Below are 68,719 nucleotides of genomic sequence, written 5' to 3'. Positions count from 1 at the left end.
GGGATGGAGTTGTAGCTTAATTGGTAAGGTGCTTGCCTAGCATGCACAGAGAACCCTGGCTTCCATTTTGCAATGCTTCCAAAGGCTGGTGTGGTGGTGCATTCTTGTAATCCCAGTACTTGGGAAAATGTGGGCAGGCCACATGCATCCATTGTGTCCGGGGCTCCCTACCCTGGCTCTGGTAATGTGTTCGTTGTAGGATGTGTACTGAATCTCTAGAACAGCGTCTCCAGTTGTACCTATGATGACTGCCCCAAGCCACATTCAACAAGAAATGGCACAAACCGGTAAAGGAGACAGTGGAGAATGTGCAGGCTCTTGAAGGGACAAAGGCCTAGGCTGAAAGGTAGTCAGTCCTATGTCCGTTCTAAAGGGGGCACTAGGCTTCTAGGAGCCTACTCAAGACATTAGACTAGAAAGTCGTAAAGATTCCCCGCCGCTCATCTTTGTCAGCACACACCTGTAATCCCCGCACTTAGGAGATAGAGGCGAGGCAGGGCACTCAAGAGTTCAACGTCATCCTTTGCTACAAAGTGAGCTTGAGGATAGTCTGGTCAACATAGCTGAAATCCTTTCTCAAAACAACAACAACAAAAAAGTTTAAGCCCCATTCTCAGTGCCCTACTTCCCACTCTGAGGTTCCCAGAAGAGCTCCTGGCTGTTCCTTGGAGCCAGCTGTGTCTTCATTGAGGTCCCTGCTGTCATGCTGTTACCGCCCCCCCCCCCCCCCCCGTCTGTCTGTCCCGGGCAGCGTCTCACTGAATCTTCTCCACAAGCTCTGGAATAAGTCCTTTGTGAGCCTCCTGTTACAACTGAGGGAAATGGATGTAGAGAGCTTCGCTGAGCTTTGCTCAAACCCATGCAACTCCTGAGTGGAGGAGCCAGAACTCAAATCGGCATCATCCCTGCAACCATGACCTCAGAAGTCCTAGTGCTGGGTTGTAGGAGTTCACTTTCCTTTGCTGGGATAAGCAGCCCGCTTTCTGGACTTGGTGGCCTTTTGACAATGGCACTGCTGCCACAACGTCGCCTTCAGCCTGCCCAAACCTATCTAATGCTTTACAGGGACATGTGTGCCCATGAGAGACTGGAGCGTTACCAGCAGACACTTGCATATCTACTGTGGGAATTGAGAGGACTCTTGAGTTGGGGCAGATTCAAGAGCCTCTGGTTACGCCATCAACCCTGCAAGTCAGGCATGATTGTGGTTCATTTCTGCTCCACTATGTCTGGGACCTCTACTAGATCGGCTAGAAATAGTGGACATGGTCCAAGTAGGGCTCTGTGTCTGGAGCCTCAGTTCTGTCTGCCAGCTGGGTTCCTCTTCTCCCTGTGACATCCCTGTGACACCAGGGCTCGGCTAGCCCCTCTCCACAGTGCTGCTGTGTGTCGCTGGACCACACTTGTATTTGTTTTGCTTTTTGCTGGTGATTGACGTAGTTGTGGTCATGGGATTCAATTCTGCTGAGATGGAGAGATGTTCAGGACCATCCTGAATCCATGAGGCAACAAGACCAAGGGGACACAACCAGCTGGGATGGCAGAACAGGTGATAAGCAGGAGGAGCCTGGGGTCCCTGGTGGCACCGTGGCGTCACAACACCTACACTGGAACCATCTCCTTCCAGGCGGACTGCTGTGGGAGCCTCCCGTCTCCTGGCTCTCGTCCTTCTCTTGGGGCCTGAGACATTCCTAAGCTCTTTATAAGACGTCCCTGCCCTCACTGCTGTGCTATGGGTCTTTCTTACGGCTCTAAATGGAGAAAATGACCCAAGTGGCTTTTCTTCCTATGAGTTGGTTCAAGAAATCCTGCTCTCTAGATGATAGGAAATGGACAGAAACAAAAACAAAAAACAAAAAGCAGGATCCTTTCCAGCTGAAAAGACAGCCCCAGTGATTAGTCCCAACCCCTCAGACCCAGTGTGATGTCACAGACCAGGAGAGATGAATAATCCTGGAAATTTCCATGTGCCCAAGTCTTCTCAGACGGGGCTGAGGAATAACTTTTAGAAGGAAAAAAAAAATCAGTGCGGGTGGGGGAGTATCAGTGCCTAAGATCCAGAGCCCAAAGAGTAGGAAGCCAGGTTAGGCAGGGTGTGGATAAAATCTAAGTCGGTGGCCAATGTCTATAGCTGGCTGTTGCTGGGAACAACGAATTGGAGCAATTTGTGGCAGCTGGAGCCAGCAGGTACAAAGGGGTCACACTCAGGAGACAGCCTTTGTGTTGTTTTAAAATGGTCCTCTTGGGAGGAGGGTACTGAATGGTACCTGCTGCCCTTCTCTGGGCTCCGGCATGAGCCATCTTCTTGCCTTATCTCCCCTCCTCCCTCTCTTTTTTCTTCTACCATTTGTTCAAGTGAAGGCAGGAGCCAGAGGCACACACGGCCAACCCAAGGTCCTTTCATGCAGCTAAAGTTTGGGAGACAAGGGGGCTGGGGCTCAGTTAGCAGAGTTGCACATAAACTAGGTATGGTGGTGCACGCCTGTAATCAACCCTACCCTTGGGAAGTGGAGGCTGGAGGATAAGTCCAAGATCATTGGAGAAGCTGAACTCAAGGCCCAGCCCTTCCTCTTGGAAACTCTTGTTTTCTAAATTAAGAACTGGCCAGGCTTCTCCTGGTGCCTCAGGTGATGCTGACAAATGCTCATGACCCCCCATTAGAAGCAGACTAGAAAAAGCCGTCCTGGCGTGTCTCAGAATAACCACAGGCCCCAGCCACAGATGTGCTAAGTCCGTGAGACGCTGCGGCGCAGATTCTGACACCAGCCCTCGGTGCATACATACCTTGTGTGCTCCACAGGGAACATGGAGCTGGGTCCCAAATGCCAAGACCAGGAGCTCACCAGCAAAGTGAATCTCAGCTTGTGAAAGCAATGGAGATGGGACTCCAGAGAGAGAGAGAAAGAACTCATGGCGATGAAATCTGGGGTTAGGGGTTAAAAGGAAACATTTAAATGTGTACCTTGTGAAAGAATTAGGCACCACCACCCCCCAACCACCATCACCAGATTCTGTATGTAAGGTACTATATATTGAACTCTGGACCTCACACATTCTGGAAGGTGCTATCCCACTGAGCCATGCCCCCAGCCCCTCACTGGGGGATTCTAGGCAGGGGCTCTACCACTGAGCCACGCCCCCAGCCCCTCACTGGGGGATTCTAGGCAGGGGCTCTACCACTGAGCCACGCCCCCAGCCCCTCACTGATTCTAGGCAGGGGCTCTACCACTGAGCCACGCCCCCAGCCCCTCACTGGGAGATTCTAGGCAGGGGCTCTACCACTGAGCCACGCCCCCAGCCCCTCACTGGGGGATTCTAGGCAGGGGCTCTACCACTGAGCCACGCCCCCAGCCCCTCACTGGGGAATTCTAGGCAGGCGCTCTACTGCTGAGACATCTCCTCAGCCCTCTTTTGACTTGATTTTGAGACAAGGTCTTACTGAGTTACCTAGGCTGGCCTGAGTCTCACTCTGTACCCCAGGCTGCCCTTGGACTCACAGCCTCCCTCCCGCTTAGCGGACCGAGCCGCCCGGATCATAGACTTCCCTCGTTATGCCAGGCTATTGCTACTGCTGATACCTTTAAACCAGTCTTCCCCGACCCCAGGCTATCATAGTCTCCCTACAGATAGAGATCATGGCTTAGTACTCTCTTAAACCCAAGGAAGAGAACAGCAGCTTTCCCCATTCGTCTACACGAGGGCGCTCCACCAGTCAGCCACGGGGTGCTGTGCTCAAGCCTCTCCCACAACCTTGAAGGGTGCATTTCTTTACTGTGTGCTCTCTAATGAGAAGCACTGGGCTACCTCTGCAAGGCTTTTCTCAGCAGTTTCTCTTGTAGCTCTCTCCGAGCAAACGGCCACACTCAGCACACTCCCCACTAGTGCATAGCCGTTTTCCTTGTGACAAATTTAGGGGCCACATGACTTTGGCTGATACAGTCTGAAATGGCTGAGCTGATTGGTACCGTCTGTAGGTTCGGATTTTGACCAAAAGTTCTTCGAGGCTCTAGGAAAAGGGATTAATTGACGTGCCTTCATGAGCATAGGGCTTTTCTCCAGTGTGAATTCGCTGACGTTGAATGAGTTCCGTGAAAGCCCTCAGGTGGTCACTGTTGGTGGATTTCTGAAGATGGGGCTGACCTCTCCAGGGTGAGTGTCGCAATGTTAGGCAGGTCAGGGACCTCTAGGAAACTGCTTTGTATTCACAACAGTTGATCTGTTCCTGCTGCCACACTTGCTACAATGTTAAATAAACTTGATCCAGACTCGCCAGCCACACTTTTCCTTTTTTCCTTTTTTTGAGGGGGCTTTGTTCTCGCTTTTTTGTTTGTTTTGTTTTTTTTGTTTTTTTTTTTTTGTTTTGTTTTTATTTTTTTTGTTTTTTTTTTTTTGTTTTTTTTTTTTTTTTTTTGGAGACAGTTTTTCTGAGAAGCTCTGGCTGTCCTGGAACTTGCTCTGTAGACCATACTGGCCTCGAACTCACAGAGATCCACTTGCCTCTGCCCTCCCAAGTAAGAGTCTGGGGATTAAAGACCAGTGCCACCACCACCACCTGGCAAGAAGTATTTACTTCTTCTAAATAATATATTTGGCCTTGTTGTCAGACCCTGAGGAGTCTTAGCTCAGGAGAGCGGCCCACAGAACACAATCAGAAGATAGATCGCTCTGTAACAAGAGGTTTTTATTCCGTGTACATGGGCTGCTCATCCTCACAGGGAGAGTCAACCCCAAACTCAAAAAGCACACATCTTTTATACTTTTTTTGTGAGGGGGTGAACTACTATTTTACCATTGGTCAGCAGTATAATTTTCAGAAAGAGATGAGGAAGGGGGAGGAAAGGGGGGAGAAACTCTGGCCGTAAGGTTGTTGACAGTTTGCAAATTCCTTGGAATTCAGTACAGGGAGGGGTAGGGGAGCTGTTCCTAAATCAGTCATTTTTGTTTTGTCTTAACTCAGCTTCGTCAGTATAGCCTGACCTGTCCACTAAAGCTTTGTTTTTACATTTTCAGAACTTCGTTTATGTATTTCAAAACTTTAAAGGCTTTGTCCTTGTTTTGATTCTCAGAATTGGGTGCTTAGGGCATGAGTTAATTATGACCTGAGTTGGGACCCTATCTAAGGCTCTCTAGAGGGCCAAGTGGCGATCAGTCAGTATAGTCTGTGGTTTTTTGTTTGTTTGTTTGTTTGTTTTTTTTCTGAGAATTACTCTGGGCCATTGTTTTTATTTGTCAGGCACAGGCGGGATCTCATAGCCTTGGGATGACTGGAAAATCTCTGAGTCTGACTTTAACCATTTCTGTGTCTTTAGGGTCTCACATTCTAAGAATGGGGTGTTTTGGAAAAGTCTCAGAGCCCCTGAAAACTTTGTTTTCTATATAAGGCCTGTTCCCATGAGTACAATCACTGTAATATTGAATAAATTTGATCAAGGCCATACTTATTTTTTTAATGTACTTGGCCTTTTATGGAGGGATCTGTGGATGCGTGTCTGTGTGCATGGATGTGTGTACAGGTCATAGGTCAACCTTCCTCCAACACTGTCCACATTGTCTCTTGAGTCATGGTTTCTTTTCAGTCTGGAGCGTCAAGGCAGCCCTAGGGATCCGCCCACCTCTGCTTGACGTATAAGTTCATTCCACACCCAGGAATGTCACCTGGGCTCTAAGGACCAGACCAAGGCCCTTGTGCTTGCACAAGCATTTCACCAACTGAGCATCAGTGGCTGCCCTTGAGCCTGATCCTCCTGTCTCACGCTTTTTTTGTGCCAAGATGACAAGTATGTGCTGCCGTGCCAGTCTTCCCTGCGCATGCTCACATCCCTTCATACTCTGTTTTGATTAATTTAAAAATTTTCTGCTTTATTGAAGAACTTGCCTAGAATCCCCCAGTGAGGGGCTGGGGGCGTGGCTCAGTGGTACAGCACCTCTTCCTAGTATATATAAGGCTCTGGGTTGGATCCAAGTAGAATAAGTACCAACTCTTGCCCTCTCTCCCATGATTATCCAATTGTTTCAACATCATCTAATGAGTACCTCTCTCCCAACTATTTTGAAATTCTGCCTTCATTGTTAAATTACTGTTCAAGTTGGCTACCTCCCTTGAATATGCTTGAACCTGTGCCAATACCTAATTATTTTATTATGTAATTTGCTTTGTTATCTGATATGATTGGTCCCCCTTTTACTGCTTCAAAATTCAAACAATGAAAAACAAGGCAGCTAAGTTGGAGCTCGTGAGAGTCGCTCAGAGACTGACAAAAATCGCAGTGAGCTGTTATCTGTGGCCAGTTGTTCACGGGGACAAGATACTAGATTCTAAAACAGGGTGAAACAGAATATGATTAGAAAGCATAAGCCGTACGTGGTGGCACACGCCTTTAATCCCAACACTCAGGAGGCAGAGGCAGGTGGGTCTGAGTTGGAAACCAGCCTGGTCTACAGAGTGAGTTCCAGGACAGCCGAGACTACACAGAGAAACCCTGTCTTGAAAAAACAAAATACTAATATTAATTAAACAAAAATTAATTTGTTGGCCATGTCAGGAACTGCATAAGATGCCCCAGTATAGACAAGAGTCTAAGAATCTTTGATTTTAAGCTCTGGTTCTTTTATCCACAGTGTGCTCCTGGAACCATTTTGTTTATAAAAGGAAAGAGAGAAATCGTGTTCTCGATAATAACCCTCGCCGAGAACCTGAGTTTCAAATGAGATTTGGGTTTTCATGCGTCATCCAAGGGCGCGAGGCCCTGTGACCCAGCCCTGTCTCAGGACTAGAGACTTCACAGACCTCTACACACTGCCATGACGCCCAGGCCATCCTGTCTTTCCACCTCTTCTAGAAACAGCCCCGTGACAGAACCAAATATAACATTAGCCATTGTGCCTCCCTTTTCAGGCTTCCGTGAAATTTTGAGAAAATTATGTTTCAGCTGAATCTCTTTAAGCTTTTTCCAGAAAACAAATGCCTTTCTGTCATCTAACGAGGTTCCCTGAAGCCAGAAGGCGCCTTCAGAATTATCCCATGGGTTTGTACCATTTGTTTAAAAGATTTCCTTATTTTATGTATATGAGTACACTGTCACTGTCTTCAGACACACCAGAAGAGGGCATCAGATCCCATTACAGATGGTTGTGAGCCACCATGTGGTTGCTGGGAATTGAACTCAGGACCTTTGGAAGAGCAGTCAGTGCTCTTAACCGCTGACCAATCTCTCCAGTCCAGGTTTGTACCACTTGCAGAGTACCTTAAGCCTTTGTTGGGACAATAAGTTTTCAAGCGTGTGTGTGTGTGTGTGTGTGTGTGTGTGTGTGTGTGTGTAAGAGGATGTTTTTATTCTGTGTGCATGGGTGTTTCTTTCCTACATGCATGTATGAGCACTGCAGGCTTGCCTGGTACCCATGAAGGCCAAAAGAGGGCACTGGGTTCCCTGGAATTGTGTGGTTTCGAGCCACCTCGCAGCTGCAGGCAACTGAGCCTTGATCCTGTGTACGAGCAAGTGCTATAGTTTTGAGTTCAGCAAGCAATTGAACATGTGGTGTGTGTGTGTGTGTGTGTGTGTGACTATGTATGTGTCGGGGCATGTGCTTAGGTGTCCCTTTCCCCTCCCCTCCCCGGTCATCCTTTCTACCCTTCTATTCTGCCTCAGCTGCCCCCTAACTCCCAGGAAAGTAGTCTCATAGTTAAGAGTTATTTCGGCACATGCACTCAATGTGGGCACAGCAGGAAAGAGGTATAAATAGCTGGAGGGCGCTGGGGTCAAGCACACTCTTTCTTGTTTCAAGAGCAAACTGCAGGGGCTGGTTTGGGATGTCCTTGTCCTGGAAATATCACTGGAGTCCGAGAGTCAAAATTCTCCACAGGAGCTAGTCCTGTGCCTGTTGTGTGACCACAGAGGTCCCATTACAAAGCCACAGGTGAGTGTGTGAATCCTTGTGCCATCTTTCAACATGCTGTGAGACTGGAGAGATGGTTCCACGGGTAAGAGAGCTTGCTGCGCAAGCAGGAGGACCTGAGTTCAAATCCCCATAGCCCACATAAAACAGTCAAGGTCACACTGTAACCCTGTAAACCCAGAGCTGTGGAAGCAGAGACAAGTTCTGGGGCTTGTCAGGTAACAGCCTAGCTCCAGATTCAGTGAGAGAGCCTGTCTCAAGGGCAAAATGCTGAAGGTGATGGAGAAGGAGACGTGGGTACATGCACACGTGCATACACATGCAGATGTGAGTACATGCACACGTGCATACACATACAAAGGGCTTGTGAGAAGAAGCAGTGGGTAAAGGCACCAAGCCTGAGTTTGATCTCTGGGACCACATGGTAGAGGGACAGAACCTGGTACCTCCAAATTGTCCTGTGACCTACATGCACAGTTAAACATAATCTCTCTCTCTCTCTCTCTCTCTCTCTCTCTCTCTCTCTCTCTATCTCTCTCTCTCTCTCTCTCTCTCTCTCTCTCTCTCTCTCACACACACACACACACACACACACACACACACACACACGTAACCACAAAGTTTAAAAAGTAAACTGCTGTCTTAGTTTTTGTTACTTCAACAAAATGCCCAAGACCACCAATTGGAAGAGCGTATTCAAGCTTGGGTTTCAGCCCAGTCTCTTGACTGCTTTGAGTCAAGGCAGAGGTCATGCCAGGAAGCAGGTAGGGGAACAAGAGTTCTCCTCGTGGAGGATGGACCAGGGGTGCTCTAAGTCTTTACAGGTCCAAAGTGATGGACTTCCTCCAACCAGGCCCCACCTCCAGGAGTTTATCAGCTCCCGGTCTTAAACATCTGAGCCTCTAAGGACATCTCAGACCCAAACCAGAGCTACAGGAACAGTAGATATGTTTCTTATATGTGCACACATGTGGAGAGAACCTCGGCTGTCCCACCTTATTGCCTTGAGTCAAGGTGTCTCACCACATTACATGCGGGAGCAAGACCGTTGGCCAGCAAGCCCCTGTGAACTCCTGTCCCCCGTCCCCACCATCGTGGAGTTACAGGCATGCAAACAGCCATGCTTCTTACACCAAGCTGGGGATTTGAACTAAGATCCCAATGCTTGCATAGCAAGCACTCTTGCCCAATGAACCATTTCTCTAGCCCATAGTTCATTGTGGGGCGCCGCCCACACATTCCCACGCTTCCGTCATTACAAGATGGCGCGGATATCCGGCTGTGGGGCGCCGCCCACACATTCCCACGCATTCGCCATTACAAGATGGCGCTGATATCTGGCTGGAGTTAGCAGTAAACAAGCCATGTGCGCACAGGCTGGGTAACTTTTCCGCCTCATGAGTTCCGCCTCTTCCGTGGCGTCATAGGGCCTGCTGAGTCTCAACCAATCAGGGGGCTCCGCGTCCAAGGCAAGGACTGATCCCTTTATAGGGGAAGGGCTGGACAGCTCCGCTCTCTTCTGTCTCTCTTCCTTTTCTCTTCTGCCTCTCTCTCCCTCTCTCTTCCCCTCTTCTTCCTCTCTTCCCCTCGTTGGTTTTCGGCCGTCTCGTGGAGCTTGTTCGTCCTGTTCGTCTCCTTGGATCTCTTGGTTTTCCCCGTCCTTTTCGTTACGTGAAGCAAGTACCGGTTTTTCCAGATTAATAAAGTTTACCGCAGAAGGATTCTATTTTGTGTGCCGCGTCGTTCTTGCAGGCGAGACGGTTGCGCGGGACATCTGGTGCCGAAACCCGGGATCGAACTAGGGACCTTTAGATCTTCAGTCTAACGCTCTCCCAACTGAGCTATTTCGGCTGCCTCCTTCAGCAAATCCTACCGGTGTGCGCCACCACAACCGGCTATCCGCGCCATCTTGTAATGACGGAAGCGTGGGAATGTGTGGGCGGCGCCCCAATCATTACCCAAAATTGTTTAAGAGATGAGAGTTGTAGGCCCGCCGTCGCTGCGGGGCAAGAGGTATTGAGTGAAGCGCAGGATAGGCTATCAGAAGCCGAACAGAGTGAGAGAATGGGCGCGCGCAGGAAAAGGTATTATCCCCCTAAGGAAAAAGGACCTCCAGAAGCGCTGTACAGCGGGAGAGCAGTAACCCAGAAACCTTCAGATTTTCATTCTTTTATGCCCTCTAATGTTAAGAAAAGGAGAGTCAGCTTGTACCCTGTAGAAGACTTTGAGGCCCTTAACATTGGTAGCCTCGAGACTTCAGATGATGATTATGAGCGAGAAGGCTTAGACCCAGAAGAGGAGGCAGGGGTAGATGAAGGAGCAGCTAGTTATGAGAAAAAAGGATATTATCCTGACGAGCAGTATAGGCCCACGCGCTTGTCCCCAGTTGTCCCGACAGCGTCTCCTTTACCAGTAGCCCCTCCTTATGAGACACGCGCACCTTTAAAAGCCTTCTCATTCCTCCCAGAGAGAGTAAAGAAACAGGTGCGTCTTGCATTATGCCACAAAAATTTGATGATTTTAAAAGAGGCATTTCCTATATTGTTACAGGCACTAAAAAGTAAGGGCCTATATATTGCCACAGAAAAGCTCCAGATTTTTGATACTGGTCAATTCCTAGGGTCTGTGGTATTTATTCACTGATAAGATTGTCCCTCAAAAGCTCGAGATAAGAAGGGATCACCTCCACACTCTTAATGATTTTCAAAATTACTGGGAGACATTAATTGGCTTAGACCTTTTCTTAAGATTCCTTCTGCTGAACTTAAACCCTTGTTCGATGTTTTAGAAGGGGATCCGCATGTTTCCTCACCTAGAAGTTTGACCCCGCAAGCAGAAAGAGCGTTACAGTTGGTAGAAGAAGCTATACAGGATGCACAATTGGTTCGCATGGATTATGATAAACCTTTCTCATTATGTGTTTTTAAAACAAACCGGCTCCCTACTGCAGTGCTTTGGCAGCAAGGGCCCTTATTATGGGTGCATCCTAATGCCTCGCCAGCTAAAATAATTGACTGGTATCCAGATGCTGTGGCGCAATTAGCGCTGAGGGGGCTAAAATCTGCCATCACGCATTTTGGCAGTGAGCCACAGCTGTTAATTGTTCCCTATAATGCCATGCAGGTTTCCACTCTTGCTGCCACTTCAAATGATTGGGCTATCTTAGTCACTTCCTTTTCAGGAAAAATAGATAATCATTACCCAAAACATCCAATTTTACAGTTTGCTTTAACTCAACCTGTAGTTTTTCCCAAAGTAACGTCCTGTAGTCCCCTAAAAGAAGGGTTAGTTATTTATACTGACGGTTCCAAAACTGGGCTGGGGGCTTTTGTGGTTAACGGTCAGGTCTACTCGAGGCAATATGCAGAAACCTCCCCACAGGTGGTAGAATGTTTAGTGGTTCTTGAGGTTTTACAACGTTTTTCAGAGCCTATAAATATAGTGTCTGATTCATCTTATGTTGTTAATGCTGTCAATTTGCTTGAGGCGGCTGGCATTATTAAACCGTCTAGCAGAGTTGCCTCAATTTTTGCGCAAATTCAAAATTGCCTTCTAGCCAGAAGATCGCCCTTTTATATTACTCACATTAGAGCTCATTCTGGATTGCCAGGACCTATGGCTCAAGGCAATGATTTGGCAGACAGGGCTACAAAAATAATTGCTATAGCCATGTCTTCGCCGCTAGAGGCTGCTAAAAGTTTTCACAAAAACTTTCATGTAACTTCCGAAACTTTGCGGCGCCGCTTTTCCATTTCCAGAAAACAGGCTCGCGATATTGTTGTCAATTGCCAAAATTGCAGTCAGTTTCTGCCTGCGCCCCACTCGGGGGTTAATCCTCGGGGCATCCAGCCTCTTCAAATATGGCAAATGGACGTTACCCATGTCCCCGCCTTTGGTAAGCTGCAATATGTACATGTATCCATTGATACCTGTTCAGGAATAATTGTAGCCACTCCCTTATCTGGAGAAAAGGCCTCACATGCCATCCAACATTGCTTGGAGGCTTGGAGTGCCTGGGGTAAGCCAAAGTTCTTAAAGACAGACAACGGGCCGGCTTTTACCTCACAAAAATTTCAACAATTTTGTAGCCAGATGGCTGTGACTCATCTTACAGGTTTGCCGTATAATCCACAAGGACAAGGTATTGTGGAACGTGCTCACCGCACTCTTAAATCATATCTAATAAAACAGAAAGGGGGGGTTATGCAGGCCTTGCCCCCCGTGCCTAGGACAGCAATATCCATGGCACTGTTCACCTTAAACTTTTTAAATCTTGATGACCATGGCCATACGGCAGCTGAAAGGCATTGCCTACCCATGGATAAACCAAAAGAGATGGTAAAATGGAAAGATGTCATAACTAATGAATGGAAAGGACCGGATCTTGTGTTGATAAGATCCAGGGGAGCTGTTTGTGTTTTTCCTCAGGATGAAAATAATCCTTTCTGGGTTCCCGAGAGGCTCACGCGAAAAACGGCAGAGACTCCTGATGACAGCCCTGCTCCTGACGCGGTGGAACCAGAGAGCCAGAGAAGAGACGAGATGGGCGATTCTGTCGGCAGTCCTGAAACCAATTCCAGCGGAACCTGATGCTACAGTCTCCCCTAACCTTTTCACCCCCGATACTAACTTGGGTGGGGGTGGGACTCTTGGGAGCAATCCTTTGCTGCGGACTTACGTTGCTTCTCTGGCTGGTTTGTAAGCTCGAGGCCCAAACAAAAAAGAGACAAGGTGGTTACTGCCCAAGCGCCTGTCGCTCTAGAACATGCAGCATCAGCCGATATCTGTTTGTCTTTGCTTAAGCAGTAGGTCGCCGGCCAGACAGCTCTTGCACTCCTAGAACTTCGGTTCATTGCACAGGATTAGAGTGTCTGGTTTGAGCAGCCCTTGAGGGATGCTGAGCTTAGCATCGCACTGAGAAACCCCTGGTCGCGGGGTATTCTCCGGGAGATAAGCCATTTGTATGAGGGTTTCCTGCCCCAGTGTCCCTCCCTCAGAAAAACGGCAGAGGACAGGTCAGGTGTACTGCGGGCTACAAAAGGCCTAGCGGTTACTCCTGTACATGGTCTTTATACACCTTAATGAGGATTTGACCTCTATCTCCGCCCTCCTAATATGGGTGTCCTACTTTGCTTAAAGTATAAAAGATAGGGGGAGATGTGGGGCGCCGCCCACACATTCCCACGCTTCCGTCATTACAAGATGGCGCGGATATCCGGCTGTGGGGCGCCGCCCACACATTCCCACGCATTCGCCATTACAAGATGGCGCTGATATCTGGCTGGAGTTAGCAGTAAACAAGCCATGTGCGCACAGGCTGGGTAACTTTTCCGCCTCATGAGTTCCGCCTCTTCCGTGGCGTCATAGGGCCTGCTGAGTCTCAACCAATCAGGGGGCTCCGCGTCCAAGGCAAGGACTGATCCCTTTATAGGGGAAGGGCTGGACAGCTCCGCTCTCTTCTGTCTCTCTTCCTTTTCTCTTCTGCCTCTCTCTCCCTCTCTCTTCCCCTCTTCTTCCTCTCTTCCCCTCGTTGGTTTTCGGCCGTCTCGTGGAGCTTGTTCGTCCTGTTCGTCTCCTTGGATCTCTTGGTTTTCCCCGTCCTTTTCGTTACGTGAAGCAAGTACCGGTTTTTCCAGATTAATAAAGTTTACCGCAGAAGGATTCTATTTTGTGTGCCGCGTCGTTCTTGCAGGCGAGACGGTTGCGCGGGACAGTTCATCTTTTTCTATTGCGGGGTTGTGTGTAGCCCAGGCTGGCCTCGAACTGTGTAGCCCAAATGAACTCTTCATCCTCCCGCCGCCACCCCCAAGGGCTGAGATTACAGGTGGGCTCCTCAGTGCTGATTTGCCGCCTGGTTCCTCTTGATTCTATTTTGGGCACAGAAAAAGAACTCCTTACCAATCTCTCTGTGAGGATTCTAGTTCAGTTCTCAGAACTTGACCGGGGGTCATTGCCATGGCTACACAGATATGTGAAACCGTGCAGCAAAAACAGGCCTGTTCTGTTAACTCCAGACTCACACTCAAACAAAGAAATCTCCAGGCCTGACAGCTTCATGGAGGGATTCTGCTCCTGTCTGAAGAAATGAATGTTAACGGCAAACACAGTTGTGCAAAGCCATGATTCCAGATCTCCAGAGGCAGGAGGATTCTTTTTTAAAAAAGACATTTATTTATTATATATCAGTCCACTGTAGCTGTCTTCAGACACATCAGAAGAGAGCACTGGATCCCATTACAGATGGTTGTGAGCCACCATGTGGGTGCTGGGAATTGAACTCAGGACCTCTGGAAGAGCAGTCAGTGCTCCAACCACTGAGCCACCTCTCCACCACCACCATCCCCCCTCCCCCTTTTTGAGACATCCCCCTTCCTATGTAACTCTGGAGTTCTCTGCATAGATCAGACTTACCTCAGACTCACAGGGATCTGTCTGTCTTTGTCTCCTAAGTAGAGTTCTCTCAAAATGAATGTGTACAGGTCTGGGGAACTGGCCTCTGGGACAGGGTGCACATATTAACTACCATGTGCAAAGTTCCATCCACAGGATTGAAGAGAAAGAATTTGGGGCCAGCATTGCAACAAAACTTGACTGTAGTTGGTAGAGCTCTTGCCTAGCATACAGGAAGCTCTGGGCTCCACCCCAAAGACTATATATATTCCTGGTGCTCAGGATGTGGAGTCCAGAGAATAAAAAGTTGAAGGCCATTTATGAAGCTACTTAACATGACAAGGTCAGCCTAGATTATATAACAGCAGCTCCTACCTCTGCCACACACCTGCAATCAAGAGCCAGACTGACATGTCTCCCCCTAAGAGGCCTTTTGTTGGGGTTTTGTTTGGGTTTTTTGTTTGGTTTGGTTTTGGGAGTTTTTTTGACGACAGGCTCACCTGGAATTTCTTCTCTAGACCAGGCTGGGCTCAAACTCGCAGAGATCCTCCTGCCTCTATCCTCTTGGTGCTAGGTTTAAAGGTGACCACCACGGCAATAATCTTGTCAGGGCATTTTTATCACAGAGACAGAAACGGTGCCAGACAACAAGGGCTTGGCACCACACATCAGCATGTGGAAAGGCTCTGGGAGAAATCCTGAGAAGAAGAGAAGGAGGGAAAAGTAGGGAGAACAGAGAATGGTGAGGGAAAGGATGGGGGAGGGGAGGAGAGGGGAGTGGAGGTTATAGACAAAGACATGATGAGGTATTTGCAGAAAGGGGATATATAATGTTAATGATTGTCCATTGGGAAGATGTCAATTAAAGTCATAATAAGGTGACACTAAGCCTCTGTCAGAATGACTAAGATGGCAGATGATAGTGACAGCAACACAGGCCTAGTTCGAGGCCAGCCTGGTCTACAGAGTAAGTTCCACCACAGCCAAGGCTATACAGCCAAACCTTGTCTTGAAAAAAAAATCACTGATAATATCAAGTCCTGGCAAATATTCAGAGAAACTGCAGTACTCTAGTGCACAGGGCTGGGGGTGTAGTTCAACATGAGAGAGCCCCTGCCTAGAATCCCCCAGTGAGGGGCTGGGGGCGTGGCTCAGTGGTAGAGCCCCTGCCTAGAATCCCCCAGTGAGGAGCTGGGGGCGTGGCTCAGTGGTAGAGCCCCTGCCTAGACATGGCTAGGTACGTGTCTCATTGATAAGAATCCTGGCCTGCTGAGGGACTAGGAGTATGGTTCAATGGTAGCACAGCAGCCTAGTTCAGCCTAATTGCTGAGCTCCAGGCCAAGGAGAGACCCTGCTTCAAAGGAGGTAGATACTGTTCCTAAGGCTAACACCCACACGCACAAGCACTACATGTGCAGCACACCCACAAGGTGTTGTTTTCTTCTGAAATGGGGTTTCTCTGTGTAACTGTGGCTGACCTAGAACTCTGTAGATCAGGTTGGCCACAAACTCAGAAATTCTCTGCCCCTGCCTCCTAAATTCTGGAATTAAAGGTATGCACCACCACTGCCCAGCTAAATTTTCTCAGATTTTATTCAGGCTTTTTTTTTTTTAATGAACTTTGGGGGCCCTACAAAATGGCTCATTGGTTAAGAACACATACTTCTTTTGTAGAGGACGTGAGTTCGGATCCCAGCACCTACACAGAGCAGATCACAACCACCTGTCACTGAACCTCCAGGGTGAAACAACCCTGTCTGCTGGCCTCTGTGCGCACACACACAGTTTTTCTTAAGAGATCCGTGGCTTAGATGAGCGCCCCCCCCCCCATATCCCTGGTAGCTAGAGGCAGGACACCTGCTGTGTGAGAGGCTGAGGTCCAGGATGAGGGAAGAGGAGCACCCCCAAAACTGAAGTAAAAGGACTCGTTTCCAGGCCAGCATAGGTTGTGCAGCAAGAGCCCACATCGAGAATAAAAAGAGCCTGCAAGATGGCTCAGCAGGGAAGTGTGGCAGCCACCAAGCCTGGTGACCTGAGTTTGATCCCTGGACCTACTTGGTGGAAGGAGAGAAAAGACTCTGACCTCTGTCATGCACATGGGCACATGCTTCCCAACCCCCCCCCCACACACACACACAAGGAAGGATGGAGGGAGGGAGGAGCGAGAAGAGTAGGGTTAAGGGCAGAAAGAAAGTCCTAAATATAGTCTTATTATCAGGTTCCACAATTAGGACTTCACTGTATGACTTTGAAGACAGAAGATGGGACACCATTCTGCCTGTAACACACATAAAGCTTGGGGTTTTGTTCCATATTGAACAAAAGCTTTCTAAATATATAGTTTCGGGGTGTGGGGAGCCTTATCTAATGAGAGATGGCTTCGCAATTTTCCACTGCCTTCATCCCATCCTCAGCTGGTTAAATCAATACAAGTCTCTGCGGTTTAAAAATACTTGGACAACTTTGACACTGGAGAACACTCGGTGCTGAGACTCGCTCTGCTTGATGGGATCTCATTTTCCAGAGGAAGCAGCCTCCACTTAGCTCTTAGTCATAGCTGGCCTTCTAGAACATCCTTCCTTAGCACCTGAACATTTCCCAGTGGTTGAGGGTGGCTGGGGCATTTGGGGTAACGTGACTATATTAGCTTTCTTCTTCATGTGTGATGAGCTCCCCAGTTTTTCTTAAAACTGAAACCAAAAGAGCAGTTGAGTTTGCATTAAAGTGACTTTCCCCTCTCCCTCACAAGACAGGGTTTAAGTTTTCTCTGTGTAGCCCTGGCTGTCCTGGAACTCACTCTGCAGACTAGGCTGGCCTCGAACTCAGAGATCCACTGACCTCTGCCTCCTGAGTGCTGGGATTAAAGGCATGTGCCACCACTGTCCGGCTACAAGGACATTTTCTTAGATTTGTGGTGTGTGTGTGCACGAGTGTGTAGGAAGCCAGAAGAGAGAAATCTAGAGCTGCACTTACAGGTAATGAACATGGGCATTCACACAGCGCACAGACATGCAGGCAAAGGAGGAGGCACTAGGGGTGGTGACACATCTCTAATCCAAGCACTCAGGAGGCAGAGGCAGGTGGAGGCCTGTGAGTTCAACTATATAAAGTGAGTTTTGGCACAGCCAAGGCTATTATACAGAAAAACCCTGTCTCAAAACCACCCCCCAATAAAATTAAAAAGGAAAAGAAGTGGGGTCAGGGAGATGGCTCAGTGGGTGAAGGGGCCTGCCATCAAGCCTGACAACTTAAGTTCAGTCCCCCAGGTCCCACATAGTAGAAACAAGAACTGACCAATGGGGGCTGTCCTCCAACCTCCACAGGCATCCTGTGGTACGCATGTGCTTGCCAACACAGACACTAACAAAAACTGAAAAAAAAGACATTCCACTGTGCGCCAGAGGGATTCGGGGCCTACTGTGTGTGAATCGAGCACAAAACGTTAAACCATCACCCACCCGATTTTCCCCTTATTGATGCAGAACTGTCACCCAGGGAGTGACCGAGTGTGTAGGGTCAGGGTCACAGGAGAATTAGCAGCCACAAGTCTGTTGTGAGATCTCCTTTGCCTTTGCTTGTTTGCATTCATTCATATATAATTATGTCGGGGAACAAAGAGGCCAGGTGGAAAAGCCCCCGGTTACACAAATACACCCTTCCACATGAGTGCAGGTGCCTGGGAGGCCAGCGAGGGCGTTGGATACTCTCAAGCTGGGGTTCTAGGCAGTTGTGAGCCATTCATGATATGGGTGTTAGGAAGAAAACAGCCCCAGGGTCAGCTGAGCCATCCCTCCAGCCCCAAGGCTAGCTCTCCTCTAAGATCCCATTCTCACTTGAAGACCTGACTCAGTCTCCTAGATCATGAGTCCCTTTACAAGGCTGGTCTCACTCAAATGGCCCTCACTAGACCTCAGCTTTTCAAGATCCCACTAATGCAGTCATGCAGAGAGCCACCTTCCAGCATATGACTCACTGTCCTATGCAAGGAATATCAGCTCCCAAAGAACAAAGGGTGTGTGTGCACTAAGTGTTTGCTTTACTTTCTCCATCCTGTACAGTCTAAGATCCCCCTGCCCAGGGAACACCACCTCACACAATCAAGATGGGCCATCCTGGACTGGAGACATAGTAGTTAAGGGAGCTTGCTGCTCTTCCACAGGACCTGAGTTCAGTTCCCAGAACCCATGTGTGGTAGTCTGAAAATGGCCTCATAAGATCACAGGAAATGGCACTACTGGGGGTGTGTGGCCTTGTTGGAGTAGGTGTGGTAAATGGAGGAGTGTGTCACAGGAGGCAGGCTTTGAGGTTTCAAATATGCTCAAGCCGGGCCCAACGTCATCCCAGACGTAGAACTCAGCTCCTTTTCCAGCATCTGCCTGCTGCCATGACGACGGACTAAATCCAGCTGCAGTAACATGTTTTCCTCTATAAGAGTTGCCATGACCATGATGTCTCTTCACAGCAATAGGAACCCTAAAACGCCATGTCAGGCAGCACGTGACTATAACTCCAGCTCCAACACCCTCTTCTGGCCTCTCTCGTTATTCTGCATCCATGTACACATCACACACAAACACAGAGACACACACACACACAGAGACACACACACAGACACACACACACAGACACACACACACAAACACACACACACAGACACAGACACACACACAGAGACACACACACAGACACACACACACAGACACACACACACACACAGACACACACACACACAGAGAGAGATATCTTTTTTAAAGGCCATGCCTTTAATCCCAGCACTTACAGAGGCAGGTGAATCTCTGTGTTTGAGGCCAGGTCAGCCTGGTCTACACAGTGAGATCCAAACTAGCCAGGGCTACATAGCAGAATCCTGTCTCAAAAAGCAAAGGAAAAAGAAAAAGAGAAAAAAAGGAAGAAAGAAAGTGGTGGTTTGAATATACTTGGTCCATAGGAAGTGATACTGTTAGGAGGCATGGCCTTGTAGAGGAAGTGTGTGTCACTGTGGGGTGGGCTTTGAATGCCTCCACCCAGTGTGGAAAGAGCTTCCTCCTGGCTGCCTGAGGATGTCAGTCTCTCCTGGTTGCCTTTGGATTAAGATGTAGAACCCACAGCTGCTTCTCACCATGTCTGTCTGCAGGCTGCCATGATCATAGACTGAACCTCTGAATCTGTCAGCCAGCCCCAGTTAAATGTTCACGTTTATGCCCAAGAATCAATGGGGGTGACCTTAGCTGTGACTCACAGCACTGGGGATGTGGAACCTGAAGGACTCACCTCCTGTAACCAGGCAGGAATCAACCCACAAAACTTTCAACCCAAAATTCATCCTATCTACAAGAAATGCAGGGATGGGGGATGGAGCGGAGACTGAGAGAACGGCCAACCAATGACTGGCCCAACTTGAGACCCATCCCATGGGCGAGCACCAATTTCTGACACCACTGATACTCCATTGTGCTTGCAGACAGGGGTTTAGCATAGCTGTCCTCTGAGAGGCTCCTCCAAGCAGTTGATTCAGACAGATACAGACACCCACAGCGAAATAGGGGATTCAGCTTATGGGCTCTTATGGAAGAACAGGCGGAAGGAGTGCAGTCCCTAAGGAGATAGGAACTCCACAGGAAGACTAACAGCCAACTAACCTGGACCTTTGGGTTGAACCGCCAACCAAAGGGCACACATGGGCTGGACGCAGGCCTCCCTGCAGCTTGGTCTTCTGGAGCAGAGGCTGTGCCTAAAGCCTGTCCACGGGATATGTTCTTCTAGCTGGGCTGCCCCATCTGGCCTAAGTGGGAAAGGATGCACCTAGCCCAAAGAGACTTGGTATGCCAGGATTGGGGGACAGCCAGGGGGCCCCAACATTCAGGGAAGAAGGGGAATGGGGAATGGGGAAAAGGGTTGTGGGAGGGAGTACCCGGGAGGGGGGCAGGGAGCAGGATATAAAGTGAATAAGAAAAATGTTCTTCTTTTTAAGAGTTGCCTTGGTCATGGTGCCTCTTCACAGCAATGGAAACACTAAGACAGAAACAATGAAGAAAGGAAAACCTGTTTTCCCACATCAGTTAACCTAGCCAGGAGACTCCTTCATAGACAAGCTCAGAGGCCCATCTCCCAGGTGAGTCTGTGGTGTTGACAATTAACCAGTCATCACATCGGACTGGAAGCAAAGAACACGGCTGTGTGTCCCCCAAAGACCAATCCTTCCTGACCTACTTCCTCTAATCCTTCGTGACCTACTTCCTCTAGCTATGCCCCATTTCCCAAAGTGTCCAGAACCTTCCAAGATAGCTTCACCATCTGGGAGCCAAGCATTTTTGCCAAGTTCAGGTTCTATTGACCTAGATGTGGCATCCCCAGACAGGGTAGCACAGGGAAAAACAAACAAACATCCATGTGCAGGGGCTGAGGAAGCTTAATGCATGTTGGAAAATACCCTCTTCCCCCAAGACAGGGTTTCCCTATGAAGTCCTGTCTATCCTGAAACTCACTCTGAAAACCAGGCTGGGGGTGCTGGAGAGATGGCTCAGTGGTTAAGAGCACTGACTGCTCTTCCAGAGGTCCTGAGTTCAATTCCCAGCGACCACATGGTAGCTCACAACCATCTGTAATGGGATATGGTGTGTCTGAAGACAAAGCTATAGCATACTTGTTATACATAAAATGAATAAATAAATCTTAAAAAAAAAAAGAAAAGAAAAGAAAACCAGGCTGGCCTCGAACTCTCAGACCACCTGCTTCTACTTCCATGAGACCCAGCTGTGAGGCATTTTCTCAACTAGTGATCAAACGGGGAGGGCCCAGCCCATTGTGGGTGGTGCCATCCCTAGGCTGGTAGACCTGGGTTCTATAAGAAAGCAGGCTGAGCAAGCCATGGGGAAGCAAGCCAGTAAGTGACATCCCTCCATGGCCTCTGCACCAGCTCCTGCTTCCTGACCTGCTTGGGTTCCAGTCCTGACTTCCCCTGGTGATGAACAGCAATGTGGGAGTGTAAGTTGAATAAATCCTTTTCTCTCCAGCTTGCTACTTAGTCATGATGTTTGTGCAGGAATAGAAACCCTGACTAAGACAGAGGTAATAATTAGTACTAATGCCACGGACAGACAGATAGCAGCATGTCACTGCAGCACCTTTGAAGCTCTGAAGAGAGGACTGAGGTCCACTTAGTAGGAATAGGAGCTTTCTTCTTACATGTTCCTGAGGATGGGGCAGGTTTCACAGCAAGAGCCTGTAGCTAGACTCTGATGCTCCAGTAGGAAGGAGGAAAGGGTGAGGAGCAGACTGTATGGTACCCATACCCACTGTGACTTAAGCTCACTTTCTGGGTGTGTTAACCTGGGACTCACACTGTTTCCACCGGGGGCCTGTCTGTGGGTGTGGGAGGTGGGGGTGGGGGACACAGTTGCAGGAATCCAGCAGCCAGCCACTAGATTCTAACATATTCCTGTAACTAGCTGTTCTAGGAGCTGAGGGCCCCAATCCTTCAAAACCCACTAAGAGCTGCTCCCCTGCAGCTCACTACTGCTAGAAGCCCAAGATTACAATATCTCTCAAGTGCTAGTGGCTCTGCTGGTTAGAAATCAGAGCAATACCCTGAACAGCCAAAGTCGCTGGCTTCGAAAGCCTGGAGCAACATGCCCCTGTTTTTAGGGCTTAGGGTTCTGGGTCTATCAACACCAAAGGACTTCTCAGCTACCCACAATACCTGTTGTCCTGTAAAGCAGTAGACCCCAGCCAAAAAGCTGGGGACAAAAGCCTCTAAAAGTAGCTTCAGGTATCTTGGTGACTGTAGGAAACTGCCTGCTAGCTTTCATCCCCAAAGGGTGGGAGTTACCCTTTTGTGATCCTATCTCTATGAACAATATTTGTTGTGAGCTGGGGAAATGGCTTAGATGGTAAAGTGCTTACCACACAAGCTTGAGGAACTGAGTTTGAATCCTCAGAGTCCACAGAAATCGTGAGCAGGTATTTATAATCCCAGTGATGGCGATGCAGAGACAGGGGGATAACTGGGGCTCACTGGCCAGTCAGATTAGTCTATTTGGTCAACTTCAGGTCGGAGGAACCTGTTGTTTCCACAGGCACTATGCACCACATACATGCATCTTAATTTAAAAAAGTTAATCAATCTTATTACATTTTATTTATTTTTATGTGCGTGCACCTCAAGGTGGATGTATAACGCTCTCATTTCACCCAGTGACTCCTGGGAATCGAACTCACGTCATAAAGCTTGACGACAAGCACAAATAACGTGGGAGCCATCTTGTGGGTCTTTAAGAATAATTTATGAAATCTGAGAGATTTCCAGCATCCGGTCGCGCCCCGCCCTCCTAGTGCCGCCCCGCCCCTTGTGGAGCAGCGCGCGTTCACTGGTCAGTGCGGTCCTCTCGCTCCGCCCTTGGCCCGCTCGGCCCCGCCTCCCTATGAGGGCAGCTACTGCGCAGACTCAATACCCGGCTCTTCCCAATGGAGCAGCTCCGGGTCCTCCAGAACACCGAGCCGACTTTCCTAGAGAAGCCCCTAAGGAGATGCCACCCGGAAGTTCAGGCTTGCCAGAGGGACCCCAGCGTGCTTTCTGTAACGCCTGCCGTTACTCCTTCTACCTCGAAGCTGACTTCAGGGGACTGTCCTTTGTCAGAAAAGATGAATGAAGCATAGTAGCCGTAGCATGAAGGATTGCAGGGTTGCGTTGCAAAGGATGAACCCCCACAGTTCCTGTAGAGAACAGCCCTGGGCCTATGTCCTGGCGGCGGTGCAGAACCAAAGACTCCCGTGGATAGATCGCTACGGATAAAAAGCAAAGAAGGCTGTCAAGAGATCATCCTCGGGTGCAACGCTACATGAACGCCCAGAGATGAAGCTGCAAGGGTAAGTGGGGTCGACGCTGAGGGTTGAGATTTTCAAACACTGTCTTGTGTAGCTTTGTTTTTTTTTTTTTCTTTTTTCGAGTCAAGGTCTGGCCTTGTAGCCTAGGCCAGCCTGGAACTCACGCGTCCACCTGCCTCAGCCTTCCAAGTGCTAGGGTCATCAGCCTGCATCCCCATCACTCTCGGCTGTTTTTAATGAGAACATCAGCGCTCTGATTTTGGCCATGAAATGTAGCTGGTGCCAGGCTGGGTTGGGCTGTGTTGATGGGCGGGAAGCAGGAACTGGCTGATTATATAATACTTATTCAGTAGCAGTTCAGGCTCTTCCACTACGGTGTATCTCAGTGAGAACCGGAGTTCTGTGTTCCTGTCTAGCACCGAGAAGAATGTTTGTCATGTCGTAGCTGCTTAATAGGGTGTGAGAGGACTTACTCTTGACAGGACATCTTAACTCCGCGCCTAACCAGGGCAACCGAGAAGTAGAGGGGAGGTGACTGAAGGCTGGAAACCACCAGAAATGGAATCCTGGTCAGGAGGACTTGCGGAGCACCCCTGCGCTAACCACTGCCAAGAGGCTTCGTGGGCTCAAGGGAGGGGCTCGGGCCCAGAACCTGGACCATGGCTAACTAAGTTTAGACTCATGATTGTCCCTCTCATTTCTGCTCACACGCATTCCATAGTTGGAAAGTGTTTTGCTTTGCTTTGAATAGGCCCATCTACAGGTCCAAACCCAATGTTTAAGCCTGCGTAGCATCATTTAATAAAACCATTCCCGATGGCTTTCCTCTAAGATGATACAAGAACGAATGTCTTCATACCTGCCTTTTCCTTTTCTTCCTTTTTGTTCACCATTTCCCCAAAGAGTATATTACTTAGCCAAACTGTATTGTGACTTACTATATATTACGTTAGAACTTTCTAGAACGTTAATAATGAAGCTGGACGTGCTGATGCGCATCTATAAATCCAGAGTTGGGAAGTTGAGGCAGTAGAAACAGGACTTTAAAGCTTACCTGGGCTATTGACCCTGCCTCCCATACATGGGGGGAAAGTGTCTATCCATAAAGCATGACAATGAGCTTAGATTCCCAGCCAGCACTCACATAAAAGCCAGATTTGATTGTGACCATCTGCAACCCAAGTGCTGGTAGGAGGAAGAGGTCTGAGAGAGACCATGTCTTGTAAGGTAAAGGTGGGGGTAATAGTGGAAGACATTGGATGTTATTTCTTGGCCTCTACATACACGCGCACATAGACACACGGACACTGATAGTGGTAATTTTTAAAAAGTTAATACTGGGGGAGATAGAGAGTTAGCTCATAAGTTAAGAACACTTGTTGCTCTTGCAGAAAACCCAGGTTAGATTCCCAGCAACGACTTGGTGGCTCGCAACCATCTCTAATTCTAGCGCCAAGGGATCCAGAACTCTCTTCTGGCCTCTGAGGACACCATACATGTGGCATACATATATATGCTTGGATGTAAAAACACCTGAACACACAAAATGAAAAATAATTGTTTTTAAAGTCAGTCATAACAAGAATCTGTTTCCTCGGTAAGTATGACTTGAGTGTCTACTACTCTTAGGCATTGAACTGGGCTCGGTAAGAGCAGACAGACAGAGGTCCTGCCCTCACAGACCTCCCAGTCTTAAGTCAGGAAGCCAGGATGAATCCCATCATTAACCCAAGTGTCACACTGAAAACACAGCACAGGGCGAACGAGTCCCTAGCCATGAGGGTGACCTCAGATTCTCAGTTCCAGTAGAACCGGAGATGACGGTGGTGTGGGGAATGATTTCACTGCTGAACCACCTTAAAAAAATAGTCCTTGGACTGCTTTGCCTCTTGGGGTTTAGGGTTAACCTGCGCTGTCACTCCCCCTTCCCCTGCTGATCAAGGTGAAGCCTGCAGTTAGTGGAAGTGACGAAGTAATTACACACCGAGGGATTGACAAGATGGCTCAGCAGTGTGCTGGTTAGCTCTTTGACATCCTGACACAAGCAAGCCCGGGTCATCTGGGATCAGGGACTTGAAGTGGCCGATGACTATCAAGTCTTTTTTTTTTTTTTGGAATATGGGAGTCCCAGCCCACTATGGGTGGTGCTAGCCCTAGGACGGGTGGTCCTGGATTCTATAAGAAAGGAGGCTGAGGGGGCTGGAGAGATGGCTCATCGGTTAAGAGCACTGACTCTTCCAGAGGTCCTGAGTTCAAATCCCAGCAACCACGTGGTGCCTCACAACCATCTGTAATGGGATCTGATGCCCTCTTCTGGTGTGTCTGAAGATAGCGACAGTGTACTCACATACATAAAATAAGTAAATCTTTAAAAAGAAAGGAGGAAAGCAGGCTGAGCAATCAGGTAAGCAGCACTCCCCAAAGCCTCTGTTTCAGTTCCTGCCTCCAAGTTCCTTCCTGTTTTCCCTCAGTTATGGACAATGCTTGGGATGTGTTATCCAAAACAACTGTTGCCCAACCAACTAAGCAGGGTAAAGGCGCTTGCCACCAAGCCTAATGACTTGAGTTTGATCACCACATGGGGGAAGGGGAGAAATGACTTCTGTGGGGTCTCCTCTGACCTCCAGGTGCACATCAGGGCACACACGTGCACACACACACACACACACACACACACACACACACACAAATTTTCCTGCCATGGTTGCAGTCACCTTCAATCCCAGGGAGACAGAGGCAGGTGGATCTCTGAATTTGAAGCCAGCCTGGGCTACATACAAGCTCTAGGCTAACCAGGGCTACACAGTGAAACCTGTCAGAAAAGAAGAAAAAGATTACAGAGTGAGGCATTTATTTTATTATAGAGGAGTAACCAAACTATATGTAATGATTTGTGCTAACTACCTCTTGTTTGCATTCATCTTATAGTAAATACTATTTTGATTTTTTTAACCCTACTTAGACCATAAAGTTTCCAAATAAAATAAAACACAAAACCTTTATATTTTTAAAAGCCTAAAAGCATTAGAGCGGGGCAGAAATCGGTTCTCTATGACTTTTTTTGTCTACTTCTTTACCTCTAACCCTGACATATCATTTGCCATGTCCGACCTTGGCTGCTCCTACTCTACCTGTCTGGCTTCATGGGTGGCTTCCCACTTCCACCATGTTATCCCCCTACCCCGTGATTCCTGGCCTCAGACCCCAAGTCCAGAAACCTTTGTTCTGCCCCGTCTCTCCTGCCCAGTCCAGCCTGTAGGCATCTTTATCGTCCAATCAGGGATAACTTGGGAGGCACGGCTTATATAACAAAGGTTGGTATTCGTGAGGGTCTCCTCGCCAGACCAGCCCACGACACTTCCCTCTTTTTGCTAAATAAAACGGTTCTTTCTCTTATAATAATACAACACACAGAAGGAACAATTATGAAACAATTATGAGAACTATTAAATGAGAGTTACATTCAAAAAGCCCAGTCTTATTATATTTGGCAGTCTTTGGATAAAATATTTTATTACCTATCCTAGCTTGGTAAGTTCCGATTTCTCTATTTAAATCACTTTTTTCATCACCATCTTAGGCATTTAAATTCTTTAATTTTCCTAACTTGCAGTCACCAGCCTTAAAACACCCATTTATAGTTTCCCTTAACATTCGTCACTTGCTTCTGTCACATCCTAAAAATACCTCCTTAGATCGTAAAACACGTTCTAGATCCTTTACAATTTAATTGTGAGACTATAACTATCTAGTCTTCAATTCCATCAGGGACCTAAGAAGAATAAACATCTCCCAGGTGCAGGAAGTGCAGAAATCCCAGAGACGGCTGCCTGGACCTAACTTTTCCAGGCTCCTCCTGCCTCTTCACACCTGACATGGCAGTAAGAACCTGCCATAGAAACAAAGGTAGCTTGCGTTCAAAGCAAAGAGAAAAGGAGGCTGCTGCGGATGTAGCTCACTGATGGAGCACCCACTCGGCCTGTGTGAGATCCCGAGTTCACTCCCCAGCACCACGTAAAGCAGGAGAGATGGCTCCACACCTGCACTCCTAGTACCTGAGAGGCTGAGGCAGGGAGATCCCCAACTACCTACTGAGTTCAAGGCCAGCCTGAGCTAAAAGACTGGGAAGGAAGAGGAGGGAGGGGAAGAAAAGAGAAAGGGAACTTTTTTAAAGGCAGGACTTGGACTAAAAATCCCAGGTCCAGCGTTGGAAAGATGGCCCAGCAGAGAAAGAACTTACTGAACAGGTCTGATGCATGAGTCAGTCCCCCGCCACCACACACGGGCACCATTGTAAAGCTGGAAGGAGAGAACCAACTTCACAGCCGTGTCCTCTGACTTCCATACTTGTTGTGCCTTGATGTGCACACTAGACACACACATGAGAAAAGCAATTTAACAAAAACTGATGACAGTGGGCTGGGTTTTGAAATGATAACCATAAAAGCCATTAAATCCAGTGATATTTAAATTAAAAAAAACAGGTGACAGAACTTTCTAGAACATATTTCCTTGCTGCTCACAAGGCTTACCTACATCAAGGAGGCATTGAATTCATTGAGTTCATTAGGGCTGCCAAAGCAAACACCTATTAGGTCTCCTCACACAATTTTACCAACTTTTACCAACTCTCTGCTGGTAAAAATTCCTGATGTCCTTTTTTTTTTTTTTGTTCACTGTTAGGGATGGAACTCAGCATATGCTCAGCAAGTGCTCTACCACTGGGCCACACCCCCAGCCCCTCACTCGGGGATTCTAGGTAGGGCTCTCTACCCAAGTTCTATCCTTCGCCTTCTGTTTGTTTCTTTGTTTTTGAAATAGGGTCTCTCCATGTAGTTCCAACTGGCCTGGAACTCACTATTTAGATCAGACTACCCTTGAGCTCATAGAAATCCTCCTGCCTCTTGACTACTGGAATTAAAGATATGTACCACCATACCCAGCTCTAGTTTTGTTTTGTAAATATTTTATAAAGGGCAGAAGAAATGGCTCCACAGTTAAGAACACCTGTTGCTCTTGCAGAGGATCTAGGTTCATTTCACATCGTAACCATCCATAATTCCAGTTTCAGGGGACCTGATCCCCTCTTCTGAGTTTTGAAGGCACTCAGGCTGCACATATATTCATGCAAACAAAACATACGTGTATGTCTGTGCATGTGTGCACATGAGTGGCAATGTCCTTGGAGACCAGAACACTATGTTATATCCCCTGGGAAAATTGTGGTTGCTGGGAACCCAATTTGAGTCTTCTGCAAGAGAATTAAGTTCTCTTAACCGTTGAAACATCTCCCTCCCCCAGACACTCACACCCTTTCCTCTTTGAGACAAGCTCATTCAAGATCTGTTGAATTCACTCTTTAACTGGGGTGTGCCTTGAACTGGTGATCCTCTTCCCTGCTCCTGAATAGCACTTCATGTCACTGAGCAAGTCCCTGAATCCCTGCATGTCCTCTTCCCCCTTGGTCCCTTCCCTGCTACTTTTCACGTGTTTTCAACTCCCCAGATTATGTCGTGGGTTTTGTTTCTGCTTGTGGTGGTCCCCCCGCCCCTGCCACACACACATTTGTTCATCGGTTGCAGATGATTGACATGTTACAGTCTGAGTGCAGAGACGAGAGGACAGCATTCTGAAAGTTGGTTCTTTCCACCACATGGGTCCCATCGATCAAATTCAGGTCGTCAGGTTTGACAAGCGTCTTTACTGACTGAGCCATCTTTCTGTGCTCGTGACCAAGCCCAGAGCGCATGCTTACTGGACTACACTCTGCACCCTGAGCCCCAGCCCCCATCATTTAAATGAGAAAATGGCTTCTCCCAAACAACCTACCCACACCTGAGTTCTCCAGATCCTAAGTGGTGCTCTGCTTTGTGAACCCAGTTTTTGGGGGTGAGGGAAAGCGTCTGTCCTACAGTTCAGTGTCTCCGTTGAGCTGGCATCTGATCCCACAAGTTCGAGATCCTGCTTCAGACGGCCCTCACAAGCCCCACGTTACCCTCGGTACTTCTGGGTGGCTGGTTTCACACTGAGAGCTTCTAGGTGGATAAAGAGCTGTAACGGCTGGGCCTGAGGAAGCACTCGCCACACCTAGTTTCTTAGGAAAGATAGAACTCAGCATTGGCCAACTGGGAGAGGTTGGTGGGCTACGTGTGGCACAGAGTAATTCATACATGGTTTTCATGATACTTCCATGTGATTACCCGCACAGGAGCTCCGACTTCCACAGTTGGGAGCCTTTTGTGGAGGCTTCACTTGATTAATTATTGACTCAGTTTCTAGCCCTCTCCCTTCCCTAGTGAATGAGGGTTGGTTGAGACACACAGTCCCAAGCTTTTCACCCGGACTGGCTTCTTCTGTGAGCAGCCTCCATCCTGACAGCTACCCAGAACCGGCCAGGATCCATCTGATAAGGATGGAAACCGTTCTCATTCCTCTGGAAGACGCAAGGGACTCAGGACCACAGCGTCCTATGACCCCGTCAGAGATGCTATCTGGGCATGGTAGTTCACATCTTTAATTCCAGCACTTGGAGGCAGAGGAGGTTGATTTGTGTGAGTTTAAGCTTATTCTGGGCCACATAGGCCATTCCAGGTCAGCCAGGGCTGCATAGCTACATCGTGAAAACCCGTCTTTAAAAAAAAAAAAAAAAAAACCCAAACCAGGAATCCTAGGAACCTTGGGTCAAAAGCCAAATTTTATATATCACTTTGCCATAATGTTTGGGGTTTTGTTTGCTTTTCATTTTTAAAAAGGATTTAATTATATGTTGGTATGTGTGTGCTTCCGTGTACATGTAGGTGCCTACAGAACCCAAAACTGGAGTTACAGGAGGTTGTGAACCATCTAACATGAGAACTGGGAACCAAACTCAGGTCTTCTGGAAGAGCAGGCTGTTTTCTATTTTATTATCTGCATCTTATGTGCTATTTGTAGGGGGAGAATGGCCCAAAGCAGCTAAATTCGACAATGTTGGCAAAGAGAACACGGGAACCTCACACACATACATCCATCTAAGGACTGATAGCCATACGCAGGGAAGAGAGTAGGACCTTGATAAGCTGCCACCCTGACTCCTTCAAGGCCCAGACCCCCCAGCCGTAGTAGACCTTGACAAGTTTGCTCCTGGCAAGACACAGAGCTGACATTCCTTTTGCCCTTCCATCCAGGCCTCTGAGAACCTTGGATTGTCTGGCTCCCAAAAGGTCACGCATTCCAGGCTGGACTTGAACTTGTACATAGCCAAGGATGATCTTAAACCTCCTCATCCTCCCTCCTCGGCTCTACGCTAGGATTATAAGCCTGTACTACCATTTCGAACTCTGTTCATTTATGCCCCATAATCAGGTACATAAGGACAGGAGTTTTCTTTTTATCAGTACTGATCCCTGTACTCAAATAGTGACCAACACTTAGGAAATGCTCAATCAAGAATAAATGAATCAACCAATAAGCCAGGGCAGGTGTAGACGATGGATGTTCGGAATAGCAAGGACGGCACGTGCAGAGGCCTGTGATTGCTGGAGGTTTCAGGGCTGGGGACAGTGGGAGAGCCGGATGAACACGTCAACCTGACACGCAAGCTAGAGTTATCTCGGAGGGAACCTACACTGAGGAAAGGGCCTCCGTGAGATCTGGCTCTAAGGCGTTTACATAATTACTGACTAATGGGGGAGGATCCAGTCCATTGTGGGTTCTATAAGAGATGGAGCTGAGCTGGTGGTACACGCCTTTAATCCCAACAGTCAGGAGGCAGAGGCAGGTGGATCTGAGTTCAAGGCCAGCCTGGTCTACAGAGCTAATTCTAATACAGGCAAAGTTACACACACACACACACACACACACTACTGTCGAGGGGGGGAGAGAATGTGTGTGAGTGGGGAGGCGGGGGACATCAGTTGCTGACTCCAGGTTCTTGCCTTGCTTGATTTCTTGTTTGACTTCTTTTGAGGTTGGACTGTGATGTGGAAGTGTAAGCCGAATAAACCTTTTCCTCCCCAAGTTGCTTTGGTCATGGCGTTCTATCCCAGCAATAGTAACCTTAACTAAAGACAGTGAGAGATCTGTCTCAAAAAAAAAAAAAAAAAAAAAAAAAAGGCAAGGAACCAGGTGGTTGGCACCTAAGGAGCTGTATACAAGGCTTGACTTCTGGCCTCCACGTGTCCTCATGCACAGATTGGGGGGCAGCAATTAAAGCTGTGCAACCACAAAAAGGGGTGTTGGTGGTTGGTAATAACATTCTTCATATTTTATTCAACAAAATTTCACTAAGCTGATGATTGTGGTGGTATACAGCTTTGAGCCCAACACTTGAGAGGCACCTCAATTCAAGGACAGTCCAGGCAATATATCAATACCCTGTCTCCAAAAACAACAACAACAACAAAAAAGTGGGTTGAGTCTTTGCTGAGTCTTAAATTCCATGTGAGACCAAAGATCAAACCATAATCTGCTCAGGTACACCAAGCAGATGGTTTTGCTAAATCATATTTGAAAGATCTGACCCTGCAAGGAGTAATTTTATTTTTTAATTATGTGTATGCATATGTGTCTGCACGAGGACATATGTACGGGAGGGAAGTTGCCAGGGAGGTTAGAATAGGGCATTGGGTTCCCTTGGAGCTGGAATCCAGGCAGGTGTGAGCCACACCAAGTGGGGACTGGCAGCTGAACATAGCTCGTGCTAGAGAGCCATGGGCCTTTAGCCTCTGAACTGTTTCCTGGCTCATCAGCTTTTCTTCAGAATCCTATTAAGAGTGTCTATCCACTGTAATCATGTAACCCAAGTCTGCATGGATGAGGTTGGGGGGGAAGGGCTGCGGGGGCGGGTATAGTTACCAATCCCTTTTGCTTTGTGTTAAACTGAGGCCCTCCGGCCCCTGGTACTCGTTAGGAAACACTGATGATAATCCAGGGTCCTAGAATAAGAGGTTGTTAGACTGGTCCCTAGAATAATGTGATACTCGGAAGATCTAGGACATCAGGGGGAGTCCAAAAAGAGCAAAGGATCCCAGCGTAGGCGCTGGCGCCACCGCCGGCCCCAATGCACAGGAGGAAGGGGCGGGGCCTCCACAGGTCGATGCCGGAAGTGCCTCTCCGCCCCTGCTACTGGACCATGGAGACCGTGGCCCAGTAGAGACCTTAGTGTGAGGCTTGCGGGGGGGGCGGCCATGGAGGCCGTGCTGAACGAGCTGGTGTCTGTGGAGGATCTGAAGGTAAGGTCTGGGCCGGAGGAAGGAGGAGGGCAGAATCGGAAAGGGCAGTTCCTGAGGAGAGCTGACTGAGGCCGAACAGTGCCGGTTTCGTCTTTCTGGGGAAGTCGAACTACGGCTCCCAGCAGCCTCTGCAGCATCCTGCTTTCTTGTGGGAATCTGTGCCGTGTCCCTATGCCTGACGGGAGTTGTAGTTTCTAGGGTTTCGGCAACTCAGACCTAGGCCTGGGGTCTTAGTGTGATGCAGAGCTGGGAATTTGGGGTACTCGTGCAGGGATGAAGTAGCATAGTCACTGGTGTAAACTTTCACTAGTGTTTAGCCCCGCACGGTACTATTTAACTGCATCCTTGTAGATGTGTTTTCTTTCCTTTCCTAGAATTAAAGTAAGGCAGATCCAGGCCCAAAAGAGTAGGGTGGGATGGGATCAGCGACCTCGAGTGAAAGGCCACGTAGGGGGTCGTTTAGCTCTGGGACAGTATGTTTACTCTTAAGCCACTTGGGGTCAGCTGGTTCGGGAGCAGTGCCTGCAGCTGCCACCAGGTGGCATCTCCTCTTGGTACCACTAGGGGCTGGGTTCAGGGACCTTCTGAAGGGGAGGACACAGAGCATGGGACCCAGTGGGGGAGATGACAGAAGCTGGACTTGATGGTACCAAGATCTACAAGGAAAAGGTGACAGATAGAAAAATGTGGTCTAACTGGAATTTAGACACCAAGTTAGATGGAGAATGGTGGATGTCCTTTGTTTCTAAATGATTACTCTTCTCTCTAATGACAGAATTTTGAAAGGAAATTTCAGTCTGAGCAAGCAGCTGGCTCTGTGTCGAAGAGCACGCAGTTTGAATATGCCTGGTGCCTGGTTCGAAGCAAATACAATGAAGACATCCGTAGAGGCATCATGCTGCTGGAGGGTAAGGCGCTGACTCCCCCACTTTCCACCAGCAGCCAGTCTGCTCTCTGCTGTCCTTGACCTCACCCCTCCAGGACCCTTCCCCTCAGAGGACCCTCACCTTATAGCACATTCATCACTCAGTAACCACCAGTAAATTCACGGCAGCAAAGAGCCAGATTGGTTCTCTGTAGCCCCGGTTTCTACATCTGAACATTCATTCAGATGGAAAATGCTGTGAGAGACAAGTGTTCTCAGGCTGCAGAGATGACTCAGTGTGTCCTGTCCAGGTATGAAGACCCGAGTTCAAATCCCCAGTACCCACAGCAAAAGCTGAGTGTGGCTACAATTGCCAGTATGGGGAATGGCGCTGGAGTGAGCAAGAGATTGCTTGCTGTGACTTTAGCCCAGGTTCGGTTGGAGACCCTTTCTCTGCAGGATGGTGTGGAGGGTGGAAGCGAGACACCAGACGTCCCGGCCTCTGCGCTTCATCTGCACGGACACCGTGTATACAAAACACTTCTGATTCGTTACACCGTGTACACAAAACACTTCTGATTCATTACACCGTGCACACAAAACACTTCTGGCTTCCTGATTGCCACTAATATAGCGTTTATGTTGGATTGGATAGCAGTAATTTAGGGAACTCTAGAGACTTAAAATATCTGAGGGTCTAGTAGTATTAAGGCCATGTGATCCCAAGCACTCAGAAGGTGAAGTTACAGGGACATAGTTCAGTAGTAGAACATTGGCTTCTGATCTCTGAGTTCGAGGCCAGCCTGGTCTACTGAGCGAGTTGCAGGACTACACTGAGAAGCCCTGTCTCAAAAGCTCGGTCTATAGAATACCTGTCTGCCATGTATAAAACAGTGGTTCGATTCCATCCCCAGCACTGCTTAAGCCAGCCGTGGTCCTGTACCACTCAGGAGGCGGCAGCAGGAGGATCAGAAGTTTGGGCCACACTCAGCAAGACGATGAACTAACAGAGGGAATATGAATGTCAGGCCTTGCAGTGGGGCCCATGGCTGGCCTATGGAACGCACCCATCCATGCAGACGGCAGTGCTGGTTCCTGGCATCCGCCACAGCTGTCTGGCAGGCTCGTGCTGCCTCGGGCCTGTAACTGGAAACCTGGGGGTGATAGGAACTGGTAATGGAGGTTCAGGATAATGACCCTCCTAGGATCCTAGGGTGAGTCGGTGTAGCAGGACCAAGTGTTAGGAAGAGACTCCATCTTTCTCCTCTCTCCTTCCCCCTCCCCGCTCCAGAGCTGTTACCCAAAGGGAGCAAAGAGGAACAGCGGGATTATGTCTTCTACCTGGCAGTGGGCAACTACCGGCTCAAGGTAAGGCTGCGGAGCCTTCCCGGTTAGCCTGAATCCTCCCAGGCAGAGAGCCCTGGCCCTCTGGAAGCCAGCAAAGGGCAGTGGGCTGGGGTGATGGTAGCTGCATGGAGTAATCCCAGGACAGACTATGAGGGAAGGTGAGAGAGTTTCGGGGTGTGGGGACCACAGTGACGTCAGGTTGAGGTGCAGCCCCATGTCAGGAGCTGTTATCTCTGCTAGCTTATCACCCCCCCACAGCTGGGCTGTTTGTGAACTCTACTCTGTGGGGTGGGGCTGTAACGGGTGGAGGAGGAGGAAGGATGAGTGGGGCCAGGGAAGGACGCCCCTGGGTGGAGGGTGGCATCCCGAGGAGCATATGGTTTGAGGTGTGCCTTTCGCAGGAATATGAAAAGGCTCTAAAGTATGTGCGAGGACTGTTGCAGACTGAGCCCCAGAACAACCAGGCCAAGGAGCTGGAACGCCTGATTGACAAGGCCATGAAGAAAGGTGATAAGGCCTCTTGCCATCTGCTCTTCCTCCTCCCTCATGCCCAGGGCCTTTGGGTACACTCTGCCCACACCCCCTACACACACAGTGTCCTGTATCAAACCTACCCTCCAAGGGTCTCTGTGGCCCTGGAGTCCCAGCCCCCAGACTCTAGATACAGGTACCCCTCTTCTGTGAAGGCGAGTGTGGTCAGGGGCCTGGGTGTGGGGCTGGTCTACTCACACCTCCCTCTTTCCTTCTCCAGATGGACTGGTAGGCATGGCCATTGTTGGCGGCATGGCCCTGGGTGTGGCGGGCCTGGCTGGACTCATTGGACTGGCTGTGTCCAAGTCCAAATCCTGAAGGCAGCCTCACCTGCTCTCTGCCCCCGGACGCCTGGGAGCCTGGGGGACACTGGAAGAGGGGCTGTCCGTCCTCACCATCGCCTTCCCTTTTCTCCTGCAACCCCGTCGCGTACCTCCACAGTCTCCATGACCCCCAGATTCCCGTCCCCTGGCACCTGTCGTTTAACCCTCCGTGACGCTTTGCAATGAGTGTAAATAAAATTGGGCTTGGGAAGCTGTGTGTGTGTGTGAGTCGGTTGAGGGAGAAGCAGGTTCACCGGGTGCACGGCCCTCTCTACCCCACTCCAGGTTCCTTTGCCAGCATCCCAGCCCACACCCTTCCTTCCTCCCCTATCCTGAATCCACTTCGAAGGAACAAGGAACCTCGAGGACGTGGCTTTTCCACCGCCCCAGAATCATGAGAGAGAACAGTGAACAGAGGAGGGACCGCAAGCTGCGATTTATGACTCTGCTCTCCTCTGACCCACACAGCTGTCTGGGAGTTTTCCACTGCAGGGGGCCCCCACTGGGCTTCCTCCAAACACCTCCGCCCTTCCCTCCCTTTGTCTTCCTGCCCCCTCCCCTTCCTCTGCCCAATCTTTCTCCTTAGGGGGACACAGATGACGTAGAGGAAGCTGTGTGGAGATGGTAGGGATTATGGGGGTTGCTGGGCACAGGATACCCCAGTCCCAGCCTGTGATGTGAGATGGGAGGCAGAGACCTCACAGAGCTCACCCCACACCCCTGTGCCAGGCTCTGCGTGGGCCTGTTTGGCTTCTCTGCATTCTTGTCATTCCACAGCCCCTGGCAGGCTCGCTGGGGGTCAGGAGGAGGTAACCTGGTTCAGGAAAAGAGGGGATGGGGAGCCACATTGGGGAAAGAGCCCAGGGCCATCTTGCCAACAAAGACCAGGAAGCAGCCAAGAATGGAATCTATATTCAGACTGGTGCTCAGTTTAGGGTTGGGGAGGGGAACCCAGAGGTTTCCATTTATCATAATTAAGAATGCTGGTAATGGTTCCCAGTAAGTGGACAGGTAGAGAGGTTAACTAGACTCATATCTTGGGCCTATGATTAGACCCCCACCCTGGGCCCCTGCGCCCCTGGGCTCCTGGCCCCTTGGCAGAGAGATCAAACTCAGTGCCGAAGAGTCAAAGGTCAGCTGGAGGGACAATTCAGGAAGTTTGGAGAAAAGTAGAGTTCGATGGCCTCACCTCAGCCTTGTGGCATTTAGATCCAAACAACCGTTAGAGAAATGGGAGTGTGCCCAGGAGCTATGATCTGTGGTCCCAACTCCCATTACAACCCCAAAGCCAATAATGTTGTGTCAACAGGGCTGAGAGCCAAAAATTCAAGCCCAGGGCCCTATGGTAATACTGGAGTTTAGTGAAGGCAGGTTGGCTGGGTTTGAGAGGTCTTGTCACCCCCAACTCACACTTCATGGTCCTTGGAGATTGACATGTCCCATCTGTAGGGTCTTCAGCGTCTTAGGTTGCTCTTGGGCTCCCTTACCTCCTAGTCTATCGTGGAAGACTGGTTGTTGGCTTCTCTAGACACCCTGGTCTTTTGGGTACCTAAAACTCTTTGTCCCTCTAATTTCATTCCCGGCCCTGGTGACAGCTGAGTCAGAGACAGGCCACTTCCCCTGGATTCCTAATGCCTCCCTTGGGGGCTGCTCCTTGGCTGTATCCCTCAGTCTCCTAGTAAGTCCAACCTCCCCATTCCTAGGGCGGGGAGTCCCGGGCTAGGCCGGGGGAGGGGTGGACTTTTGGCCCGTTTATTCCCTCCATCACAGTCAACAGCTGCAGAGCAGAGCAGGCTTGGCTCACTCCTCTGACCTGCCAGGAAGCAGAGCCTTCCAGAGTCCGGGCAGAGGCGATCAGACCTGACCTCCAGAAGACAGCAGACAGGAGTCAGAATCGCAGCTGGATGATCTCTCCTTCAACCCTCTCCCTCCTCAGTCTTCCTTAACATCTCTTGGGCCCAAAGCCCCCAGAATTCACCTGGAGGTGCCACCTCTACCTCAATCCCTGGGGCTCAAGCCCCCTTGGGGGACCTGCATCCCAGCATGTCTATAGCTGTGGAGACCTTCGGCTTCTTCATGTCAGCCCTGGGACTGCTGATGCTGGGGGTGACCCTTCCAAACAGCTACTGGAGAGTGTCTACCGTCCACGGGAATGTCATCACCACCAACACCATCTTTGAAAACCTATGGTACAGCTGTGCCACCGACTCCCTGGGAGTCTCCAACTGCTGGGACTTTCCGTCCATGCTGGCCCTCTCTGGTATGGGGTGAGGGGGGCTCTGGGGGCAGGGGAGGGGGCAGAGAGAGGTTGGGGGTCAAAGTTGGAGAGCTCTTTGAGGAAAGGGTGGAGGTGGTTGCCTTTGGGCACCATAAGGACACCAGGATTTCAATGAAGCTCTTGACTGCTCTGGACAGCTGCTGCAAAGGGGTGTCAAATGTCCCAAAGTGGAACCGGTGGGAGTGTTACCTGTGGCTCCCTACCCTAATGTGTGATCCTCAACCGGCTAAGTGAGGCTTCCAGATATGATTCGGGCCTTTGCTAGCTCTGGGCCTCAGGTGAATGATGGAATGAATTTGGCCATAGCCATCTGCAAGCTAAGAGTAATCATGGTGCTGGGGCACAGGTGGTCAAAGGCTTGTGGGCAGCAAAAAAAAAAAAAAAAAAAAAAAAAAAAAGGTGCGCATGGGATGTTGACTGTTTATTCTGGGAAGCGTTGGCTCAGTTGGCAGGAGTGAGACCAAGACTCCATCTTGTTGGTTGAATGCCAGCCTCTGTAGGTCCCCATACATCCACAGTCTAGGGGTCTACCTGCCCTGCTGAACTCCAGAGGGCTCTGAACTCAGCTCATTTCTTTGGGGAATCGACTAGGAAGTTTAAGTGGATGCTGGAGAGGTGGTTGTGCAGACATGCATGTGTGTTTGGGACTGTGTTTTGTTGTTTTGTTCGACGTGTCTTACATGACTGCGACCTGCAGCCCTAACTTGGACCCGAGTTCTTCTCTGCTACCTTCTCCTGCCCCTCTCTTGCTCTCCTGCACAATATCTCCCTCCTTCCACATACACAACACACGCACCAATCCAAACCGAACAGTAGCTCCCCAAACTGATTACGTGTGTGTGTGTGTGTGTGTGTGTGTCCACATCATCAACCTCTCTGGCATCCATTAGACGTCCTAGTCTTCCCCATGCTACAAAAACTAAGAGTCCATGATGAATGGGTGGGAGAATCTGAGACCAGCCCGGGGTGGGAGACAGAACGTTGTAAAGTAGCCTCATATCTGGAAGATGGTTTGAGCAGAGATCGTGTCTAAGTGAATCTCTGGAACTCCGCTTTCCCCGGCTCTCCTGAGGTAGTGAGCTGCCAGGACCTCTGACTGTGCTCCACACCCAAACCTTTGGAAAAACTGCATCTATTCTGGGCCACAAGCAGAGCAGTAAGTGGCCGGCCTGCTACATCCCTGGTGTGCAGAGGGCATTTTGCTATGACCTGGCCACCTAAGAGGGGCCTCACGTGCTGTTGCTGCTCTTTGCTGTAAGAGAACTTGAATTTGGAGGAAAGTCACATGGGAGTTTGCTGGGGATGATGGAGGGGGTTATGTTCTTTGGTTTGGATTGGTGTGTGTGTGTGTGCGTGCGTGCGCACATTGTTTTGAGACATGGTGTTGCTGTGTAGTCCAATCTCTGGCCTCATTATGTAGCCAAGGCTGGTCCTGAACTCGAAAAGTTCCTCCTGCATCAGCCTCCCAAGCGCTGGGATTACAGTGTGCACCACGGTACCAAGAAAGCTTTTCTTTCTATGTGGACGTGACCCTTCCCTTAATGCAGTCTGTGCTTTTCAGATGCATTTACACCACCGCTAACCTCATTTGGTCGAAGCTGGACCACTCTGTAGAGTTAAGCAGGCTGCCTAGAGGCAAAGGAAGTGGAGAGGAAGCTGTGATTTCAATTTACTGTGTCTGAGCTGAGGGCCAGTTTATTCTTCTGTGGGCTGTTGAGTCCCAAGAGGGATCTCCCCCGACCCCACCCTCTTGCACCCAGTATTAGAGATTAAACTAAGAACATACATATTTATACTAAACAAGTATGCCACCACTGAGCAACCCTCTGTCCCTCAGGGGAGGAGTCTAGACCAGCCTTGTGCCACCAAGTGTCACCCCCCAAGCCGTCACCGGGGAAATGCTAGTAAATCGCTCTACCTCTGGGCTACAGCGCTGGTCTTCTTTTTATATTTCATTTTAAGACAGTCTTGCTGAGATGCCCAGGCTGGCCTTGAACTTGCAGCCCTCTTGCCTCAACCTCTTGAGTGCTGTGGTGATTTCAGGCATAGCTCACCAAGCCTGGCCTAACAATCAATTGATAACTTCACACCTGTGCAACCTCTACACGATCGGGGGCCACTCATAGGCCCTTTGGTTATCTATCCTTTGTCCATTAGCATTCTCTGCACATTAAGAATTGGTGGGAGAACTCTCTAGAAGGTGTGGCTGGGAGTCATAATGTCCTCTCAGAGAACTTTGTCCCCCCTCTCTACCTGTTAACTCCAGGCGACTTCATCTCTTCCTGGCAGAGACCCAAGCCTTCTGCACCATGTGTGCTATGGGCCCCACCCAGAGAAGGGGTACAAGGTTCCTGAGAGTGTTTGGCAACCATCAAAACCAGGAGGAGGAGCCAGCAGCCTCCCTTGGCTTTGAGAAAAGGGAAACCGAGGCACCAAAAGATTACGAGCTGAATTGACTGGGGTGGGTTCCTAGGTCCAGGTTCTCCATCTCCACAGTTCTCTACCCTCTGCCCTGAATCACTGCTGCCCTCTGCTGGTTACTCCAGAAGAAACTCGGCTCCAACACAGAGTGTCCTTAGTGTTGGGTATGGTAGCACAGGCCTGTAATCCCAGCAAGCCCAAGACTGAGGCAGGAGGATCAAGAGTTAGCTATGTAGCAAGTTTGAGGCCCATCTAGTCTATGTGAAACCTTGTCTCAATAGATGGATGGATGGATGATGGGTAGACAGATAGATGATGATTAGACAGACAGATAGCTGTGTGTGGTACACGCCTTAAATCTTAGTGCTTGGGATGTAGAGGCCGGTAGATCTCTGAGTTCGAGAGGCCAGCCTGGTCTGTTGAATTCCAGGACAGCCAGGACTACACAGGGAAACCCTGTCTTGGGGAATAAGAGACAGAAAGAAGGAAAGGAAAAAAGAAGGAAAAGAAGAGGATGGGAGGAGTCATTGGACCCTCACTTGGGTGTCTAATCACCCGTCCAGTCATTTGCATTTCTGTCCTAATTGCACGAGCCCTAGGGTCCCAGGGAGAGGCTGGGATGTATCGGCTGGGGAAGACCAGGGCAGGGGCTTCAGTTGTATGGCAATGGGAACCATCATCCATGTGGGTGAAGACAGTTTCTGTTGTGGCTACTTTGGGGTCAGCCATCTTTCTGCCAGTCAGGGTTCATCACTCCCTGTAGAGTGGCCCGATACTTGCTGGTCCCCCTCAGGTGACATTTGGTGGTGTCTTATTCTGGTTTGTTCTTGGGACCTCCAGAAGAAGGGATAGATGCTGCTGACATTCCCCCAGGGACGGGGTTTTGGTGACGTGGGTTGCGTCCCCAGCACCATATGAACCAGGCCTGGTGGTGTGTGCCTGTCACCCAGCACTGTTGAGGCAGAGACGGAGGATCAGAAGCTTGAGGCCATGCTCAGCTACTTTAACAAGTTTGGGGCCAACCTAGACTACATGGGGTGCAGTCAGGCGGCAGGGCGAGAGGAGAGGAGCCAAGATGGAGCAAAAAGGAGGGAGGCTGGAATGGATGCTGGGAGGGAGAGGGTGCTGGGAGGTTTAGGTGCAGGAGAAGGCTGACGGCTTTGTGCTCTCCCCAGGGTATGTCCAGGGCTGCCGAGCTCTCATGATCACGGCCATCCTTCTGGGCTTCCTGGGCCTCTTTCTAGGCATGGTGGGGCTCCGCTGCACCAACGTGGGCAACATGGATCTCTCCAGGAAGGCCAAGCTGCTGGCCATTGCGGGGGCCCTCCACATACTTGCTGGTAATGGGGGAGAGAGGGGAGACGCGAGGTGGAAGGGCTTCTGAGCCCTCATCTCCTCTGGGGCTTGCCTCACCTTCCCATTTGGGCTGACCTCAGCCCTCCCTTGCTCAGCTCTTCCATTTCTCCACCCTGTCTGTACCCTGCAGATCTCTAGACCACAACTCATTGTCCAAGAGTAGGGTTGTCTCTGCTCCCAATGGAGCCAAAGCCCAGGCAGGCCTGAGAGATTGTTTCCTTCCAGAGCTTATTATGCCTGGCTGAGGGATCAGTCAGGGGATGTGCGTGCGCACACACATACGTACACACATACACATACACACAGCATACACATAAATACACACATATACATATATGCACATATATACACATCACACATACACACAATCTCACATACATACAACACACACATCCGTATATACACAGCACACGTACACAACATACACATATTTATACACATATACACACTACATACACACACTCACTCATAGTGTATCACTGTCTAGCTTATTACATTTCTACACACATCCCTCCACGAGAAACTGTGCAGGGCTGGTGAGTAAAGGCACGTTGTGGTGACTCAAGATTGATCCAGAGGTCCCTAGAGTGGACGAAAAGAAGCAGCTTCTGAAAGTTGACCTTTGACCTCCACATGATCACCTGCACTCATGTGTATATGCCCACTCTAATAATAAAATAATAATAATAATAGTAATAGTAATAATAGTAATAGTAATAATAGTAATTTTTATAAAACCAGGCATGGTGGATATTTCCATTTTCTAGATCTGAAGGTTTGGAAAGGTCCCTTAGTCAGTGTACTGGAGAGGCAGGGAAGACTTTTTGGATAGCTGGGCTTTCAAGATGGCTATTGTTACCATCTGGGGGTCATGATTGGGTCATTTTCTCTGCCAGTTAAAGCATTATTAAAAGTCAGAGGAAAAACCTCACGCTGGACAGATAGCAGCAGGGACATCTTAAACACCAGGTGAGTCTGCAGCTAAGAAAAGCTTTTCCTGGGGATGAGGAGACGCCCATGCGGCAGACAAAGACTCCACAGAGCAGAGAGAGGATCAAGAGGCCAAAAGGGCTGAGGGGCCTTTGGGGACTTTTCGTTTTTGTTCTTTGTTTTTTAGCCTGAAGTCTTCCTAATTTAGGGTTGGTCAGTTTGAGGGTAGCCAACTGGCCCTCGGTGGTTGTTTTGCATCCTGGTCAGGTCCTGAACTGTCCAGACAATCCATCAGCGAAGGTTTGCTAGCAAGAGACGAGTCCAAAAGGCCTTTGTTTAAACTGCTGGGCTTTTGTGTCAGGTCCAGAAGAGAGGAAGAAGCCGGTCTTCTTACAAGTTCACCATCTTTATTACCCAGGCAAGGTCATCCTCCCTGTCTCCCGGGGACTCTGTTTAAGTCCTAGTCCCTCAGTACGACCGAAGGCTAGCGTGCACGGAGCCCAGGGTTCCATCCTCAGACTGTGTACACTCTGTGCCGGCTCGTGCCTCTAATCTCAGAAGGTAACAGGATCAAGGCTATGCCAGGCTACATGGTGAGTTCAAGGCCAGTCTAGGCTTAAGATCTCGTCTTTAAAAAGACACCCTGGGACTGTGTCAGTTTGACCACGTCTGAGAAAAGGAAGCCTTGCTCTTGGACATGATGCTCCGCCCCGGCTCCGACTCTGCCTGTCCCTCAAGCCCTTCATAGCTCACTTGCTTATGGAGTGTGGGGTGGGTGTGGCTGTGAGGGGGGGCTTAAGAAGAGATCCTCTGTCCTTTCCTCCAGGATCCTGTGGGATGGTGGCGATTTCATGGTACGCTGTCAACATCACTACTGACTTCTTCAACCCCCTGTATGTTGGAACCAAGTAAGTGAGAAACCCCGCCCTCAGGGACGGTGGGCGGGGCTCAGCCCAAGCTCCTCTGGGCTGGCACTCACCTCTTCTGCGCCACCAGGTATGAACTGGGTTCTGCCCTCTACTTGGGCTGGAGCGCCTCTCTGCTCTCCATCCTGGGCGGCATCTGCGTCTTCTCCACCTGCTGCTGTGGCTCCAAGGAGGACCTAAACACCAGGTGAGGGGATGAAGCGGGAGGAGGATGTGGAGTGAGGACCACAGCATCCTGTGACCCCTGTGACCCCCGTCTTCCTCTCAATCCCACAGGGCCGGGCTTCCCTACAAGCCTTCTACCGTTGTGATACCCCGAGCCACCTCAGATGAAAGTGACGTCAGCTTTGGTAAATATGGCAAAAATGCCTATGTGTAGGAGCTCTGGCCCGGTGGACACCGTTTCTTGTCCCACTGTCTCCAGCAGAAAAGTGTCCCCAGGACCTGTGGGTGGACCAGTCTCCAGTTAATAACCTCAGGACAGGCCAAATTTCCAGACCTTGCCCTGTACCTGGAAGCCACTACCCACTCTGGGTACACCTCATCTAGCACTCCAGCCCCTCCCAAGAACAGAAGCTTCGGGGGCAACTGGAATGGATTCCTGCAACTGGACTCAAGGGGACAGAGGTGTCTGCAGCACGTGACATAAATATGTGCATAAATAAATGTATATTGTGATTGTTCAGGGGCTCCCGGGGTCCAGGCTGCCAAGTCTGCCCACTTTGGGACATGTCTCATCTGGTGAAATAGTGTCCCAGGAGCTGGGGAGACAACTCGGTGAGTTACGAGTGTTTGCTACACAAGTATGAGGACCTGAGTTCAAACCCCCCAGTACCTGTGTAAAAAGCAGGCCATGGACACACTTCTGCAGCCCAAGCACTCCTGGGGAGGTGTGCTGAGGCTTAGTGGCTTCCAAGCTCCAGCTCCGATGTGAGGCCCAGTCTCAGGGGAATGAGGTGCTAGAAACCCTCTTCTGACCTTCGAAGGGACACAGACTTGTGCATAGATGACAGACACATGCTGGCACATTCCCTGATGCTTCTGGCCCACTGACAGTTCCTCTCTGTTCACTCTTGACCTATTTTCTCACAGCCTCACAAAGGGGAAGTTGATCTAGAATGGGCATTGGTGTGTGCATGTGTGTTTGAAGTCGATTTGGGGTTTAAAATAAAGATATTTTAAAAGATGCATTTTTTTTTCGTGAATGTGTGTGTGCCTTCATGGGTTTGGGTGTACTATGCGCCTACAGGTGCCTGAAGAAACCAAAAGAGGGCACCAGATCCCCGGGAACTAGGATTACAGGAGGTTCCACCATGCAGGTATTGGAAACAGAACCCTGGTCTTCTGTCAGATCTGCAAGGGCTCTTAACTGCTTAACCAGAGATAAGTAATACAGGAGGAAACCTGAGGGTCCAGAAGAGGAGCTTATAAGAAAATGATACCCAGTCAGGTTTAACATTGAGCGCCTTTAATCCCAGCACTCAAGAAGCAGAGGAAGACAGATCTCTGAGTTCAAGGCCAGCCTGGTCTACAAATTGAGCCAGGGCTACACAGAGAAACCCTGTCTTGAAAAACAAAAACAAAAAAACAAAACAACTCCCCCAAAACCTCCAAACAACTACAAGACAAAAACCAAAAAAAGAAGAGAAAAAAAAAGATACCTAAGATTATGGATATTGGCATTTTAAAGAGTCTCAGAGAACAAGGCATCAAACTATGGTACAGGCCCCTCAAAAGGGAGTCCATGGGACAGTGTGTGTGTGTGTGTTTGACCTAGGCCTGAGTATGCTCATCAAGAATGGGCTGGGCCTGAATGGACACACTTGTGTGGAAAAGCTACAGTATCTTCCAGAAAGAGGCAGGCTGCTTAGTGTGAGACTTTTGGGGACCAAGACAAGCTGGTACCTGATTAGCTTTAAAAAAAATGAATCTGGGTGTGATGGTGCACCCCTGGGACCCCAGCACTCGAGAGGCAGAAACAAGAGGATCATGAGTTCAAGGTCATCCCTAGCTATATGGCAAGTCTGAATCCAGCCTGGGCTTGGTGAGACCATGTCTAGAAAAAGAAGCAGAGCTTAATTAGGAGCCAGCTCAATTGGTCAAGTGATTGCCTTTCGAGTATGAGAACCTGAATTCTATTTCCAAAATCTAAAGGCTAGGTAGCTGGGCGGTGGTGGTGCATGCCCTTAATCCTAGCACTTGGGAAGCAGAGGCAGGAGGTTATCTGTGAGTTCCAGGCCAGCCTGCTCTATAGAGCAAGTTCTAGGACAGCCAGCGCTACACAGAGAAACCCTCTCTTATTAAAAAAAAAAAAAAAAATGTTTTTGTTTTAAGAAAAAGGCTAGGTGTGGTGGTTCATGCTTGTAGTCCCAGCACTGGGGAGGTGAAAAAAGGGCTCACAGGCTGGCCAGCCTAGCAAGACGGGTGAGCTATGGGTAAAAATGTTAAACTATATCTCAACAAATGTCAACGTGTCACAGGGAGACACATTTGCTCTCTGTTGTGATAACACCGTAACCAAAAGCAATTTAGGGAGAAAGGGATTTATTTCAGCTGTTCATTCCCAAGGCGCAGCACAGCAGGCCTGCACTTCCCAGTAATAATTAACTAGAGCCCAAGCCCACCTGCCTAGGGATTGAAACGTCCATGGTGGGCTGGGCCCTCCCTCATCATTAGCAGTTAAGAAAATGCCGCTACAGAGGTGCCTACAAGTCAGTCTGATCCAGGCAGTCCTCCAATTGAGACTTCTTCAGAAAATTTTGGGTTGTGTCAAATTAATAGCAGAAGCTAACTGGAACACCCACGGCTGATCTGTACACACACACCCAAGTAAACACACACACACATACACCAAAAGAAAAAGAAAAGAAAATGAAGCCACTAGACAGAAACCTTGAGTCCTGTGGGAGAACTGGGGATGACTAGGTGTCCCCTACAGACCTGGCTCTACCTCTGGGTTTTGGCAAGTGGCCCTTTCTTTTTCCTATGACTGAATCCACACAACTACATTTACTCCCCTTCCTGCCTCCTCTTCCCTTTCTTTTAAAAAACCTAAACCGAGTTGCACAACTGAGCGTGTAACAGTATTGAGCCTGGCTGCTGGGAGGGGTTCCTATTTCTTAAACCATCCTGTGGTTGCAAAACTATAAAAGACCGAGGGAAACCTTTTTGTTTGTTTTGCTTTTCTCTGTGTAGTCCTGGCTGTCCCAGAATTTGCTCTGCAGACTAGGCTGGCCTTGAACTCACAGAGATCTGCCTGTCACTGCCTCCTGAGTGCTGGGATTAAAGGTGTGCTTCACCACTGCCCAATCCAAAGGTAATTTATTTTTCTCTCATATATCACATCCTGACTGCACAGTAGTTTCTCCTCCTTCCCCTTTCTCGACCACCTTCTCTTTCTCCCAGATCCACCAGGAACATCAACTAAACACTGCATATCAAGCCACAAGGCCAGGCCCATGTTCTTACACCAAGGTTGGATGAGGCAACCCAGTAGGAAGAAAAGGGTCCTAAAGACAGGCAACAGAGTCAGAGTCCCTGCTCCCACAAGAACACCAATCTACATACCCGTCTTATTTAGGTTTTCCATTGCTGTGAGGAGACACCATGACCAAGGCAACTCTTATAAAAGACACGTAGTTGGGGCTGGCTTACAGGTTCAGAGGTTCAGTCCATTATCACGGCAGGAAGGATAGCAGCGTATAGGCAGACACAGGGCTAGAGGAGCTGATATTTCTATACTGATCTGAAGGCAATCTGCATGTTTTGGTTGTTGTGGTGTTTTGAATATGCTTGGCCCATGGGAGGTGGCACTATTAGGAGGTCTTGTTGGAGGAAATGAATCACTGAGGGGGTGAGCTTTGAGGTCTTATGCTTAAGCTCTGCCCAGGGCAGAAGAGACCCTCCTCTTGGCTGCCTGATCTATGCAGAGGACCTAAGTCAGACCCAGACAGGCTTTCTGATCTCAGCGAGCCCCCAGGAGTCGGCCATGTTCTTGTGATGTCCTTGAACTCTCAGCCTCCTCCAATCCTTCCTCCTCCACTTTGTCAAGGGTGACTTTTTAGTCGCTAATTAAGGTCGTTTGTTCAGCAGATACTTAGGACTGCTCCTGCTGTGTGCTTAGCAGGGAAACTTCAAGGATTAGGACTACAGCCTGCAATCCACTTACACAAGCAGTGAGTCTGGGAACCTACAGACAGCACAGCAGTCTCAGCAGCCAGCACGGGGACCTCTAAGTTTCCCCTGCGCTTCTCAGGAATGTCTTGGTCCTGTGCTGGTCATAATTATGCCCCCCCACTTCTGACATCCCAAGTGTCCCTGTGTATTAGTAGCATCAGGGACAAGAGGCAGCCTGACTGGTCTCATTTTGTCAAGTATCAGACAGAACTATCTGGTTCCCGCTCATAGCATTTTGTAACATTCCTCAGCCCTCATCCCAAGTTACTTAAAGGCTTGTGGACAGCAGTCTGTCGTGGAAGCTGTTTGGGAGGCAGAGGCAGGAAGATGATGAGCTCAAGGCCTGCTGGAACTATAGAGTTCAGATCAGCCTGGACAACCTAGTGAGCTCCTGTTTCAAACTGTGAAATAAAACATGAACTGGGGATGTAGCTCAAGTGTCCAATGCTTACCCAGAATCCTCTGGTTGAGGCTAGAGGTTTCAGCAGCTGAGTGCTTGCCTAGCCTGTGCCTTGCCTTGGGTCCCAGACAAAAAAGGGGAGGGGGAGGGGACAGGGTAGAAGTGGAGGAAAGAGAGAAGAGACAAAATATAAACTCAGAACCAGAAAAAAAAATGTAAATACCTCCTTTCAAGACAGGCACAGTGATACACACCTTAAATCCCAGCACTCAGGAGGCAGAGGCAGACGGATCTCTGAGTTCCACGACAGACTGGTCTACAGAGTGAGTTCTAGGACATCCAGAGCTACATAGACAGACCATGTCTCAAAACACCAAAACAACAAACTTACATTTTTCCAAACTAAATTCATAGCCAAGAAATTGGGCCAGTGAGAGGGCTCAGTGGGTGAAGAGGCTTGCTGCCAGGGTTAATGACATGAGTTTGATCCCAGGGACCAACTTGGTGGAGAACTAATTTCTCAAAGCTGTCTTGTGACTTCTACACTCATGCTGTGTCTCCTACACACACACACACACACACACACGTTAAGTTAAAAAAAAAAAAAAAAAAAAAAAACAGGGAAAAGACCTCTAAAGTAACCAACAGCATGAAGGAGCGAGTTGCCACAGGACGCTGATCCCCAGGGTTGATGCAGCTGGCCGAGCTGGCTAGGTGGTGTCCCCCCTTCCTCCTTGGCTACTTTACAAGCTTTCAGAAGAAGCTTCGAGCTCTGGTAAAGAGGGTGACCAGGGGAGGAGGAATTTAAGAAATCTTTTCTTCCTGTATTTTTTATGTGTATGTGTTCCGTCTGCATGCAAGTCTGTGCAGCCCATGCATGAAGTACCCTCAGCGGCCTGAAGAGGGCAGCAGATCTCCTAGGCCTGGAGCTACAGACGGTTGTGGGCTGCCACATGGGTGCTGGGAACTGAACCTGGGTCTTCTAGAAGAGCAGTTTTTGTTTGTTTGTTTGTTTGTTTGTTTGTACAGAATAGAGTTTATTCAGGTCATGGGGGGAGTTAAGAGGGTAGTAGGGGCAGAGAGAGAAGAGGAGTAGAGAAGCAGAGGCCATGAGCACGTGGAGGGGGGAGGGAATGGGGAGAGGAGGGGCAAGCGGGGAGAGCAAGAGCAGGAACACAAGAGCGCAACCAGTGCTTTAAACCACTGAGCCATTTATCCAGCCCAAGAGGACTTTTTGGGTCAAGGGTATACAAGTTGCTATGCTTTCCTACTGGGCCCTCCAAACCAGCTCTTGGGGTCCATTTTCAGGAGGACATATAGTCCCCAGGCCTTGCAAACCCCAGCTGTGGGTGGGAGACAGTTGAGTGGGTAAAGGCACTACCCGTGAAAGCCTGATGGCCCAGACATGCCGTGGCTCACATCTGTAATCCTGGCAGCAAGATGGAAGGGAACCACGTGGCAGCTGTGGGCCGGCTAGCCCGGAGTCCGCTAAGTGAGGGGCAGACAATAGAAATCCCGTCTCAACAGCAGAAACAGGGAGAACTGGTTCCCTCAAGATCAGTCCGCTGGCATCTACATATCAATATGGCATGCACAGGTGCACAGAAGGAAGGCGGAGTCTACAGAGAACTGACAGTCAACCCTGGCCTTCCCCTCCAAACACTCCACAATGAGCAGGCAGGCCTCCTTTCGCCAGGTCCTTTATTATCACAGCACCCTGAGGGCTGGACCACACCTACAACAGTCCCTGGGGTCTCTGTGGCCCTCCTTGGTCGGCAGAACACAGCTTGGCTGGGTGAATGGGTAGTTCCCCTTCTCTCTGTCCTTTGTGGATAAACTGGGGTGGGCTGGGGAGGGTTGGGGGTACTTTTCCCTGATGCCAGGTTTACACAGTCCACTTCAGACACCTGCAGAGAGAAAGAGAGAGAAAAGTCCATTGGAGAAGGAGAGGGATCCTGGGATGCTCTATGGAATAGGATTGTTGGCATAGATGTGTTAGGCTCGGGCTTACCGGGTCTCCTGATGGGTGCCCAGGCAGCGCACTGTGCAGTACCGGGCACCGCAGCTCACGCAGGTATACGGGGACGGGAAGCCACACACAGCACAGAAGGGACGCTGGGGCCGGGATGGGGGACCGGCACAGGCTGTCAAGTAGTTGGGGCCCTCAGATGCACTCAGGTTCTGCAGGGACATGAAGGGACGGGCATCTTGGATTCTCCACTCTGCACTGCAGCTGATGTCCACCAGGGACACCGAAGAACAGGGGCTCACTTGCCCCTTTGCTCTCTAGGATTATCCCCCCTCACACCCCTAGGCTGAGCCCTTTCTCACCTGCTCCTCCAGCAAAGCCTGGAAGTTTTTCCGGAAGCGAAGTTTAAAGTGGTCACCTCGAGTTTTCTTCTTTTTCTTCCCTGGGGGAAAAGGGACACTGAGTTCCCCGACAGCTACTGTGATGCCCACACACACTACGCTCGGGGTCTGTCCCTCCCTGTCTGTATGAAGATGCTCTAACCCTGACATCTTCAATCCTACGAGACTGTCAGCTACTTAAAGCCCATCTTTTTACTTTGGGGACAGAAACTCATGTAGCCTAGGCTGTGTGTGAGTGTGTGTGTATGTGTGTGTGTGTACCCAGCAACCTGAACCCAGCAACCTGAGTGACCAGAGTTTCAACTCTGGAAGCTATAATAAGGTGGAAGGAGAGAACGAATTCCCGTAAGTTTTCTTCTGACCTCCACATGGAAGTGTGTGCAGAAATGCACAGACACACATATGCATGCACACACAAACTATGTAAGGAAATTAAAACACAACAAAGATTCATTGCCATCTCTGCTCACTGGCATGGTCTGCAGTTACAGTCTGCAAGGAGCTTCAGGGCACTGTCCTGCTCTTTCTCCCCCAACCTCCATCTTACCTGTGTCTGCATCGTCATCAAACTGAGGCAGCCTCTTGCCCAGCTGGGGGAGGCCGGCATGGGGGTCATCCTGGAAGTTGTCATTCTCCAATGCCTCCAGCTGCCGATTGATCCGCCTCTGCCTGGCTGCCCTGTCCAGCACCCGCCGCTGTCCAGGGTCCTGGGAGCGAACTAGACAGGGCAAAGAGAGTCCCGGGGTCAAGAAAGGAAGAAAGTTGCTCCTGCGGTGCGCCAGCCTAGTCTCATCCCCGTCGTTACGCTGTGGGAAATTCCCGGCTCTTCACCCCTCTTTCTTTCAGCTTGGGAAGCTTGTTCCAGCCCTTCACGCTGACTCTTAATCCTCCTGGTCCCAGCACTAACTGGAGACACAAAAGATTGCAGCGGGGAAGAAGGCTCGGGGGTTAGGAGGACTTCCTGCTCTTGTAGCGGCTCACAACCTCCTCTAACTACCTCTTCTGCCCTCCGAGGATATCTACACTCACTTGCACATAGCAACACACATATATAGATTAAAACAATATAAAATAAACACCGTATCAGAGGATCAACAGCATAGACTCTGGCTTCTACACTCAGGACACCTGCAGCTCTGTAGGGCAAAAATCCAGTGTACATTTCTAGAATGTTCCTTCAGCCTGAGATGCATTCCTATGCCCCATGACTGCTCTGACTACCTTCTTTGGACTAAGAACGTCTCCCCGGTGTGACTCGCAGCTGCCCTCCTTTCTGGTTGGCTATGCTTCCTACTCCTACATTTTGGCTCCCCTCTTGCTCTCAAGGTTGCCTCTGCCTGCCCCTCTTCTTTTATTGAGAACGCTCTTTGGCCTGTCCCTTTCTCACCCCCACGACCTTCAATAGGGTCTCTGGAAGCCCATGCTGACCTAAGACTTTCTAAGTAGCTGGACAAGCTTGAATGACCTCCTATGCACAGCCACACCAGGCTTATGTGACGCTGGGGATGAAACAAGAGTTTTGGGCATGCTAGACAAGCACCCATCAGCAGAGGCACATCCCTAACCTCCTTTCCTTGTATCTCTTTCTCAAAAAAAAAAAAAGTTCTTTTGTGCATGTGTAGGTAACGCTGCAGTACAGGTGTGGGGGTCAGAGGACAATTTATGGAGACTTCTTTCTCCTATCATGTTGATCCTAGGGACTGATTAGGCTACTGCACCATCTCAACTGCCCATTCCCGATGCTTCTAATCCAAACACAGAGCAGTGTTTCCCATAACATGCCAGTCTCAAACTCCCCCAAACCACACACTTGGCTACCGGACATCCAGCGGCTGAGGCAGGACAAGCCTAATTTCTATAGGCAACCTAGGCTACAAAGAGAAACCTGTCTCATTAAAAAAAAAAAGAGAAAGGAAGGACTGAAGTGTGTGTGTGTGTGTGTGTGTGTGTGTGTGTGTGTGTGTGGTACCCAAAGCCAAGCCCTTTGACTACCTAAGCTTCTCTGTCCCTTTCCATTCAGCATCCAGAAGCCGGAGGGAAGTGGAGCAATGGTGGTGTGCGCCTATAATCCTAGCATTGTGGAGGCAGAGGCAGGCAGATCTCTGTGAGTTCAAAGCCAGCCTAGGCTACAGAACTAGTTCCAGGACAGTCGAGGGTACACAACCTGTCTCGGGAAACAAAACAACAACAACAAAAAGCAAACAATCCAGAAGCTGAGGGCTGAGGTGAACACAACTGTTCGTAGCACCCAGGCTTGGGGATGAAATGACAAGACTTTCCTCATCCCCAGCGTCTGGCTTGAAGCAAACAGTCACAAAACACAAAACACGAATGAATGGTTCCGAGACTGCCTCAACACTGAGCGAAGGTCTTGGACGTGAAAAACTAGGCGGGGAGATGTCAGGCCGAATTTGAACTTCGGATGCACAATAGGGCGAACCACTGAAGGCTCACATACCGGAGGGTTTCTTTTCCACCATTGGCGCAACACAGATGACAGAAGAGCCTACTGCGCACGCGTACTAACCACCGACCCTAGGTCTAAGCGCATCCCTTCCGGTGGCGTGCACGCGTACGCGTGCGCAGTCACTCCCCTCCCGCCTGAAGTCATTACTTTATGTTCCCTTGGAGACCAGCAAGCTTTCCGCCATCTTTGATAGGGGCAAATCTACTTCCTGTCGCGTTGTGGTTAAAGAAAAAAAAAAAAAAAAAGAAATTCCGACAGCCTCCTACAAAGGGCCACTTTTTTAAAAAAAATGGAGCGGGTGGTCTTTAGGGCCGCGCTCTTGTCCCCGTGCCCTTCTGCAGCCCCGCTGCGTGTCCCCGCGCCGCGGGAGGGGGATAGGCAGGTTCGGTGGCTTTGTCGAGCCCAGACCCGCGGCGATGTCCGCGCGATCCCGCTTCAGGCTTCCCGGTCCCTCCGGGCCCGTCGCCCCCGCCGTGCGCCACCCCAGGCCTCGCGGTCCAGTCTTCCTCCGGGTCAGAGCTGTGGTCAAGACCCGCCCCCGCGTCGCGGGGACCCTCCTCAAAAGGTCACTTCCCCTCCCTGGGGCACTGGGTTCCTCCGGCGTGAGTCCGGCTGTGCCCGGGACTAGAACCCCGGCTCCTCCCCACCCTCCAGCCCGCGCCCGCGGGACAATCCTTGCCTTGTCTCGCAGTCTGCATCTCGGGTTTTCGGCGGCCTCGGGTTACGCCTTTTTTCCAGGGCGGAGTCCCGAGCACAGCTCCTCCTCTCAGCGGGCTCCGCTTCCCCTTTTCCCAGAATCTTCCCCGGGAGTCGGAATCCGGGCGCTCAGCTCAGACCCGGCTCGGGCCTGGGTGTAGCCTAAGCGTGCTGGTAGCCATGGCTGCGTCAGGCCCGGAATCCCGGCTTTTGCTCCTGCTCCTGTTGCTGCTGCCGCCGCTGCCCCCAGTAACTTCTGCCTCCGATCGCCCCCGGGGCGCCAGTCCTGTCAACCCAGGTGAGAACCCGGGAGGCCAGTGGGCAGGGTCGACACGTCTGCCAGCCTGGGAGGGAGTGTCCAGCCTCCCCTGGAACCCGGAGCATCAGCCTCTCCTCGCGAAAAACGAGGGGTTCTAGCCTCCCCAGACAAACAGGAACACCCCAGTCCCCATTTGTGTATGTTACTCTGACCGGACTCTCCTGGAGACCAAATGTCTTGAAAGAACTTTAGTGAAATAACAAGGAGGTGGAGGGGAAACGGAGGGATAAACACGTGGGGCCTCAAGCTGTGGGTCTCAAGCGCCAGTTCCTTGGCTGTGACAGACAAATTGCTCGTGATCACCGTGGCTACGGCAGAGACAGAGGGGTACCGGCGTTTTCTGCAGTCTGCGGAGTTCTTTAACTACACTGTACGGGTGAGTCGGGAGGACCCATGGGAGACATTCCATCGGGAGAGGGCAGACGTTGTGGGGACTGGTCCTGTTTCCTCATCTGGGCCAGCTGAACCTCTTCCACGGCATGGGGGTGGGATCTTTCCTGCAGACCCTGGGCCTGGGACAGGAGTGGCGAGGGGGTGATGTCGCCCGAACAGTTGGTGGAGGCCAGAAGGTCAGGTGGCTCAAGAAGGAAATGGAGAAATACGCAAGTGAGGAAGACATGATCATCATGTTTGTGGACAGGTAAGGGGGTCGGGTGGGAAGAGAGGGAAACTGGCTGATGGACAGAGAAAAGAGACTGAGGTTCCTCGTGGCTCTGGCCTTCCCATTTTCTTGCCCAGCTACGATGTGATTCTGGCGAGCAGCCCCACAGAGCTGCTGAAGAAGTTTGTTCAGAGTGGCAGCCACCTGCTGTTCTCTGCAGAGAGCTTCTGCTGGCCCGAGTGGGGACTGGCAGAGCAGTACCCTGAGGTGGGCATGGGGAAGCGCTTCCTCAACTCTGGTGGTGAGTGGCAAAGTTCCCAAGGCAGAGCTGTCCCTCCCCATCTCGCCCTCCCCCAGTGGAGGGTGCACTGCTGCTCTAGGTGCTTGAGTGGGGGACCCTGGGAGTCTGGGGGGAGGGGGGTCTAACTCAGTTCTGCTCTCCACCCCCAGGATTTATTGGCTTCGCTCCCACCATCCATCAGATTGTCCGCCAGTGGAAATACAAAGACGATGATGATGACCAATTGTTCTACACTCGGTTGTACCTGGACCCCGGGCTGCGGGTAGGGAGACTCGGAGATAGGAACCTCCACCCCCACCCCAGTTGAATGGGAGGGAAGGCATGAAGGGAGTTCAGAAAGATAGTGTCACCTGTCCCCTCTCTGTTCACTGCTCCATCTTACGCCATCTAGGAGAAACTCAAACTTAGTCTGGACCATAAATCCCGGATCTTCCAGAACCTCAATGGAGCCTTAGGTAAGGACGGTGGTTAGAGGTGGGGGATGAGGGGTGGGTTCCTGCCAGAACTGGGTTGATCTACAGCTGACCAGTATGCTCACTTACCCATCACCTAAGCCTGTGTGTGTTAGCAGTAGTGAGGCTGGGAATGTGGCTGGCAGCAGAGTACTGAGGATTTGCCAGTGGAGGGGCTGGGGGCGTGGCTCAGTGGTAGAGCCCCTACCCAGAATCCCCCAGTGAGGGGTGGGGGGTGTGGCTCAGTGGTAGAGCCCCTACCCAGAATCCCCCAGTGAGGGGCTGGGGGTGTGGCTCAGTGGTAGAGCCCCTGCCTAGAATCCCCAATGAGGGGGGTGTAGCTCTGTGATTGAGGGTTTGTCTAGCATGCAGAAGCCCTAGGTTCAGTTCTTAGCACCACCCAAAAACAAAAAGAAAAACCTATGGTTGGAACTCAGGTATCTATCTACCAAGGGTTTGCAAAGGTCAGGAACCTATCACTGTGATTACATTAACTGAAGCTTTTGCAAAAGGCGTGTTCCCTGGCTTCCAGCCTTGGAAGATCCTTTGGCAGGAGAGGAAACTGACTCCCTTAGCCTAGTGAGTTATCCCAGGTCATTCAGGTAGAGTAGTAGAGTTCTCTAAGCAGGTAACAGCCTGGTCAGACTTAGAAAAGGCAAGTATGCTGTTTGCCCCCAATTGCAGATCTCAGAAAGTTGAGGCAGGAAGACCTCGAGTTGCAGGCCACGTAGTGAGACCCTTTATGAAAGGGAAAAAAGGACCCCAGTGTTTTCCTCATGTATTTGTTTTGGAGGGGAGGGTAGCGCGAGTATCACAGCACCTAGAAAGGTCAGAGGATGACTCTTGGGATGTTCTTCCTTCCTTCTTCTGTGTGTCAGGTTTGGTGGCAGGAGCCTTTATCCACTGAGCTATCTCGCCAGCTCTGATCTAACACACTATATAATAACTTAAAAAAAATAACGTTTTTATAATAAAGTTTCAGCTCAACAACAAAAAGCAAAAAAACACTACCCTGACTAAGCTACAGTCCAGGGACCTTTTGTCCTACACACTGCTCTGTCCACTAGAAGAGTTGGGACCCCTCACCTCACACTTTAAAGAGCCTTTTGCTTCCTGGTTCCCAAATGAAGGAACTCTTGAAAATCCTCCCCCTCTTCCCCTCCAGATGAAGTGGTCTTAAAGTTTGACCAGAATCGTGTGCGCATCCGAAATGTGGCCTACGACACACTTCCTGTTGTGGTCCATGGCAACGGTCCCACTAAGGTGCCCCCATTGTCCTCAGCCCTTGCCTCTTCCCAGCCTTGGTGTCCCCAACCCTGGACCCTCTTCCCCCACACCCCTGTTTTCTCTGGTCCCAGCAAAAAAAAAAAAAAAAAAAAAAAAGATGCCTCTTCACCCTGCTGAGCCCAACGTCCTGCCCATCTGTCTCAGACACCTCCACTTTAGCCACTCGACCCTGTCCTGTCCCAACAGCTCCAGCTCAACTACCTGGGGAACTATGTCCCCAATGGCTGGACTCCCCAGGGAGGCTGTGGATTCTGCAACCAGAACCTGAGGGCACTCCCGGGGGGGCAGGTGAGGAGAATCGAGATGTGGGCGGAGGGCAAGTGGGGTAGCCTCTGCTACGGAGGTCCTCCCCCTGACCTGGCAGAGAGGGCCAAGGGCGTGGGACAGAGATCTGGGCTTCTGTGAGCCTTGTCCTGTGGTGTCCTCCAGCCTCCCCCCCGGGTGCTTCTGGCCGTGTTTGTGGAGCAGCCCACTCCCTTCCTGCCTCGGTTCCTGCAGCGCCTCCTGCTCCTGGATTACCCACCGGACAGGATCTCCCTTTTCCTTCACAACAATGTGAGCTGTGGGGAACACGTAACCCCCACCCCCCGTCCCATTTCACTCTACACCTCCCCCCATCTGCCCTTCCTGATTGCATCCCTCCTGTACCACCTGTCTGCCTAGACTGTCAGTCCATCCCTCTCCCCGTCCATCTTCAGGAGGTGTACCATGAGCCTCACATTGCAGATGCCTGGCCGCAGCTCCGGGACCACTTCTCAGCTGCAAAGCTAGTAGGGCCAGAGGAGGCCCTGAGTGCAGGGGAGGCCAGGGACATGGCCATGTGAGTGAGTCTGCCTGGCCTTTGTCACACTCCGCTCCCTCCCTCATCCTCTGCCATAGACAGTGGAGCCCCCAGGGAGACACTGGCCCTTGACCTCACCTCCTAACCGGGAGAGCCCTGTTCGTCCCCCATGCCCCCATTTGGGCTCTCATCTCTCCATTTGTGGGTCTCCCCCCCAGGGATAGCTGTCGGCAGAACCCCGAGTGTGAGTTCTACTTTAGCCTGGATGCTGATGCTGTCCTTACGAACCCAGAGACCTTGCGCATCTTGATTGAACAAAACAGGTGACCAACCCCACCCATGCATGGAGCCCCAGAAGAGCCTAGGGGCTCCCCTGGGTGGGGCATAGTCCTGTCCATCGTTCCGTGTGGACAGAGGCCCCTCCCTCACCTATGTTTTACCCACAGGAAGGTAATAGCTCCGATGCTTTCCCGCCATGGCAAGCTCTGGTCCAACTTCTGGGGTGCCCTGAGCCCCGATGAGTACTACGCCCGCTCCGAAGACTATGTGGAATTGGTGCAGCGGAAGCGAGTGTGAGTCCTGCATGTGTACTGTGCAGGCACGGGTCCCTTCCCTGGGTCCCATTCCACAGCATCCTACATAGTCATTAGACAGGCCACTGCCGTGGGTGGGGCAACGTGATGGCTTCAGGCTCAGGATTCTGGGGGACCCCGAGAAGGAGCTTCTGCAGCGAATGAAGCATAGCCTGAGGGGTTGTCCACCCTGTGCCTGCAGGGGCGTGTGGAATGTACCCTACATATCCCAGGCATATGTGATCCGTGGGGAGACCCTGAGGACAGAGCTGCCCCAAAAGGAGATATTCTCCAGCGGCGACACAGACCCAGATATGGCGTTCTGCAAGAGCGTCCGGGACAAGGTGAGTGGGGTGGTTGGCATGGGTCGCCCAGTCTGGGGACTGGACGCTGTGTCACAGCCTCCTGATGTCCTCCTCACGCATGCCCACCCTTTACCCCACTCCAGGGCATCTTCCTCCACCTCAGCAACCAGCACGAGTTTGGCCGGCTGCTGGCTACCTCCCACTATGACACAGACCACCTACACCCAGACCTCTGGCAGATCTTTGACAACCCTGTGGTAAGAGGAGACCTTTGCTCCCTGTTTCCAGCCGGTAGCCCCACCACCACTGCCCACATGGGAGAGGCAACCCGAGGGTAGGCGTGAAGAAGGCTCCACTCAGGTACCCTAACCTTTCCTGCAGGACTGGAGAGAACAGTACATTCACGAGAACTACAGCCGGGCCCTGGACGGGGAGGGGCTGGTGGAACAGGTAAGCCGCCCCAGGACCTTGTCCCGTGAGAAGCACCCAGTGTTGGCATTGGTGGGTTCTAAGCTGAGCTATTCGGGCAAGAGGGAGGCTGATAGCCACACTAAGTGTTAATGATAGCCACACTAAGTGTTAAGAAACTGATGCAGAAGGATAGAGAGTTTCAGGCTAGCCTGGACTATATAATGGGTACCAGACCAGCCATGGTCAGATGGCAAGACCAAGTCTCTAAAAAAAAAAAAAATCAGAGGAGATAACCCAGTGGTTAAGCACTAAGACATAAGCATGAGGACCTGGTTCAGATCACCAGAGCCGGAGGAAATGCCAGGCGGGTGTGGTGCCCACCTGTAATTCAGCCTGGGAAGGCAGAGACTGAGGATCCTCAGCAAGTTGACCAGCAAGACTGGCTGCATCAGTAAGCTCTGGGTCCGATTAAGAGAGCCTGCCTCAGTGGATAAGGTGAAAGAACAATGGAGGGGTTCCTGATAAGCTCAGACCTCCTCGTGCACATGTGTGCACACACAGCCCGGCCCACCATAAAAACAATCAGAGGTGTGGTACGTGCTGATGACACTGGAGTTCAGGTAGTGCAGGCCAGAAGATAATGAGGCTTCCGAGTTGCAGGACAGCCTCCCACATAGCAGGTTGAAGGCCGTCCTGAATTACGTACTAAGACCTTGTCTAAAACTATGTAAATGGGCTGGGGCTCAGCGGGTAGAGTGCTCGCCCAGCATTCACAAAGCCCTTGGTTTAGTCCCCAGCACCAGATGAATTGAGCACAAAGTTGCACACCTGTGATCTCAGCATTTAGGAAGTAGAAGTAGGAGGATCAAGGCCAGCCTCAGCTACATAATGAGTTTGAGAACAGCCTGGGCTACAAAAGACCCTGTCTCAAAAAGGGGGGGAAAGACAGAACAAGATCATTGTTCTAGATGCTGGGGCTCTGGGTACCTATGCCCTTCACTGAGCACCCTCCTCCAGCAGAGACCTAGAGAGCTTGGGTTGCCCCTTCATAGATCCTCTTCTGTATGTCTCTCCTCCCCTGTCCTTGCTGCCTGTCCTGCCTCTTGCCCGTCTTCCGTGAGCTTCACCTTGCCTTGTCCCTTGCTGCCCTGCCCTGTCCCTAGCCATGCCCAGATGTGTACTGGTTCCCATTGCTGACTGAGCAGATGTGTGATGAGCTGGTGGAGGAAATGGAAAACTATGGCCAGTGGTCTGGAGGCCGGCATGAGGTGAGGGCGGAGGGCTCCCAAGAGGGAGGGACTGGGGGATTGGGAGGGATTCCAGGGGCAGGGCTCATAAAGGATATGCTAGTTACTTGTCTTGTTCCTGGCAGAAAGTATCTGACCACAGCAACTTGAAGAAAGGGTTTCTTGTGGCTCAGTCTGCAGGCACAAGTCCATTATGTGGAAAGGCATAGCAGCAGGAGTGTGAGAGAGCTGGTCGGTCACATTGTGTCATAGTCGGGAGGCAGAGATGAGTGCTGTTGTTCAGCTACTTTCAGGCCAGGACCTCAGCCCAGGGAATGGTGCTACCCATGGTGGTCAGGTCTTCCCATCTCCGTTAACCTAAGCTAGATGATCCCTCCCCGACATGCCCAGAGGGTTGTCTTCTGGGTGAACCTAGCTGAACCTGTCTGATCCAGTTGACAGTCACAGTTAGCTATAACACAGAGGACGCTTCTTTCCTGTGTACAGTGTTAGATGGCATGGCCAGGTAACATGGGTGAGTCAGTGGATTCACAGCAGAGTGAAAGCCCCGCAGCAGTGAATCTGTTTCTGACAGTAGAAGAGAAAACTCCTGCTGATGGCAGCAACGGAGACTCTGGCTGGGCAGTGGTGTGCACACCTTTAATCCCAGCACTCTCGGTGGAGGCAAGCGGGTCTCTGAGTTCAAGCTCAGCCTGGTCTATAGAGCAGTTCTGGCTCGGCCTAGGTTACACAGAGAAACCCTGTCTCAAAACAAAGCAAAAAACCTGGAAACCAACAAGAAGCAGCTGGCATTGTCCCTGAGGGGGAATGGGCTAGTCCAGGGAGGTAGGTGGCTCAGTGTCTGTTGTCCACAGGATTCCAGGTTGGCTGGAGGCTATGAAAATGTCCCCACCGTGGACATCCACATGAAGCAGGTGGGGTACGAGGACCAGTGGCTCCAGCTGCTGAGGACGTATGTGGGGCCCATGACCGAGCACCTGTTCCCCGGCTACCACACCAAGGTGGGCTGTCCCCACCACGGCGGCTTCTTTCTCCTCCTACCCCAGCCTTGGAAGGCTCCATACGGAACCCCTGCTCGCAGCCCTTTTAGCAGCTAACTGGGGCTCAGGGTGGAGATGGGCCTGGGCCGCTCGCTATGCTATCAGCATATGCCCAGCAGTGATACCTGTAGCCTCAGCACTTGGGAAACTGAGGCAGGAAGGCCAGGAGAGCATGTGTTGTGCAGTGAGAGCCTGTCTCAAGACAGAAGAGGGGCGGGAGACGGGGTCAGGTAGCTTGTCTGGCACACACAAAGCTTAGCTACCTCCCCAGCACCGCGTCACTGGAGGTAGGAACACCACAGGGCAGTCATCCCAGCACTCAGAAGGTAGAAACAGGAGGATCAGAACATTCAGGGTCACCTGGAGCTACATAGTGAGTGTGAGGCCAGCCTGGGCTACGTAACACCTTGTCTCAAAAAATGGGGAAGAACGGGACTGGGGAGATGGCTCATTCAGTAAAGTGCTTGTCACATCAGCGTGACGACCTGAATTTGGGTTATCGGCACCCAGTATAAAGCTGGACGTGGTATTACACATGTGTGTTCACAGTGCTGGGGAGGAACCCGGGGCGGAAGTGGAAAAGTAGACCCAGGTGTGGTGGCACACACATGTGATCCTAACACAAGAGACAGAGGCAGGCAGAACTGAGTTTGCGGCTAGCCTGGTCTACATAGCAAGTTCCAGGCCAGACGGGGTTACATAGAAAGACCCTGTCTCTAAAAATAGACAAAACAAGTCAAGAGCTAACCCTGGCTTGCCCTGCCCTTCTTACGCCTTCCACCTCGTGTCCTGCAGACGCGGGCAGTGATGAACTTTGTGGTCCGCTACCGGCCCGATGAGCAGCCCTCACTTCGGCCACACCACGACTCGTCCACCTTCACCCTCAATGTCGCCCTCAATCACAAGGGTGTGGACTATGAGGTGAGTCTGGGGTCCTTCCTGTCTTGGGGTACTGCTGGGCTCCCCCACACCCTTCACCATGCAGCCTTGTCTTAGTTCTCAAGTTTCTCAGTTGTTTCCTGTCGTGTCTTGGCTCAGCCACTGTACTAATTAGCTTTCCACTGCTGTGACAAACACCACAGCCAGAAGACACTTAGGGAGCAAAGTTGTTCTGTTTGAGCTTCCCCATCACAGTTCATCATGGAGGGAGGCCAAGGCAGGAGCTGATGCAGAGGCCGTGGAGGGGTGCTGCTTACTGGCCTGCTCTTCATGGCTTGCTTAGCTGTTTTCTTAGACACCCCAGGACCACCAGCCCAGGGATGGCCCCACCCACTGTGGGCTGGGCCCTTCCACATCAATCATCAGTCAAGAACTTACCAGCCAGTCTGACAGAAGTGTTTCCTCAGTTGAGGCTCTCTCGTCCCCAATGATCCCAGCTTGTGTCAAGTTGACAAACCCAGCTATGACACCTGTCTCCTTCCTCCTGCTCCCCTTGTCTCCATTGGTGACTCCCTCTTGCTGCCACACACTCCCTGACAAAGCAATGGATGGATGGAAGGAACGAAGCAAGGAAAGGAAGGGTGGGTCTGCTTTGGCTCAAAGTCCGAGGGGATGGTCCCTCACAGTGGGGAAGGCACGACGGCAGAAGCTTAAGGCTGCTAGTTTCATCGTGTCCACCATCGGGAAGCAGAGGGTGGATCCTGGTACCCAGCTCGCTTTGTCTTTTTTACTGAGTCTAAAATGCCAACCCCGTGGGATGGTGCCACCCTGATTCATGGTGGCTCTTTCCCGCCCTCCTTTAGCCCGTTCTAGAAACTCCCACTCAGATACTGCCAGAGATTTGCTTCTATGATAGTTCTAGATCCCACCAAGCCAGCAGCCAGACTAACAGCCACGTAGCCCCCCTTGTCTGTCTCGCCGGCCCATTGGATTGACACCTTGCCCACCACGCCTGTTGCCTCTCCCCTGCGCCCACACCCCCATGCATGCTAACCTTAGTCTTATTTTCATGTTTTCATCTCCCCAGGGAGGTGGCTGCCGCTTCCTGCGTTATGACTGCAAAATCTCATCTCCGAGGAAGGGCTGGGCTCTCCTGCACCCTGGCCGCCTCACGCACTACCATGAGGGGCTGCCTACCACCCGGGGTACTCGATACATCATGGTGTCCTTTGTTGACCCCTGACACTCAACCAGTCTGCCAAACCTTCTCTGCCACTGTGCCTTGTTGGACAACCTGGGTTGCCGTTCTCAGAGAGAGAGGACCCTAACCCTTCTCATCTCCTGAGTGCGTCTGTGTGCCTAGGACAGAATGTGCTGGCCCCAACAGCCCTCCCAGGAGGTCCCTAGAATCTTCCACTTTCCCACTGACCCCATGGACTCAGGGGGGTGGACCTATGAGGGTTTTCTGCCTGATAAATTATTAAGCTTCCTCAGCCTCACTTTCAATAAAAGGATGTTTGTAAACTGTTGAATCCATGAGTCATATATGTAAAGACAAGGTCTCATGAAGCCCAGGCTGGTCTCCATCTCACTGAGCAGGTTGGAGACGTTTTAGAGTTTGGAGTTTCCTTTAGACCTGACACCCGGGCTTCTAGGAAAACCTTCCTGGTAGTGGAGCTGTTCAGATCCTTCCACATGGTTGCAACGCTTGTGCCAAAGATTGTTTGACTGTGCTGGGGATGTACGTGATGCTTGTGCAGCCTGAGAGATTCTCTACTACTGCTCCACCACACACACACACACATACTCACACACTCACACACATATACACTCACACACACTCACACACACACACACACACACACACACACACACACACGCCTCCCATCCCTGTCTCTTACTAGAGGACTCAGCAGGAGCTGGGCAGCCAGACTCCAACCCTTAGCCAAACATTTAAATCCCTTTTCCCTTGACTGTCACCACCTCTACCCCATGGGTGGTAGTGATCTGAGCAAGATCCTCTGGCCTGGTCCCTGGAAGGAGCAGTCTGCAGGACAGTAAGACAGAGGTGAGACAGAGGGAAGAGTGGGGTAGCTTTACCTGTCTGCTTGGGGACCCAGACATTTTTTATTGACCTCCATGCTGGCATTAACTTTTCCTGGAGGGTCTATTTTTATTCTTTCCAGATAGAAAGGGCAACATGGAGCTGGGAATGTGGCTCAGTTGGTAGGCTGTTTGCCTAACACACTCAAAGTCCCGGGTTCTATCCCCAGGGCTGCATTGAACCACAAGTGGTGGAACCACCTGCAACCCCAGCAGGCGGTCAAGGTCATTCAAGGTCATTCTTGGTTGCACAGTAAGTTTCATGCCAGCCTGAGCTTTGAGAAATGATACCTAAAATAAATGAGCAAGCAAACAAACAAACCCCAGAAACAACAATAAAAAGAAGATGGCAGGGGATTTGAAGGAAGCAATAAAAGACAAAAGAATCACCCCATCCAAGTCTGGCTTGGTAGGCCAATGGGGAAGCTCAGAGCAGCCTGACTGAGGTTGTCACAGGAGAATGGATGAATTGTGTGTGTGCAGGTCAGAGGTCAACCTCAGATGTCATTCTGAGTTACCAACTACCTTGTTTTTTGAGACAAGGTCTCTCATTGATCTGGGGAAACCCCCAGAAAAACCTTGTCCTCCTCTTCTTCTTCCTCCTTTTTTTGGTTTTTCAAGACAGGTTTCTCTGTGTAGCCTTAGCTGTCCTGGAACTTGCTCTATAGACCAGGCTGGCCTCAAATTCAGAGGTCCACCTGCCTCTCCCTCCCAAGTGCTGAGATTAAAGGGGGCACTACCACTGCCTGGTTCATCCCCAGCTTCTTGACACTGGGTGGGTTCTGGGGGGTGGAACTCAGCAAGGCAAGCACTTAGCTGACTGAGTTATCTCCCTAGCCCTCCCCCAACTCTTTTTTTTAAAAGATTTATTTTGGCGCTGCAGGGCTAGCTCAGCCATTACAAAATTATGTATTGCTCTCCCTGAGAACCCAAGTTTAGTTCCATGCACCCAAGTCAGACAGTTCACAACCATCTCTAGCTTTCAGCCTCTGTCCTCCAAGGACATGTTCATGTACCCTCCCATCACACGCAGACACGTATGTATGATTCGAATTAAAAAAAAAAAAAAACTTTGTAAAACATTTATTTTTTTTATTTGTGTGTGTATTCATGCATGTATGTGTGCACACTTATACACGCCTGTAACCAAGAACAAGCAGGAGCCCATGGAGGCCAGCAAAGGGTATCATATCTCCTGGAGCACTCTTAACCGCTGAGCCATCTCTCCAGATTCTCCCTACCTACCCCCTTCCTGTGAATGACAGTTACCAAGGCAGATTGTGTGTAGGCTCAGTGTGTACTGTCCCAGCTGCTCTGATTTCAGGATTGTACGATCATTGTGCCTGAAGACAGAGTATAGTGTGTTCCAACAGCTACGCACTAGAACGGGCCTGAGACACCAATTTTCTCTTAATGCTCACAGCCGGGGGAATTTGACCTTAACCAGACCCAGACAGCGACTATGGGGTTTTCAAGCTTGTTCCTGTGAAGGCCACGGAGCCTTTCTGTACATCTCGGAGCCCTACCTATGGAATTCAAAAACTTTGCCCCTAGGTTCCCAGCAACACCCCAGGTCCTTCCCACTTCTCAGTATTGGTCAGCTCCTGGCAGCTCAGCGAGGGACAGCTTTGCCTTCTCCCCGGTTCACAGTTCACTTGTCCACGTGGCTCAACGTGTAGCTGAGAGAAGTGGGGGCAGAGGTAGGGGTGGGCCCAGGCCCAGGGGTCAAAGGCAGAGGACTGAGTTAAGAGGGGAGTGTGTACGTAGGCTGTGGGTTGCTACTGTGCAACTCCAACCGCAGCATGGAATCCTCCAGCCCCCTGCACCGGTGTCTTCAAGTGGGTCTTTTCCTTCTTGGGACTTGGTGAGTTAGTTCCCAACCCCCTGGAACCAGACAGAGCTGATCCTAAGGAGGTAGAATAGGAATTAAATGGGGTCTAGGTTTAAGTCTCATAGGACTGGGAGGGAGGGCCAGAAGGGAGGCAAGAGTTCACACATTCGGGTTCTTTTTCAAAAGATATTCGTATTGTGTTTATTTATTTGTGGGGTGGCATGTTCATGTCACAGCAAATGTGACACAGAACAGGGGCCAGACTGAGGTAATCGGTTTCTCTTTTCACTATATGGGACCGGGGGTGGGGGGAGGGAGGGAATGGGGGGTTGAGGGGAGGATGGAACACAGGCCTAGCAGCAAGCACCTTTACCTGCTGGGCTATCTTGCCGGGCCCTGAACATCTGGGTTCTTAGCATTGCTCTCTCTCTCTTGTCCTCCAGCCCCGCCGTGCCTGGTGACATTGATTCTAGCCTCCCTAGGCGGGGCTTGGACTCTTGTGGTCCTCTACCTGCTCTGGCTCCATCAAGACAGACACACACCCAGGATGGGGGGACGCCGGTCTGCCTGGGTCCGCAACTGGGCAGTCTGGAGAAATCTCCGTGACTACTTTCCCATCACGGTGAGGGACCTGGAAGGTGCTCTGGGTTGATGGATGGGTGGGGTTTCAAAATATGTAAATGTGGCCACCCCATTTCTCCCTGGGAAATGGGGTACATTCATAGCTTCTGCTCTCTAGCCCGTTAACACGGCCGACTTGGATCCATCCCAAAACTACCTCTTTGGTTGTCATCCTCACGGGGTCCTAGCTGTTGGGGCCTTCAGCAACTTCTGTACAGAAGCCACAGGCTTCTCCCGCCTCTTTCCGGGTCTCAAGCCACATTTGCTCATGTTGCCGTGTTGGTTCCAGATGCCTCTCTTCCGAGATTACATTATGACCAGTGGTAAGGTTCTGGTGGCCGTCCTGGCTGTGGGAGGTCCCCTGGAGGCTTTGGAGGCAAAACCCGGAACAGTGAGTTTGCGGCTCCGGAATCAGAAAGGATTCATTAAATTATCTCTGGAACACGGGTGAGAAGTGGGTGGGTGGCGGCGGCAGAGGGATATCCACCGGAGCTGCCCTGAGTGAGGGGGATGCGAGCCCGTATCTTCAGCCCCCCTCCCCAGTCAGCCTCGCGCATGTCTGTTCCTGCTCCTCCAGGGCCTCTCTTGTGCCTGTCTTCTCCTTTGGAGAGAATGACCTCTTCCAGCAGTTTCCCAACCCGCCAGGCTCCTGGGTACGGAGGATGCAGAATGCATTTCAGAGGAAACTGAGTGTGGCCCTGCCTCTCTTCCACGGTCGCCTGGGTCTCCTGATAGCCTTCCGTGTGCCCGCCCACACCGTCGGTGAGCCGTGTATCTCTCTCCCATCCTCTTCCAGCTGGGAGGTTCCCTTTAAGCCCGACATCCTAGCTCTCTGGTTCACGAGCCTGGCACTCGTGCCCCTAGCTGGCCTCGAACTCTGTCCAGGCAGGTTAATGGACATCTTAACAATCAGTCTTCTTCCACAGTGGGCGCCCCAATTCCAGTGCAGCGAAGCCCGAGGCCCAGCCGGGAACAGGTGGACCAGTTGCACGAGTTATATGTAGAGCATCTCACACAGCTGTTCGAGGCACACAAGATGCGCTATGGGGTCCCTGCTGATCAACACCTTATCCCCATCTAGGCCTGTCTGTGTCCCTGTGTCCTGGCCTTCCTGAGAGACTGCAGGGGTGTGGGCTTGGGGAGATGATTAAAGATGGAAGCAGATGTGGTTTTGTGTGTGTGTGTGTGTGTGTGTGTGTGTGTTGTGGGGGGAGATAAGCCACAGGGCAGGGACCCCCATTGTCCTCAATGGTTCTGGTAGCCAGGACGACTCCCAGAGACCTGCATTGCAAACACTTGCCTGGGTCAGGTTCCTCCTGCCCTGCCCTCCCTGAATGTGAGAGATCAAAGTCTCAGGTCCCCACCATTGCCTGAGTACTCCTAACCGCTGAGCCATCTCTCCAGCCCCCAAGAAGGGATCTCTTGTCCACCATTGCATATACCGGGGTAGGTGGCTTATGAACTTTCTCCATCTGCCATGTCTCTGCTACATCCATAGTCTTCTGCCTCCGCCTCCCAAGTGCTGGGATATAAAGGCTTCGGGAGCCTAGCAGTTCTTAGCTAAGCCTCTGACCTTGTTTAGAGAAGAAGGAGGATCCTGGCAAGGGGTCCAGAAGTTCAGTGGCACACACCTCTAATCCCAGAACTCGGGAAATGCAGAGAGAAGGAGCCAGGTGGGGCTCTAGTTTGAGGCCAGCCTGTCTATGTAGTGAGCTCCGGGCCAGCTAGAGGCACTGTCTAATGAGACCCTGTCTCAGAAATGAGGGTTGATCCTTTGCTTAACTGCTTGTTAATGCTTGCTATGGGGGGGATGAGGCATTCTTTTCCATAGTGTAGCTGCTGGTGAGATGCAATTATTCAGTAAATGATTCTAATCACTTACTCACTGGGTCCCTAAAACAAGGAAAACAAGCAAAAAGAGATGTAGAAGACAGACTGGTTGGAAAGACGAAGGGAGAGGAGAAAAGAGAAGGCCATGGGCGTGTGGTCAAAATGCCTTGTATATGTGAAATAAAAGTTTCGTGGTAAAACCCAGTAATCCTTTACATTTATATGTTGTATGTGAAGGAGTGTCTTGCCTGTATGAATGTGTAGGTACCATGTGTGTGCCTGGTGCCTGTGGAGGTCGGAGGAGGGCAATGGGTCTCTTGGAACTAGAGTTAAGGGTGGTTGTAAGCCTCCATGTGGGTGCTGGGAATCCAACCTGGGTCCTCTGAAAGAGCAACACGTGCTCTTAACTGAGCAGTCTCTGCAGCCCCATGAAACTTACCACTGTGTATAATTAATACATGTTAATAAGAACATACAAAAATAGTGACTTATCCAAGGTCAAGAAACAGCCAAGATCACTGGGAAGAGATTCAAGGTCGGGAGAGAGACCCTGACTAAGGTGTCCATTCTGTAGCACCTGGGGATGGGGAGGGGCATGTCCAGACATGTTTCCTGCAGAACTAGCTTTCAGGGAAAGTCTGAATCATGGCCCAGAGGACGTCTCCAGGGTCTTAGGTCTAGAGGAAAGTGAAGGGGGCAGAAGCAGCAACACTGTGGGTCTCCTTGTCATCTTCA

The 68,719-nt window shown here is 50.6% G+C and overlaps 5 protein-coding genes across 6 annotated transcripts; 4 read left to right on the top strand and 1 right to left on the bottom strand.

The window, feature by feature from the left end:
• The first annotated feature begins 32,190 nt into the window (after positions 1 to 32,190).
• FIS1 (fission, mitochondrial 1) lies at positions 32,191 to 35,595 on the top strand. The gene is made up of 5 exons (XM_080941382.1): positions 32,191 to 32,318; positions 33,094 to 33,226; positions 34,475 to 34,551; positions 34,932 to 35,037; positions 35,282 to 35,595. The coding sequence occupies exons 1-5, from the start codon at positions 32,274 to 32,276 to the stop codon at positions 35,377 to 35,379; spliced, it is 459 nt and encodes a 152-aa protein (XP_080797508.1). The 5' UTR covers positions 32,191 to 32,273; the 3' UTR covers positions 35,380 to 35,595.
• A 1,573-nt stretch (positions 35,596 to 37,168) lies between these two features.
• Positions 37,169 to 44,449, top strand: CLDN15 (claudin 15). Its single transcript, XM_080940601.1, has 5 exons — positions 37,169 to 37,644; positions 41,259 to 41,423; positions 43,196 to 43,277; positions 43,366 to 43,482; positions 43,572 to 44,449. Exons 1-5 carry the CDS (start codon positions 37,428 to 37,430, stop codon positions 43,672 to 43,674), a joined length of 684 nt encoding a protein of 227 aa, XP_080796727.1. The 5' UTR covers positions 37,169 to 37,427; the 3' UTR covers positions 43,675 to 44,449.
• A 5,106-nt stretch (positions 44,450 to 49,555) lies between these two features.
• Positions 49,556 to 53,566, bottom strand: ZNHIT1 (zinc finger HIT-type containing 1). 2 transcript variants are annotated; one of them, XM_080940524.1, is made up of 5 exons: positions 53,388 to 53,566; positions 50,789 to 50,959; positions 50,203 to 50,282; positions 49,883 to 50,052; positions 49,556 to 49,778 (listed from the first exon to the last, which is right to left on the bottom strand). In XM_080940524.1, the coding sequence occupies exons 1-5, from the start codon at positions 53,404 to 53,406 to the stop codon at positions 49,757 to 49,759; spliced, it is 462 nt and encodes a 153-aa protein (XP_080796650.1). In that variant the 5' UTR covers positions 53,407 to 53,566; the 3' UTR covers positions 49,556 to 49,756. The 2 variants fall into 2 exon arrangements, with proteins under 2 accessions (XP_080796650.1, XP_080796649.1); XM_080940523.1 differs by lacking the exon at positions 53,388 to 53,566 and adding an exon at positions 52,700 to 52,866.
• PLOD3 (procollagen-lysine,2-oxoglutarate 5-dioxygenase 3) lies at positions 52,982 to 63,105 on the top strand. Its single transcript, XM_080940522.1, has 20 exons — positions 52,982 to 53,273; positions 53,504 to 53,702; positions 54,008 to 54,099; positions 54,227 to 54,363; positions 54,462 to 54,625; positions 54,775 to 54,887; positions 55,017 to 55,080; positions 56,243 to 56,340; positions 56,551 to 56,652; positions 56,794 to 56,919; positions 57,063 to 57,184; positions 57,364 to 57,468; positions 57,592 to 57,717; positions 57,920 to 58,061; positions 58,166 to 58,279; positions 58,404 to 58,472; positions 59,597 to 59,701; positions 60,535 to 60,681; positions 61,516 to 61,641; positions 62,687 to 63,105. The coding sequence occupies exons 1-20, from the start codon at positions 52,998 to 53,000 to the stop codon at positions 62,840 to 62,842; spliced, it is 2,583 nt and encodes an 860-aa protein (XP_080796648.1). The 5' UTR covers positions 52,982 to 52,997; the 3' UTR covers positions 62,843 to 63,105.
• Positions 63,106 to 65,230: 2,125 nt separating this feature from the next.
• On the top strand, positions 65,231 to 67,235 carry LOC308439317 (2-acylglycerol O-acyltransferase 2-like; the record flags this gene model as incomplete). The annotated part of the gene is made up of 5 exons (XM_080941042.1): positions 65,231 to 65,402; positions 65,977 to 66,155; positions 66,273 to 66,601; positions 66,732 to 66,916; positions 67,081 to 67,235. 5 exons carry the CDS (start codon positions 65,231 to 65,233, stop codon positions 67,233 to 67,235), a joined length of 1,020 nt encoding a protein of 339 aa, XP_080797168.1.
• Positions 67,236 to 68,719: the final 1,484 nt, after the last annotated feature.

This window comes from Micromys minutus (genome assembly GCF_963924665.1).
Source record: "Micromys minutus genome assembly, chromosome: 29".
NCBI lineage: Eukaryota > Metazoa > Chordata > Mammalia > Rodentia > Muridae > Micromys > Micromys minutus.
This window is presented reverse-complemented; position numbering and strand designations above follow the sequence as displayed.

Excerpts from the sequence above, each read along its gene's own strand:
- CLDN15 (XM_080940601.1), top strand. The coding sequence starts at position 37,428 with ATGTCTATAGCTGTGGAGACCTTCGGCTTCTTCATGTCAGCCCTGGGA. Across the intron at positions 41,424-43,195 it reads GGCCCTCCACATACTTGCTG|GATCCTGTGGGATGGTGGCG; the intron begins GTAATGGGGGAG and ends CCTTTCCTCCAG. Across the intron at positions 43,483-43,571 it reads AAGGAGGACCTAAACACCAG|GGCCGGGCTTCCCTACAAGC; the intron begins GTGAGGGGATGA and ends TCAATCCCACAG.
- ZNHIT1 (XM_080940523.1), bottom strand. The coding sequence starts at position 52,721 with ATGGTGGAAAAGAAACCCTCCG. Across the intron at positions 50,960-52,699 it reads GGTGGAAAAGAAACCCTCCG|TTCGCTCCCAGGACCCTGGA; the intron begins GTATGTGAGCCT and ends TGCCCTGTCTAG. Across the intron at positions 50,053-50,202 it reads AGGCTTTGCTGGAGGAGCAG|AACCTGAGTGCATCTGAGGG; the intron begins GTGAGAAAGGGC and ends ATGTCCCTGCAG.
- PLOD3 (XM_080940522.1), top strand. The coding sequence starts at position 52,998 with ATGGAGCGGGTGGTCTTTAGGGCCGCGCTCTTGTCCCCGTGCCCTTCT. Across the intron at positions 54,626-54,774 it reads GCGCTTCCTCAACTCTGGTG|GATTTATTGGCTTCGCTCCC; the intron begins GTGAGTGGCAAA and ends CTCCACCCCCAG. Across the intron at positions 58,473-59,596 it reads GGGAGGGGCTGGTGGAACAG|CCATGCCCAGATGTGTACTG; the intron begins GTAAGCCGCCCC and ends CCCTGTCCCTAG.
- FIS1 (XM_080941382.1), top strand. The coding sequence starts at position 32,274 with ATGGAGGCCGTGCTGAACGAGCTGGTGTCTGTGGAGGATCTGAAG. Across the intron at positions 33,227-34,474 it reads AGGCATCATGCTGCTGGAGG|AGCTGTTACCCAAAGGGAGC; the intron begins GTAAGGCGCTGA and ends TCCCCGCTCCAG. Across the intron at positions 35,038-35,281 it reads TGACAAGGCCATGAAGAAAG|ATGGACTGGTAGGCATGGCC; the intron begins GTGATAAGGCCT and ends TTCCTTCTCCAG.